The sequence below is a fragment of the Rhinolophus hipposideros genome, assembly GCF_964194185.1.
Source record: "Rhinolophus hipposideros genome assembly, chromosome: 19".
Classification (NCBI taxonomy): Eukaryota; Metazoa; Chordata; class Mammalia; order Chiroptera; family Rhinolophidae; genus Rhinolophus; species Rhinolophus hipposideros.
In genome coordinates, this window is record NC_138065.1 from 27,491,683 (window position 1) to 27,563,771 (window position 72,089).

Here is a 72,089-nt window from a genome sequence, read left to right on the forward strand (position 1 = left end):
AGTATATATTCAATGTAGTGGTAGCACCTAGCAAGGAGTGATGAGCTCTGGGTAGAAGGCTTCACAGAGGTGGTGACACCTCATCAAAGTCTGGGTGGATAAACACAAGCACAAGTCTCATCAGGCTTAATGAGATGGGCAATCCAAGTACAGAAAACAGTATGTGCAAAGACACTGAGGCATGAAACAACAGTGTGTTTGGGAAATTACAAGCCATTTGATGTTGCTGGAGCAAGAAATGCAAGTGGAAGAATGCAAAGATATTTTGCTGGAGAGGTTACAGACACAGATACATGTAACTGAAATTGTGTATTTTTGTTTGCAGAGATGATTGTGTGTGTCTGCTTCCTTTCCAAAATACATCAATCAGCCTGTAACTGAAGCAACAGTGGCGCTCATATTTACTACATTGTTTATTTTTGCCTGAATTTATCACAAAAAAAATGTTCCTGGTCTCCACTCATATTTGTTCTATTCTCCAATTACTCTCTCACCTTTTACTCTTTTCCCTCTGAGCGCTAGTTCTCTTGCTTTTCCCCCTTGTGCTGTTTCCTCCCATTGATTTGAATCCATCTATAGTCTCATAGTAGGTCATCCTTCTTTCCAATATCTCTCCTTCAGAACCAAAATCAAATGACCTCTTCTCCCACAAGCCTTCCTGGCTAAGTCTAGTGATTAAAAATTTAGGTTTTACAAAAGACCCCGAATAGCCAAAGCAATATTAAAAAAAAAAAGAACAATACTGGAGGTATCACACTCCCTGATTTTTCCTTGTACTAGAGGGCTACAATAATCAAAACAGCTTGGTATTGGTGGAAAAACAGACACATAGACCAATGGAATAGAATTGAGAACCCAGAAATAAAACCACATAAATATGGACAGATAATTTTTGACAAAGAAGCTAAAAACATACAATGGACGAAAGACAGCCTCTTCAATAAATGGTGCTGGCAGAATTGGATAGCTACGTGCAAAAGAATGAAACTGGACTGCTCTCTGTCACCATGTACCAAAATTAATTCAAAATGGATCAAAGACTTAAGCATAAGACCTGACACAATAAACTGCATTGAAGAAAACATAGGTACTAAACTTATGGACCTTGGGTTCAAAGAGCATTTTATGAATTTGACTCCAAAGGCAATGGAAGTAAAAACTAAAATAAACAAATGGGATTATATGAAACTGAAAAGCTTCTGCACAGCAAAAGAAACTATTGACAAAATAATGAGGCAACCAACTGAATGGGAGAAGATTTTCGCAAACAGTTCCTCTGATAAGGGGCTAATATCCAAAATATACAAGGAACTCATGAAACTCAACAACAAAAAAACAAACAACCCAATTGAAAAATGGACAGAGGACCTGAAGAGACATTTCTCCAAAGAGGATATACAAATGGCAAATAGACATATGAAAAAATGCTCAACATCGCTAATCATCAGAGAAATGCAAATGAAAACCACAATGAGATATCACCTCACCCCAGTCAGAATGGCTTTCATCAACAAAACAAATAGTAACAAGTGTTGGAGAGGCTGTGGAGAAAAAGGAACTCTCATACACTGTTGGTGGGAATGCAGACTGGTGCAGCCGCTATGGAAGGCAGTGTGGAGGTTCCTCAAGAAATTACGAATAGAATTACCATATGACCCAGCAATCGCTCTCCTGGGTATCTACCCCAAAAATATAAAAGCATTTCTCTATAGAGACACGTGTACGCCAATGTTCATTGCCGCTTTGTTTACGGTGGCCAAGACATGGAAACAACCAAAATGTCCTTCGATAGATGAATGGATAAAGAAGTTGTGGTACATATACACAATGGAATACTATTCGGCATTAAGGAAAGATGATATAGGAGCATTTGTGACAACATGGATGGATCTCGAGAGAATAATGCTAAGTGAAACAAGTCAGACAGAAAAAGCAGAGAACCCTATGATTTCACTGATATGTGGTATATAAACCAAAAAGAACAAGACAAATGAGAAACAAAAACTCATAGACACAGACAATAATTTAGTGGTTACCAGAGGGTAAGGGGGTGGGGGGTGGGTGATGAGGGTAAAGGGGATCAAATATATGGTGATGGAAGGAGAACTGACTCTGGGTGGTGAACACACAATGGGATTTATAGACGATGTAATACAGAATTGTACACCTGAAATCTATGTAAATTTACTAACAATTGTCACCCCAATAAAATTAATTTAAAAAAAAAAATTTAGGTTTTAGAACAAGACAAATCTGTATTTAAAACCTGGGTCTTTCATTCACCATCTTTGTGCTCTTGTGCTAGTCACTTGGCTTCTCCAGGCCTTGCTGTCCTCATCTGTAAAATAGGGGTAATGCATACTGTACAGAGAGATTGTAAGTATTAAAATATATAATAAATGTAAAGAGCTTAGTATATAAAAGTTTGGCCTTTCACATTGTTAATCATAAATTCAAATTGTCCAGTGATCTTCATGTCTAAGTCATGTCTAACGTATTAGACATGACTAGATGGTCCAAAACTGCAATTACTTTTGTACCAACCTAATACATGCATAGGTGGTTTCACAAGTATTTACCTTGACTTTATATGTCTTCTGATGACTTGGGAGGCAGGGCTGCTTCACTGCACAACTCCAACACGAATGGTGCAGTATGACCAGTTTGGGAAGGAGAAGGAGGCTTTTCCTTTCAGTTTGTTTCTTTCTACAGTTTGATTGTTTTAACTTTATAAATACATTACTTTCATGTTTTAAAGTGTCAGTGGGGTTTCTGGGCAGGGAGATTTGGGCTTTTTGTTGGTTGGTTTGTTCAGTTTCTATTTTGTACTACTATCTATTTAAAAAAAAACTCATCTAACAATATACTTTTGAGAAACTCAGTATATTAGAAATCATTCTAGTCAGAATTAGTTAGGATTTTAGAAAAAGGTCGCTCAAAAAATATTTGTTGACAGAAAGAGAAATGGGCACAGGCTTTCCAGTCAAGCAGAAATTAAACAGTGGATTTGGATCCAGTATTTACAAATTACATAATCTACTTAAACCTTTGTTTCCTCACATTTGTAAGACAACTAATAATTCCAACCACATTAGTGTACTTTCATGTACCTAAATGAGATACTGTGTGTGTAAAGTACTCAGCGCAAAGTCAGCATACAATGAAAATGGCTTCTTAGTAAATGGTACCTGTAATAATTTTTATTATGTGCAAATCACTGTCCTAGTTGGAATTAAGATACTGATTAAAATTGACAATTAAATTGGGGTTGGTATTAGGATTAGTAGTTAGTGTTTATAATAAATTAGGGTTAAGACTGAAATTATTATAGCATTCAATTAAGGTTAGAATTAAAATGCATACAGAGATTATTATTAAGGATAGGGTTGATTATAACTGGATAATAGAAGAAGCAGAATAAGGAGTACTGGTTTAGTTGGGTGGAAAATAAAAGAGGAAAACCATGTGGAAACCTATGTAGAATTTACTAATAAAGAAAAAGTCATACAGAGAAAAAAGGTTAGAGTGCAAAGCAGAAGTGAGTCACATCTTCTAAGTTTTTTCCCCCAGGTGCTGGCATCCCCATCCCAGAGGAATATGTAGTGTTCACCAGACTCAGGTTGAGTTCCCTCCTCTCCTTCCACAGAAGGAGAAAGGAATACCCAGGGCCCACACAGCTGGGTCGAGTCCAGCACCAGTGCCAGCTCCACATTCCACACCCCCAGCTACCCAGGCTGTTGCTGAGTGGACCAGCATCCAGGAGCCAAAACCCGCCTTCTCTTCACTCCCCTTTTCTGTTCCCCCCACCCCCTTTTTCACTGTAGCTATCAGTTTTTTAATCCCACAGACAACCGACTACAGATTTTGTGCAAGTCTCTGGGACATATTGTATATCATAGCATTTTAGAGTGGTAAATAACCATAGAAATCACTATCCCACAAGGATACTTTTATTTTACCTATTTTTATGATGGGAATAATCCTTGTAGATCAGCTTTCTTTCTTTGTGAAACTCTATTCCTAGTTAATAGGGGGCCTGTAAGAAGCTAGATGCACATGTACAAGGGGCATTAGAATGATTACAGACAAGGAGTTATTCCAATGGAGACATCACATCTGTAGGAAAAACTGCCGTTTCACTCTGAGCTATGCATGAGTGAGGAATTACTCAAATTATACACTTCTGGGGAGTACTGGGAGAGAGTCTCCTGATTCCTCTTGCCTCCAGGGGTACTATGTGCCTCCCCATCCAACATTGGTAACCCGTTACTACACAGCTTTGTGAACAAAGAAAGTCGCTTAACTTCTCTGAGTTTCATTTTCTTCATCTGTGCAACAAGGGGTATTAATTAGGTAATCTTGAAGGTCCCTTACAACTCTAATACTCTTTTATTCTATTATTCTAAAAGCCAATGACTGTTTCTTATTCCCAGGGTCTAAAGTGCTACCAAACTGATGATGATGATGCAGAAAAGGGAAAGGGAGCCAGGAGGAAAAGAGCATTCCAGAGTCTCATTTGCTCACTTTTAATACTGTCTCCAAAACAGCTCTCTTCCTTTCCTCCCACCCTTGGTTCTCCTCCCATGCAGTTCCAGTGCAGGGTGAGGCCAGACCAGCAGAGTCATTAAGAGAATTAAGGGAGGACAGTCAGAAAAGGACCACCGCAAAGCAGCAGATAGAAAAGATGATTAGTTAGAAGTACTTGGGACATAATCCCACAGTCTGTCGTCCTCATCCCACCCATCCCCACTCTCACTCCTCCCATCCCACTAACCTGTCCTCTCTTAAGCCCACTTACATGACTTCTAATGTTTCTTCTAGTTCCAAAGAAAATACTCTTTATCCATCAAGACACTTTAACTAGGATAGCTCAATCCTTCCACTCTGAAGCCCCATTCTCTTTTTGAAAACACACCCACTCCTTGCTTTTGTCTTCATGACTAAACTTATGTCAACCTGGTCCCACCTCTGTCAGAAAGTTCAGTCTTCCCCTTATCTCCCCTTCCCCCAAACCATAGTCCACCCTCCCCTCTCGCTTATACCCAGGTCTCCATATCCCTCAACTACACTATTCCCTCTATCTTTGCCTCTGAGATTTCAAGATGCCAGAGAACCCAGACAAGAGGAATGATTTAGAATCACTGAGATGTGTCAAGGCAGGAAAGTCAGGCAGCCCAAGGTGGTCAAACACTTTCCTGCCAGTAATTCTTAATATCCAGACACTCAGGAAATGTTCAAGAGGCAGGCAGAGCTTTTTCCCCAGAAACCATAGTAAGCTCCAGAAATAGTGAGAGAAAAACAGTGGGCAGCATTCTGACCATCCTAAAGGATGTCCCTAGAGAATATTCTCTCTTGGTCCCTCCTTCAGTGACTAGCATTTTTATAGAGCTTTGCTAATGACAAAGTGCTTTCCATAGGCTTGTCCTTGTATCCATCACAAGAGCTGAGAAAGCCTGTCTGAGAGGGAGAAAGATTACTTAAACATTAAGGATTAGCAGGATGAGGCACAGTCACCAGTACAGGAGGGACTGGTCCAAGAGTTGGAAGTCAGGCACCCAAATCCCTCATCAAGGGACAAAATATGGCCTCACAGGATGGGAAAGAACTTTGAAAATCATATTGTTCCATGTCCTAGCCAAGAGTTGTGTTTTCTACTATTAACTGTAAGTATAACCTTGGCTGGGTCAGTTAATATTCTGTGGACCTAAGTTGCACCAGAATAATAAGGAGTTGGACCAAATGTTTTCTAAGAATGCTTATAGTTTGATTTGGAGTTTCTAAAATTTAGAAATTGATTCCCCAAAACTGAACAAATTGACTCAGAAGGATTCTTACTGAGATGTACCAAGACTCTTCCAGAGATACTCAACTACAAAGAACAGCAACCCCAGGGACTTGGGACTCTTGAGCCAAGCGCAAGTACAGACACCCTGCCGCTCATCCATACTATATCTGGACTCAAGGACACAAACTGCATCAGTCACAGATGCACTGGTCCTTGAGGGGCAGCTTCCAGAGAGTCAGTAGATCAGACCATTCATTGAGAAATTTTACTCACTAAAACGTGAGAAGGGAGGAAAAGATCCTCTGAATGATTAAGAAAGAAAAAAAAATATTGGGGGTAAGGCCTGGGAGTAAAGGGATAGGAAGGATTAAGGGAGAAACTATTGCGTTGCTTTGTAGCCCACTTGGGTTGGGCAAGAGTCTGAAGTGAAACCACTGCTTTTTTTGGGGGGCGGGCGTAATTTCTGTGACAAGGGGTTGAGGGAAATGTTGAGTCCCATAGGCTGGGGGTTGTTAGAAGATGCTTTTCAAGGGATAGTGCCTGGGGCCACAAATTGTTGCTGGAAAGATAACTAGGGGCTCTTGGATCAGAGGATCTAGGGATGTTAGTCTTTAGGAGAATGGTCAAGGAATCTGGTCACCCACTGGGGAGATGTCCCAGGATACATTGTTGATAAGTAGACCCCCTTAGGCTCTTGGGGATCCCAGTTGCCAAGGGGGGGATATCTAGCTGAAGGATTTTAGGCTCGTGGGCACGCCCTTGTCCAGGCCTGCAGTGGCCGCTCTTGCCAGCTGGCCTAGGGCCCTGTCCCACTCCCCTCTCCACCCCAAACCTAAGAGGGGTGCACACCGGGTCCCGCTGTTAAGCCAGCTCCCTCCCTCTGCTCCACACCGGAGCCAAGCTGGCGAAGATCCCGGGGGACAGGGTGGAAGGCACCACCACGGCACGGAAGGGGCGTGGGGGCGGGTGGAGTGGGGAATGCGGCAGCCTCCCCCCCCTCCGCGACCAGCCCATCCCCCCATTACCCCCCCTCCACCTCCAACCGAATGGTTTGCTCCAAGCGCCCTATTTAATCCCCGCGACTGCAGCAGCGCAGGCTCCCTCCCGGTCCCCGCCTCGGCCCCGGGCTCCCAGCGGCTCCGGGGCGCCCTTTCGGTCAGTCATCGTCTACCCCTTCCCCTGCCCCTCGGGACCCAGGCTCGCCCGCGCCCAGCAGGGAGCCAGCCGGGAAGCGTGATGGGGATTTTTTCCGTCCTGCCCCTGCTCCTGCTCTTTGCCTGCAGCTGGGCGCCCGGCGGGGCCAACCTCTCCCAGGACGGTGAGTGAGGGAGGGGGCGGCGTCAGGGGAGGTGGGCTGCTACCGGGGCGGGGGTTCCGAGCGCCACTGGGGGCGGAGGTAGTCTGTGGGCTTTGTTTGGAACGTAGGGTTCAAGTCTCCAGCCGTTGGTAATACCCCTGTGCTTGTCTGAGCATTCGTGTCTCTGTGTCGTAGGTGTGCCGGGTATGCACGTTCCTTGTACACCGTCGAGTGACTGCGTGTGCACCGTGGTTGGGGTCTGCTATATAGCAGCCCGGGGTCTGTTGATGTCCGTGTGTTTCTGGGTGTGCGTGTCTCTGTTGGTGTCTGGTTCTGCGTTCCTGTGTCAGCATCTGTGTGTATGTCTGTGTCAGTGTGTGCTGGGGGGCGGAGTGAGACAGGGCGTGTGTCGGGTGTTTGTGTATGTCTGGAGGATTGGATGGCCAGTGCAATCCCCCAAACTGCTGTATGCAAATATTTCTGCTCCCCCACCCGTGGCGGAGCTCAGAGTGCCCAGGGAAAGGGGCTGGGTGAGGCTGCTGAGGGGGGCGTGGGCAAAGAAGGCGGGGGTGGGGGAGCCTTCTCCTTGGAGCAAAACAACAACATTGGGCGGAGGAGGCCCTTCGATGGCAATATCCCTAGCGGTGGCTGAAGCTGGAAGAAGAAACCCAGACCGGAAAAGGTGGGGATAGGTTAGGCAAAAGAAAGGATCAAAAATATATTTGTGAAGGAGGATGCACAGAAAACCCGAAGCTTTCCTAGGCTAAACACTGATTTTCCCAAATTTGGGGAGGAGTAGCATGCCCAACCCCTTTGCCCCAGTCTGGAACTCAAACCTTCTTTGGTTTGTAATGGTAGAGAGATGGAGGAAGAGAGTGGGGAGAGAAAAGAAGTAGGGCCAGAGGTGAAGGGACTTGGGAAGAGCCCCTCCTGTCCTGGACCAGGCTATGTAGGTCAGCATTGTGTGGGCACCTCAGCTTTCTTAAAGGCTGCTTATGGTTAATAGGGTGGCAGGGGCAGTTCGTAAGGAGACCAGGAAGAGAGCCAGAGCCTGGGTTCCCAGAGGAGGGAGGGCAGGCTGTGATGGGACTAAAGGAATGCATCTTCCAGTCTCCTTCACCCTAGTAAGAGCGAGGGCTGAGGTGGAGGAGGGGGAAGAGGAACTGAGCACTCTAAGGAGCAAAGGGATGTGGGGAGAGTGAGGGGGAGGGTGGTGGCTATGCCAGGCCAGATGCCAACGAAAAACAGAAAGAACCGCAGGGGAGGAGAAAAGGGAGGAGGCTCCTGATGATGGACCCAGTGGCCAGCAGGAATGGGCACAGGGTGGGGCAGGGGTGGAGAGGGGAGGGGTTGAAACTGGGGAGGATGATGTAGAGAATATCATCTGAAGAAAACAGGCAAAAAGCCAGGGTGCTGGAGGAATAATTGTTCCATTTCATCTGACTTCCCCCAGCCCCATTTCCGTCATGGTTAAGGAGCTTCTGCTGGTATGGGGGACACTGAGGATCCCCTTCCTACAGGGTGGCTGACTCCTTCCACCCTGTACCCATCAGCACTCCCCAAAGGGAAGTGCTGCCTGAGGCACCACAGAGACAGCTGCCCCTTCTCTCCCCTATGTAGAATCGCCCTTCCTCAGAGGCCTGCACTGATGACCCAACTCACCGAGAGGGTGCAGAGAGTCTGGGGGGAGGGCAGGCTAAGTGCAAGGCAAGGAGAGGCATTGGGTGTTTGTATCTCAATAATGATCCTCTACTAGGTCTTGACTTTCAATTGCAGCCCCTGGCCTTCCCATTCTGCTAGCTGCATTAAAGACAGACAAGTGTGACCCAAACTGCACCTGTAGGGCAATGGGAACTGATGGTGCCAGGCTGGTACCTAAACAGAAAGAAGTCATCCCAGAAAGCTGTGAGCTCCTCAACTCTAGAATATAAACACTGGAGAACAGAGTAAATCTGTATGCTAGCTAAGTCTTCATCAACTGTGGTATTCTTTCCTGGTCCTTAACTTGGGAGCCCAGTCCCCACTCAGACTTAAGGTTGAAGAGAAATGAAGAGAAATGCTCTATCCTCCTATTTATAAATATGTCTTACAGCAGCTGTGTAAGGGAAAGAATAGAGACACTAAGTTTTGAATGGAGAATTTTTAGAGGAGAGGGTGGGAAGTCGGGGATGGGGAGAAAGGTCTGTTAAATAGGAAGAGTGAAATCTAGCATCGTTTTCTTTGTAGAGCATTATCTGTCCAGATGGTGAGTGTATGTCTGATGTGCAATGTCTCAGGATGCACTAATATATGAGAGACACAACCACATATGATCTCTCTAAATTAATTCTACATCCTAGTTTCTGGATCTAAGAAGAAACTAGGAAGGCCAGATCTGATATGGGAGGTAGGTGCATAGATTTAATGCTCATTGATGAAGCCATTCTGACCAGGATGTTGTGAAAGGGATGTCTACCCCTAAGTTGGTCTGGTGCTTCTGGGCAAGAGCTAGGAAGTTCATAGCTTACCTGGTAATGTTTGACCAAAATAGGGAGAGATGTGATGTGGAAATTTAAGGACAAAATACCCTAGTACACTAATTGTTTGAGGGGTCAAGTGTATGTGGTAGAGTGGCTATTTCCATTTAGAATAAGAAAAGCAGATTTCATGTGCTGCTGAGGCATATAGCTCCCTGCAGTACAGCGTACATTTTTTAGGCTTCCTAAGGCTGAACAGGGATTGAGAGCCTGGAGAAGGGCAAGCAATGATATCTGAACCTGGCTATTAGTGCTGTGGCTAGAAGCTCAGGAACAGTTTAGATGTTCAGAGTTTGCTACCTGCACCTTCCTACTCACATTTCTCCATTAGTATTGGCAGAAGTTCGCAATTCCAGGTTTGGGGAATACAAACCCTATGAACTTAATGTGTCTTGTGGTTATCTCTCTGGTGAATATCTCAACATTCAACATTGTGACCAACCTTTCTTGGATTCTTCCTTCTCAAGTTATTTCCAGCACTCTGAATTGATCTAGTGTAGAGATGGATGGGTGAACAGCCTCACATTACTTTAGACCAGGTTATAGCAATTTAATCTTGTACTGCACTGCCCCCACTTGCATATCTTTTCCCTTCCCAATGACCTTCTGTTCACTGCTATCCACTCTGCAGCCCCCTGGCCAGGTTCCCAGTGTAGAGATCATGCCCAGTGTGCTGGAGAAGTATTCACTCTAGAACTGCCCATGGATCTACTTGGCAGACCTACTCCATCCACTTTCTGCTCCTAGCTGCAGCTATAACTGTTCTGTTCTGTTTCTGTTCCTATTCTCTTCCTAGTTGCAGCTGTAACCGTTGGGAAGGAAATGCTCTCCCTTCACACATGTACATTTTCTGGCACAGAGAAGTTGAGACCACTAGAGAGACACTGGTACAGCAGAGTTTAGTTAATTCCATACAGAACCAGTCTGTCTGATGTGGGGCCCAAGCTGTGGAATGTCAACTGCCTACCCAGAAGTTATGACAAAGAATTCTGTCCTAAGTTCTCTCTAGGGCTAGGCAGCACTGTTGGTTTTAGTAGTTTTCTCTACAGCAGTTGTTTTCTCACTTTTTTTTTAAAGATGTGAAAGTTCTTTATCAGATAAAACAGATAAAAGGAGCCCTTTTACTCTTTTTTTTGGCTTCCCCACACTCCCCATAATCCTTAAGGCACAACTTAGGGTTCTGCTACATATCGTTTGAAATCCTGTGCCCTACACTGACAGTAAAATGACTCAGCTCACTACCTTTAGGCTCCCTCTCTCTCCTCCTCTTCCAACTGAGGAAGAAAGGAGGTCCAAATCTAATTTCAAGAGTTCCTTGTTGGAGACATTCACTATTCACTTGGAGAATGACTCATGTTCTTGGAGAATGTTCTGCAGCCATAACATTCTACAGATGGCATCTTTTCGGTCTTCTGGTCACTTTGAAATAGCAGACTGGGTAGTTGTGTCATTGCTCTGTAAATCTTTAGATTTTATTTTGGCACCCCTTTCTGTTACTATTTTCTCATAGTCCAAATAATATGTAGAATTGGGTCAAAAGCTGTTTTTCCTTAAGTCACATACTGGGGGGAAAAATCTCCACAGTTATCACCAGAGAAATAAAACCCCTAGTGCTGTGACTAGTCACATTCTTTGTTGTTTCTTATTCCAGTAGAACTGTATACTAGCCCAATTATCCCTTTTATTGTCATTTACTTCTCAGTACTAAGGATATTAATCTGGGTTCCAGATTCTCCAGGAGAGCAAGCTATGGACTGCGCCAGCTCCTTACTAACTACTGAATGAAAAAAACTAGTATATTACAAAGTTTTGGTAATTATATCTTCTCCTTTCATTTTTCATGTTAAAATACAATATTTTCTGTTTAACTATTTCCTGTTGACCCATATACTGGAAGATTTTGTTTCTGGATGAGATCCTATCATAGAGGTCCATTCATAAACTCTGAAATCAGCAGTAGTGACGATTCCCTACAAGATAAGAACCAGCTGATGCTCAGGGGTCCTATAAGCAAAGTAAAAACCCAATTCCCTCTCCTGTTATAACAAGGAGATCCATCCCTTCTAGCACTGAGAAGCCATATTCTCAAGAGTCTTGAACACACGAAGTAGTTGAGATTTTTACAAATAGAGGTTCAGTAAAGCCTCTTAACTTTTATATATTCTTGACTAAAGCAACAAGTATTGAAGACAGAATTATTGGTCTCTTTACCAAAATTTCCTTAAGCCTAAAGAAAGTGACCAAATGTCCCAATTAACACAGAGGCCTCTAAGTCCTGAGAACAATACCCTTCTTAAGAAGCATGATTCATTTCTCCTTTCCATGTATGATCAAGACTGGACTATTCAGCAATTTGGGGTGCCTTAGAGCACTCTGACTCTAATACATCTCATACTCTATTTGATTATAATACATTTTGGCTTCCCCATACCCTAGTGTCTCTGAAGAGACACAGGCTCTGTGACACTGTTTACCTTGTTAGATAATTGTAATTTTATTCATAACTGGTTGTAGCAGATTAAAACCCTGTCCACCACCATCAATACTTAGGTGATTATCATAATTACTGAGGCTCATGTTGACAAATACAACATGAATTTGTTGGTGGTGGTCCTCACTTTTTACATACTCTTGGGTGTATATATGACAGATTCAAACACAGTACTTCAGGAAGCCTTTTACAGCAAGTGATGGGTGTGTAGCATGATCCTAACAGAAGTCCTGATTTCTGTCGTTTCAGTTTGATTGTTGGAGAGCTGGCTACCTTATTGCTTCCCCAATTTCTTGTGGGAAAAACTACTTGTGCTTTGAGCTCTCCATGGTGCTAGCCCCTGAAGGTTCTCTGACAGTGACAGGTGCTAGCCCCTGCCACTCTAGGTTCTCCTTGTTGCTCTCCATGGTCCTGCTTTCCCTCAAAGCTTCATAATCTCTACTCTCCCCAGTGCAGCCCCCAGAACAAGGTTGGAACCTCCCTCCCCTACCACAAACACACACATGATCTTGATTATGATCCCTGAGCTGCTCCACCAGGAGAGTCGTCACGACCCCCTAATCAACTGTAAGAAGGGGACAGATAGAACAATTAATTCTGAGGTTGAAAAGAAGTGTTGTTTGAAATGTTCAGGAGACTAAGATCTAGAGTGACTTCAAATGGCCTCAAAAGAACTGGATGTTTTGCCATATATGGACTCATATATTAAAAACAGAACTACAAATAGTCGTGTTTTAGATTGAGACAGTATTGCTCATATACAGTAACCACACATACACTATAAATGTGGAATGCAAAATGAGTCCTACTCATTTTATAAATATGAACCTTTTAAAGCCATCCTGAGCCTGATGACCAACTATGGCTCTCCTGTCATGGAGCTTATTTCACCTTTTCCCTCAATCTTAGAAGTACATGCAAAGACAACACATAGTGATGGGTTATCAGAATAGATACTGAAGGGATTCCGTACATGAGAGGCATAGAAAAAAATATCAAAATCTCGACTCATGTTCCCCATCTTTACAACCATCTTGTACAGAACTAAATGGCTTTATATATAATCACCCCATCCCAGAGTCTAAGTCCTTGGCCAAATCTCAGGAGTTACATCTCTAAACTGGACTCTGCTACTTGTTTGGGGTATCTGTCAATAAGCTGATGATATCAAGTGTGCCAAGGGCCTGAGAATGCTCAATCTTTGCCAGTCTGAGACTAGACAGCCTTTTCCTCCCATCACATAAGAACTACACAAGCTTCTCTTCTCCTAAATGCTGATTTCCCTGTGTCAATTTCTGCATAATAGTTCATATAATAGTTAACACTTACGATCGACCTACAGCAGAGTCTAGTTGGGGAAGCAGGTTTCCAGAATGAATTTCCAAAATCCCCCTTCCATTTCATCATTTGAAACAAGGAGAAATTTCATTCTTCAAGGACAGGTAATGGAAGTGATTTATCTCCATGAATGAGCCATCAAGAAGACAGAATTAGGGTTACAATAACAGCTGGAACATCTGCGATCCATTCATCTCCCTGAGCCCCACCCCATTCTCATGAAGACATGTTTCAGAAAGGAGTCTAGTGCAGAGATTGTTATATATATATATATGTATATTCCGTCTAGGTCTTATTTTCGGGGAAAAACTTGTGTATATATATACATACAAGACCTAGACGGACAATCAGCTCTAATGCGTCTTTTGGAGCAAAAATTAATGTAAGACCGGGTCTTATATTAATTTTTGCTCCAAAAGACGCATTAGAGCTGATTGTCCGTCTAGGTCTTATTTTGGGGGAAACATGAGATAGATAGATAGATAGATAGATAGATAGATAGATAGATAGATAGATAGATGATAGATAGATAGATAGATAGATAGATAGATAGTAGGTATATAAATACATAGATACATAGATAGATAGATACATAGAGATAGATATCAGATATAGATAGATATTTGTTTTCAATATGTGTGTGTCATTCTTCTATATGAGCTCTTACCTCTGAGATTATTTAACCCTCTTATCTTTCTCCATCATTTTCCTGGAGCCCTCCAGGAGAATGATAAGAAAGCTAAATAATATAAAGAACTAAAATTTTGTCTTTTCTAAGGATCTATTTTTTCTTACCCCAGCTAGACCTATACTTATTGACTGCTAATTATAAGCACTTTTGGCTCATTTACTTCCAGTTCAGAGCCAGGAAGATCAGATACATCACCTTGCCCTAGAGGGGAAAAAGAAAAAGCAATGAAAGCTGATAGCTCAGTCATTCATCTCTAAACTAACCATTACTTAGCTCTCCAGTTCCTTCATATAGTCCCAGATATTGGCAAGGTAGAATGGAGCATTAGTACTCCCAATACTAGATTTCACTGGGAATATGCAAATCCTTGCTTCATATATTTATTTTTCTTTTGTGCTCTGGCTCTTTGCTTCCATTATGATTCTAGAATTCCAGCCAAAGCCTCAGACAAGGTAAAAAGCTACACAGGTGGACTGGTTTATTGAGTTTCTGACTTAAATAGTTGATACTTCTTGGAAACTCAGCAAAACTCTAATATATATCAATGGCAAGTAACTTGAGACTTAGCGTAGATTAGGTTAGCCTTTGAAGAGCCTGGGGCGAAGTTCTTTCAGTATTATACAATGAGGGGCCAGTTTTACCATCTGCTCCTAATCATTTGTCCCCCAGAAAATGTAAAAATTACAGTAGGACAATTGTACTTACTCATTCCTACTAGTTCTTACAGATAAAATCTTTTCAAACACATATTATATGTTTCCTCCCCTAATTTCTATCCTGTAATTTCAGACAAATATGAAAAACACCATCACTAAGTCCCTGGGCCACCCGTATCCTCATTTATCCTCAAATGCTGCTTGATGCCAACTCTCCTCTGGTTTGCAAGCCCTGGAGTCCAATGTCCGTAACAGATGGACTGAGCCTCAGGCCCAGGGAGGAGAGGATTCTTGCCACCTCCTGGGGAGTTTGAGCAGAAGAGAGAGCCTGGGTTCTGCTTTGGGGAGAATCTCTGTATTTAACCATATGGTTTTAAGGAAGTAAGAGGTTTTGATTAATAATGGGCTTGTAAAAAGGGCTCTATATCTGGGTTATACAAAATGCTGTGTATGTCAGAAAAAAATTTTAAAAGACATGAATAATGGAGATTATAGTGTGCCATGCGTGTCAAAGGACACATGTTGAAGGAGAGAAAGAGGGTAACCAGGCCGGAATCTATATGCACTTGGGACACATAAACAAGTGTATCCCCACATCAAAGAAGAGACACTCAATGAAGGTTTAAAAACAGAAAAGAAGAGAAAAAGAGATCTTTGGGTCAGAACAGTATTATTCGCCACTCTGGGGACTGTGAGGACTATAGACTTCAGAGAATATATCTGTTTCACAGAAGAGTTAAATTCCCAGGAAGGCACAAAGTAAGGCTAATTGAACAATGTGCCCCTCTCTGAAAAGTAAGTTTTACCGTGTTTCCCCGAAAATAAGACCTAGCCGGACAATCAGCTCTAATGCATCTTTTGGAGTAAAAATTAATATAAGACCTGGTCTTATTTTACTATAATATAAGAATGGGTCTTATGTCATATAATATAATATAATATAATATAATATAATATAATATAATATAATATAATACCGGGTCTTATATTAATTTTTGCTCCACAAGATTCATTACAGCTGATTGTCTGGCTAAGTCTTATTTTCAGGGAAACACGATATAAATGAGAAAAACAAAGGGAAGAGACTGAATCTCAGATAGGATTGGGGGAAGAGGGTTTGTGTGGGCGTGGAGAGTGGAACACATTATTCTTCATGTCATGTTCCTAACCACTGCACTGAACCTGTCATCCACACCCTGACTCTGATCACCCAGTGAAGGAAAACAGTAAAAACAAGTCAGCAGAATCAGAACCAGCCAGGATAAATGCTCTCTTGCCTGACTTCTAACAAATTAAACTTTTTCACAGCATTGTTATTCCACCACACCAAGCCATCAGTCTGAAAGATCTAAAGTGTGACATAAAGAACAAAGGAGAAGATAGAGCCTGTTGAGAGAGGGAATTCATCCATGCATTCACACAAATACTGAGGTTCTTGAGGGCAGGAGTAAGGCTTTGGAACCTGGACTGAGATTTCTTAGCCTCAGGGAATCTATCATTTATTTCTCCCTGATGTTTGGGCTTTCTTGCCTATTCCCGGCCCCTAATTTCCCATTGCTAAACATATTTTCCAATGAGCTAAACTGAATTCTGCTTTCATTTACTCCACACTGACTCTTATGTTTTATTTCCAAATACTTCCTGAGATGGGGGTATATTTGCACAGTTCTATTAACATATGTGCGAAAGTAGCAAGATAAAACTGGAGGAAGGGTATAAGTGCCTGCTGTTGGTTCAAGGGACATCTAAGAGCTCAGATAAAGTCTGGCCTCCTGACTCTCTATTGCATTAGAATGCAGATCCCAGACATACCTGTCCTGATTTCTGAGTATGTGAGCATGTTGGGAAGGGAATGAGGAGATGGGGCCAGACTCTCCTAAAATGTCTCAGCTGTCATCCACTGGAGTGATTTCATGGCTGGTCTTAGGGCTTACCTGAGAAACGACCGATTAGAGTCAGATCCCAGCACAGAACCTGTTCTCCCAGAAGCTCTTATTGAGCCATCCCCTTGTCTCTGTCTCATCTCTCCTACCAGCCTTAGAAGCTTGTCTAAAGTACACAGCTCAGTCCTAGAAGCAAGGAGCTAAGGTTAGGAAGGGGCTCTTTGGGGATAGGTTCCCCTTCCTCTTTGTCTCCCAACTGCAGTTCTTGTCTCTGTCTCATCTCTCCTACCAGCCTTAGAAGCTTGTCTAAAGTACACAGCTCAGTCCTAGAAGCAAGGAGCTAAGGTTAGGAAGGGGCTCTTTGGGGATAGGTTCCCCTTCCTCTTTGTCTCCCAACTGCAGTTCTTACTACAACACAGTATTGGCTACACAGGGACTTGTTTTGGTTGGGGGCCAGCTCAGGGCTCCCTCCCAATGTTAATGCACCAAGAACACTGACTCAATAGCAAATCAAAGCAACAACTGTCCTCACCTCCTTCTCTGCCACCCACTTCCTAGTCCTTGCCCATCAGAATTTTAACTAAGTCTCTCATGCCCCGCCCCCCCCAGCCTACTGCAAGCCCACTTCTACCTCCAGATTTTTTTCTCTCTCTAGCTCAAGAATAAGACATGCTCTTCTGCTTTTTTATCTTTTCTAGTCTCTGTCTCCCACTTCACAATCAGGTTAGCATTCCTCCTGCTCTCCACTATGCAGATGCCAGCATGTGCACACACACATGGCTTGTCCTCATAATAACCATTTCTAACTCCTACGGTCATGGAAGTGGCTTCTGCCCCTTGGCCTTCTCTTCTGTGAGAGCTGGAATCTGCCTGTAAAATCCTGAAGTTTGTGAAGATGCCAGTCTTTGCATCTTCAGGGACTACCTCCTCATCTCACCCCAACTTCTCGAACCTGCTGGGCATTTAGTAGAGTTCCTTTCCTTGAGGTCTGTGTGCTAATTAGTGAGGGTCCTGGCATTCCTCACTATAATACACAGTGAGATGGGGAGCAGGGAGGGTGTATGTCACTGGAAGTGAAATCACCCTAAATAGCAACTTAACCTTTGAATTAGCACACAGAGCTGCTATCACATGGCAATGAATACAGGAGACTGGGTTATAACCATAGCTCCCGCCTATGTGAACTTCCTTAAGTTTCCATACCTCTCTGAGCCTTAGTTCTTCATCTTTAAAATGAGAGGGTTGCACTAGATGGTACTTAGGATTCTTGTCAACTCAAAGTCTATGCTTCTAAGAATCATAGAGGGGAAAATATTTTGGGAAGAAAAGGGTGTAACAAAAAAAGGAGAGGAATCATTGAACTTTGGTAACGGGTTCGGAAAGGACATCAGTTCTATCCTGTCTGGTAAAATCAAACCGATCTTAAAAATAACCATCTCTGGCCATTAGGGGTCAGTAAAAAATGACCAGCCATGCAAGTTGATTGCAGGGTTTTAGGAAATGTACAAAATATATTTATTCATATTAAAGTTTCCTACTATTTCTAATGTTTGATTATGAAAAAAACATTTGGGATAACTGGGTGTTTTTGTTTCTGTTCTTTTCAGTGCAAATAGGTTTAACACCAAGATAAGCTTTTTGTTTTAACCTCACCCTCATACCCATCACAGGAAAGCTAGCCAACTACCCCAAAGGTTCCCTCCTCCTCATTCAGCCTGGAAAAGCTTACCCACACACCATTCCAAGCCCAGGAAACAAAGCCCTTCATTTTCAACAACTACTTAGTATGCAACCCAAAGGTGTCTCCCAATATACAACAATAAACCTGTCTGCGCCCACAACAGTCCCTTTCAAAACTAAATCTCTTGGATCATCCGACAATAGTTCTATAAATCCTGGATCTCTTGGCCACGCTTTACCAACATATAGGGCTAATCGGCATGTTAGCAACTTCTTAGAGTGAAGCCTCTGTTCCCCACCCCTAGTTACCACCTATTTTCACTTATATCCTCTAAGTGTCCTGGGAGAATTAAGCAAAGCTGAGTAGTGACTTCAGGCCAAGAGGCTGCTGGGATCCAGAAGGAAGGTAGATAAATAAGACTCCAGGAGGAAAAACCAGACAGCAACAGAAATAACAATGGAGGGAAGGAACAAGGAGGAGCAAGATCTCAGTAGTTCAGTCAGAAAGAAGGTGGAGGGGGCAGCAAGCTGGAAGAAGGCCTAGCTCAGAGAGCAGGGAAGCAGCTGAAGCATGTCTGAGCTCTGAAGTGAATGTGAGCTGGAGCATATCTGAGCTAAACAAGGAGATCTTTTAGGAGGGGGCATAGCCCTGTCCCTGAGGAGCAACAGAAAGAGAAGGAAATGCACAGACAATCCCTGAAAAGACAGATAATCCCAGATGACAAAGTAATTCCCACCTCTGTGGCCTCAGGTTTTGTCTGACAGCACTCTAACACCAGGGATATTAAGGAATTGGGAGTTTAGGGGAGGGCAGACAAAGTTAGAAAGGAATGGAGGGCAGGGAATAAGGAATATTTTGACACTCAGGCCCTCAAAGTCTTAGACTAAGAAACTGCACTGTGACCATGCACTGTGACCACGGTAGAGGTAGCATAATTCCTGGTAGCCCAACAGAAACTGTAGAAAGTTAAGTAGAATCCTTTTTTTTGATCAGGGTGTTGTGCTGTAAAATCTCAAGTCAAAGTGACATTCTTTTTTTAATTTTTTTTTAATTTATTAGTTTCAGGTGTACAAGACAAGGTAATACTTAGACGTTCATCATTTATATCCCTCACACTGTGAACCCCCCTCCCCCCATCCACTATCCCTCCGACCTCACACTGAGCCATCACATTATATATATAAAATTATAGTTGGCATTCATTAATGTTTAGCTTCTGGTGTACAATGCCATGATCAGGCATCCACAGTATCCCTGAGGTGGTCTCCCAAATAGGACGCATGTCCATCGGATACCCAACAAAATCTTTACAACATTATTGAATACGTTCCCCAAATTAATTTTCAAAAAACCCTGAGGCCATCTTGTGGTTATCAGCTGCTTCCTAATCCCTTCACCTTTCCCCTTATCTCCCCACCCCCCGCCCATCTAACAACTCTCGGTTTTTTCTTTGTGTCCCCAAAACTGTTTCTGATTAGTTCATTCACATATTATTTTCTTTAGATTCCGCATATAAGTGAGATCATATGGTACTTGTCTTTCTCTTTCTGACTTATTTCACTTAACATAATGTTCTCTAGATCCATCCATGTTGTTGCAAATGATAAGATCTCTTTCTTCTTTATGGCTTCGTAATACTCCATTGTATAAATGTACCACGGCTTCTTAATCCAGTCATCTACCAATGGGCATTTCAGTTGTTTCCATATCTTGGCTATTGTGTAAAGTGCTGCAATAAACATAGGAGTGCATACTGATTTTTGAATTGGAGTTTTGGATTTCTCCGGGTAGATGCCTAGGAGTGGAATTACTGGATCATAGGGTAGTTCCATTTTCAGATTCCTGAGATACCTCCATACTGTTTTCCATAGTGGCTGCACTAATCTGCAATCCAACCAACAGTGCACTAGTGTTCCCTTTTCTCCACATCCGCGCCAGCATTTGTTGTTTGTTGATTTATTGATGATAGCCATTTTGACTGGAGTGAGGTGGTATCTCATTGTGGTTTTTATTTGCATTTCTCTGATGGTTAGTGAGGTTGAGCATTTCTTCATGTGTCTTCTTGCCTTCTGTATGTCCTTTTTTTTAGAAAAATGTCTCCTCAAGTCCTATGCCCATTTTTTAATTGGGTTGTTTGTTTTTTTGGAGTTGAGTTGAGCAAGTTTTTTATAGATTTGTGATATTAATCCCTTATCAGATATATCATTGGCAAATACCTTTTCCCATTCAGTAGGATCCCTTTTTGTTTTATTGATGGTTTCCTTTGCTGTGAAAAAACTTTTTAGTTTGATGTAATCCCACATGTTTATTTTTTCTCTTACTTCCCTCACGTGAGGGAATATATCACTGAAAATCTTACTCCGGGTAATGTCCATGAAGTTTCTTCCTATATTTTCTTCTAGATATTTTATGGTTTCAGATCTTACATTTAAGTCTTTAAGCCATTTTGAATTTATTTTTGTATATGGTGTAAGGAGGTGGTCCAGCTTCATTTTCTTGCATGTGTCTGTCCAGGTTTCCCAACACCACTTATTGAACAGGCTGTCTTTACTCCATCGTACATTCTTGCTTCCATTGCCGTAGATTAGATGGGCATATAGGCATGGATTTACTTCTGGACTCTCTATTGTGTTCCATTTATATATGTGTCTATTTTTATCCCAGGACCATGCTGTTTTGATTACTGTAGCCTTGTAGTATAGTTTGAAATCAGGTATCGTTATACCTCCCACTTTTTTCTTATTTCTCAAGATTGCTGAGGCTATCCGGGGTCTTTTATGGTCCCATATAAAATTTAGGATTATATGTTCTATTTCTGTGAAAAACGTCGTTGGTAGTTTGATAGGAATTGCGTTGAATATGTATATTGCCTTAGGCAGTATGGACATTTTAACTATATTAATTCTTCCTATCCATGAACATGGAATGTGTTTCCATCTATTTATGTCTTCTTTCATTTCTTTCTTCAGTGTCGTATAATTTTCTGAGTACAGATCTTTTACATCTTGGGTTAGATTTATTCCCAGATATTTTATAGTCTTTGGAGCAATTGTAAATGGAATTGTTTTTTTAATTTCTCCTTCTAATATTTTATCATTGGCATATACAAATGCAACTGATTTCCGAATATTAATTTTATATCCTGCTACTTTACTAAATTCATCTATCAGTTCTAATAGTTTCTTGGTGGAGTCTTTAGGGTTCTCTATATATAGTATCATATCATCTGCATATAATGATAATTTTACTTCCTCCTTACCAATTTGGATGCCTTTTATTTCTTTCTCTTGTCTGATTGCTGTGGCTAGAACTTCCAGCACTATGTTGAATAGAAGTGGAGAAAGTGGGCAACCTTGTCTTGTTCCTGATCTTAGGGGGAGTGGTTTTAGCTTTTCCCCATTGAGTATGATGTTAGCTGTGGGTTTGTCATATATGGCCTTTATTATGTTAAGATGTGATCCCTCTATTCCCTCAAAGTGACTTTTCAATTCTTGGAGTTAATGTCTAAATCAGGATTCAGATGGGACTGGTGCACTTTCCTCCAAGTGCGGAATCAAACATTCACTATTAAAGAAAAATACACCAGGGCCCAGCCACTGGTGTGGGTAAACCATTCTAAAAGTGGGTCCCTTCAGTATTCTGGGCCACATCCCCCAATGTGTTTTTCCCTTCATCCACCCACCCGTCAAGGTAGTGGTAAGGAATAACAAGTAGGCTGGGATGAAGAGCATTTTTAACTCTGGAGTTAAAGAAATGCCGAATCCTCCTCCTTATCATCATCACCATCACCATCAACTCCTACTCAGGAAGCTGATTTTCTCTAGTCTGTGAAGTGGGGCTCTGGACCCAAACACTGGCAAGGATAACAGCAGCTATGTGGGAGAGTTCTGTCCCCTTGTCCCACCATCCTAAATATGTACCTGTGATCTTGTTCATGACCCTGAGGACAATGCACCTTAGATTCCAAAGCAGACAGAAAGATATAAAAACCAAGCAATCAGAAGTTATACTGGCACACAGACTTCCCTACTAGCATCATTTAAATTGGAGACATATTATTATTCATTTGAGTCACTCATTTATTTATTGAATAGGTATTTATTGAGTACTTACTATGTGCAAGATCCCAGACTATGAGTGAAAAACTGAACCACAGGTTGCCAATGTATGCTTTAAAGAGGCACATTAGTAAGTCTCCAATTCCCACCTCTGCTACTCTTAATATGAGCAATCAATCAAAAGGAAATTAGTGGTGAAAGGGCTATGTTGTTCTTTAAAATGCTGGGAGTCCTAAAGGTACTAGAATGCATGGGTAAATAAACAAAGAATTAAGAACCCCCAAGGCAACTGAGGGCAAACAGGAAGATAATGTTAATTTTTAGCGAAGGTCTAGAGTGCTATGAAAACATGAGGGGATTCTACTAGTTTTAACCAGACACGTGTAGCTTGTTAACTAAGAGTCCCACATTATAAGGCTCTTAAGGGTGCACAAAATACCCCCAAATGTATAGATGAAGATATATTAAGAAATCCAGGGCCAGCCTGGTGGCTCAGGCTGCTGGAACTCCGTGCTCCTAATGCCGAAGGCTGCTGGTTCGATTCCCACATGGGCGGGTGGGTTCTCAACCATAAGGTTGCCGGTTTGATTCCTCGACTCCCACAGGGATGGTGGGCTCCGCACGCTGCAACTAAGATTGAACATGGCACCTTGAACTGAGCTGCCACTGAGCTCCGAATGGCTCAGTTCGTTGGAGTGCATCCTCTCAACCACAATGTTGCCGAGTTCGACTCCTGCAAGGGATGGTGGGTTGTGTGCCCCCTGCAACTAACAATGGCAACTAGACCTGGAGCTGAGCTGCGCCCTCCACAACCAAGATTGAAAGGACAACAACTTGACTTGGAAAAAGTCCTGGAAGTACACACTGTTCCCCAAATAAAGTCCTGTTAAAATCTTAAAAAATAAAAAAGAGAAATCCAATTAAAAATATAATTCAATAGGTACAAGTCATATCACCACCACCACAAGCACCCATTTTCAAAGTGCTACACTTTTTCTTTTTTATTCACATTCAGGTGAGTGTTGTTCAGGTGAGCCACCCCCGGCCAGTGATGCAGAAAGGACTCTTCCCCCTCTAACCCCTGCCCCACACCACACACACAAAATACATGTTCTGCAAAGGGAGGCAGTGTAGTGAAGATGTGCAGAAAGGCTGAGCTTCATGGTCAGAGAGATCTAAGTTTAAAGCCTGTCCCATCTCAACACTTATTGAATCCATCATATGGATGAGTTACTTAACTTCCCTGACTCTTAGTTAACTCATCCTTAACATGTGCATAATAATACCTGTTAAAAGGGTAGTTCTGGAATAATGAATATAGAGCACCTAACTTGTATCTTGACACACAGAAGGTGATCGATAAATATCGATTTCCACCTCGTAGATGTCTAGAGCTTTAGCCTCTGGATGGGCGACTCTCTTCTTTGGCGTATTTATTTGTTCTTATCCTGTTTTGTTTGCTAGTTCCTCTGCACTGGCAGATGTTGAGCCTAATTTTCACAGTAGAAGATGCACAGCATCTGTGTTTCATTTATTAAATATTTATTAGGTACCTTCTATGTGTAATATGCTGTATTAGGGCCAGTATTGGATAAAATAATTAATCAGATATCAACCCTACCTGCAGGATCTGTATAATTTTGGAGGGAAGCCAAACTTGCAGTACAAAATAGATAGTAATGCATAATTTAAGGAAAGCAGATAAACTGTTCTAACTCAGAGAAATGAGAAATTATTTTCACATGGGACAATCAGGGAAGACTTCTTGAAGGAGCTGGCCCAAAAAATAGGCTTTAAGGATGGGTAAGGCTTAGACATGTGAAGATGGGCAAAGGGTATTATCAACAGAGTTAGTGTAGGAAAGGTAATATATGCAAGAAAGCAAAGGAGTTATAGAAAGAATTCCAAATAGAGTCATATGTCTGGGATATCAGGTGAGTAAAGTAAAGAAAAGAAAGCTGAAAGGCATCTTGGCATCAGAGTTTACAGGATCTAGCAGGCCAAGCTAACAAATCTGAATATGATCTGCAGACAGTGTGAAGTCAGTGAAGGTTTCTGAGCAGGGAAACAATATGACCTATATGACCAGAGCTCTCTTCATTTATTTTTCTATATGAAGGGCCTCCCCTCTCTAATGGTTCTGTGGTCTCAATGTCTGCATTTCCTTCCAACGACCCTTCCAGAGCAGAATTTTCACTATTTCCACTTCAAAGTTTATGCCAGCATTTCAGAGTACTCTCATTTTCCTTTCCAATCTGAATCCACTGAGGGAATTTTGCTGATGTCATAAATGATTGGCATGATATAAATCCAAAGAAGGCTCTATCACAACCCAGGTAATGATTTCTTCTACTTATCCATGTTCCTGTTGACAATATTTTAATCACTCATCCTCCCAGGGGAGTAACCATTCAGAATTTATTATTACAATTGTACAATTTTATAAAAACAGCAAGAAAACTTAAGTACTTCTCAAAATTAGAGAGAGAAATGCCATCTCTGGGGGGCAGGGACCCAGCTACCTCTTAAGCTGTTTCTTAAAATACTACAAACCAGAGTGAGTTCCCTGTAAGCCTGCGGACAATATATCAAGCATATTCCAAATATGCCATTTATTGCAGTCCTCCTCATCTGAATAATTCAGATTGGTTTGAATGACCTACATCATAATTTCACTTATTTGTCCTATGCAGAAAAAGAAAATGCCAGCAAAATGCAGGAGGAGGGAAGGGATGAAAGGAATGTAAGCAAGGAGAACTGAATTTAGAATGCAGAAAGAAGGCACAGATGAAAGAAGGAGAGTGAAGACTAAATCCATGCTGTTAGACAGAATACAAACTCTGCCTGATTAGGACTAGACATAGCACAGTGCCAATAGCAACTGAATGAATTACCAGACCAATTAAATTGTACTGAGTCCACTATGGTCTAAGTGCTAAAGATACACAGACTCAAGGTACAGATGAGGAGATCAATAACCAAACATGTAAATGGGCTGAAAAGCTATAAGAAAAAGGAGCTGTTGAAAAAGCTTTGACAGCATCAACACAGAGAGAAAGAGGATCCTTGAGAGGTGTGCTATTTGTGTGCCTTTAGGTAAGGCCCTGAACCTCTCTAAACCTCATCTCTAAAACCCAATTATTTGGCTGCCTACTATCTCTCAAGGTTGTTTTGACATTCAGTGAATTCATGGTTGAAAATACACTCTGCAAACTCAACGTCATATGCTAAGGTATGAGATGGCTATTTCCTCTGTTCATTTCAGCAAAGGCCTATTAGTGCTTACCGTGGACTGAGCACTGACCCTGGCTTCTCCCTGTCCCTCCACCATCTCAATCTTTAGCACAACCATTTTGGCTTCCTACTGTGTGTTGAAGCAGCGTGCCCACAAATACACAACCTGGAAAATAATATGAAACACCAACTTCAGGTTGCCTCAATCCTTGAGATCCACAGAAGGCAGCAGGGTGAGAGCCTGGCACCCAGGGAGGGTCTCTGCTGGATGGGAGAGCCCTTGTCTTCTCCCTGGTAGCATTTCCTTCTGTTGTCCTCACCTTTGTTGCCTCTCTTCATCAACATTTTCCTTGTCCTTTTTCTGCCTACTTCTTTCTACCTGGTACATACTTTCTGTTTTCTCTGCTTTACTGCCCCTCCCATTTGGGCATTAGGGCTTCTGTTTGAGAACAGTAATTTCTGAAATCTCCCAGAATATGCCTGTAAAAAACGTTGGAGGAGGGCGTCGCAGAGGGGTGTCTCCATGGAGGCCTGTGAACCCCTGAAGCTGTCTCTTAGAGCCCTATCCAAGAAGCAAGGACTCTGTCTTACTCTCCCTTTCTTCTCCCCTCTCTTTCCTTCTCCCCTCTCTTTCCTTTCCCCGTTCTCTTTGCCATCACTCTCCCTCTGCCCTCTCCTCTCTTTCCCTTCTGATTAGGCAATTCTCTCCCTCATCCCCTTTCTTCTCCCGAAGCCCAAGTTCCACTTCTCTTTTTATTCTCGCACCCCCACCACCGCCTCTGGCCCAGCACCCCCTTCTTGTTCTTTCCTCTCCCATCCACCCTTCCCTGTGGGTTCTCCAAAGCAAGCGCGCTGGGACAATTAAAGTTATGCCCAGGCTCTGGGCAGGACGGGTAGCAGCTTGGACTTTCCTCAGCAGCAGATGACCTCACTGAATTTTGTGCACGTGATTGGCTATTTCTGGGCTTATGGCGGGAGACCCTGAAAAGAGTCCCTAGGCCTGTTTCTTTGTCCTTCTGCCTTTTTAAGTTGAATTGGGAAAATAGGCCCTTGACACTATGTAGTACTTTACAAAAGGGTTTAGAGACTACCCTCTAGGAAGAGAGGGATTTGTTGTGCCAGAGGTGGGAGCAGAGTCAGTGATACCGTGTTTCCCTGAAAATAAGACCTAGCCAGACAATCAGCTCTAATGCGTCTTTTGGAGCAAAAATTAATATAAGACCCGGTCTTATATTACATAAGACCCGGTCTTATAATAAAATAAGACCGGGTCTTATATTAATTTTTGCTCCAAAAGACTCATTAGAGCTGATTGTCTAGCTAGGTCTTATTTTCGGGGAAACACTGTATAAAGTGGGCAATTGGACAGAGTGTAGAGGAGGAAAACTTGAGAATTGGAGTTTTCAATAGAAGGTAACAATCTAGGAAGGTGTGGAGGTAACTTCAGCCCTGTTTTGTCTGTCTTCAGTGGTATGGTCTTACCTGAAATAAATGGAGCTTCGGATTTGGATCAGGCATTTAATTTCCAGTCTTTTTGTTCTTCCATTTGTATGACCTTGGGCAAGTCACTTATTCTGTTTTCACACTGCAAAGTAGTAATGATAATACCAGAGTACCGATAAGTTTATTAAAAGGATTAATGTGAAAGTATTTCCTAATTATTAAACCTGTCATTATTTTAGTAGATAATATGATGTAGCAGAAAGAATCCTGGGTAAAGAATGAAAAGTCTTTGGTTATTTTCATTTTCTCTGTAGTGACCTTCACCAAGTCACGATTAACCTCTATGGACTTCATTGTCCTCACCTACTTACGATGTGGGAGTACTAAACCACATGACCTCTAAGACCTCTTTTGGCTCTAACATTATATGATTGACTGATAAAACTTATCCTCCTTTAATTCGCCCATTTGGAGGAAGAGTTCACTTCCTTTTTCAGGACTCTAGTTAATCTCTTTCCTTTGTGAGAAATCCATCTTCTCTTGGATATCCTGGTGAACATACTGTTCATAGGGGCCAACCTCTTACCTCACTCCCAAAAATGAAAGTATAGATCCGAAACTGCAGCAGTATATATGTAGGGCTCTTCCTTGATGGAGATTCTCTCCCCAGGCTACTGGCAGGAGCAGGATTTGGAGCTGGGAACTCTGGCTTCACTCGACGAGGCCATCAGCTCCACAGTCTGGAGCAGCCCTGACATGCTGGCCAGTCAAGGTGAGAATCCAGGCCCTCTCATCTCAGTGTCCCTCAGTGCCGTCAACCATCCTCACATCATGTCCCATTCATGTGGCCTTCACCCTGTGTGCTCACTCCCCTCATTGCCACACAACTTTTCCTCCTTTCCATCTGACATTGCAGTTCTTAGTTCTATACCACCACTGTCTAGCACCCACTCCTTCTTCCCTACTCCAGTACAGAGACCTCTGTATCGTTTACACCTTTCCCCCCCAAAAATAAAATAATTCCAGAAGGAGTGTTTTACTTGGAATAAAAAATTCCTGGAAAACATAGTCAAGGTAGAAATCTTCATAAAGAACTGGGGACAATGGAATTACTAGTCAAAAATTGGTATTATAGCTAATAGTAAATGAAAGGCTTCCCAAACCTTTCATTGAGATATTCAAAAAATATATCACTCCCAAATTTACTCAGCCAGTTCAGTCTGTGGCTCACTAATCTCAAAATCATAGTTTTAATTCTCAAGTTAGGTGATCATTTGAGTGCATTCCAATGAAAACGCACTGCTTTGAGAGTCAGAAGAATAAAGTTCTAGCCCTAACTACCATCACTGATAAATAGAATGATCTTAAGCAATCACTTCATCTCCATTGCCTCATTGTCTACATCTGTAAAATGAGGGAATAGGATTCCATGATCCCTAAGGTCCCCTTCAGTTTTAATTTTTATGATTCTAAACACTAAAGTGAGTAGCCAGGCTTTGTGCTTCTATTTGGAGACAGCCACCCTGAAGTACTGGTGCTTGGTATCAATTCCAGCACATGCCACCTTCACTCCTCAGGGCACTTTCTCTGCCAGGAGTACTCATTGTATGTTTCTTGGAAATGGAACAGTGGTGATCAAGAAAGAAAAAATAAGCAGACAGGGCAGGAGTTGGTGCCATAGGGAAGCAGACAGGGCAGGAGTTGGTGCCAAGGTTGGTGCCATAGGGAACATGGGGATCATCTAAATTATTCAATTATGGAATTAAGAAGTGTGTTTCTTGGTTTCCTATTCAGAGAAAAATAATATTAGTTAAGTAATTTAGTGCCATGGAAGAAATATTCTGGATATTTCAGAATCAGTGATACAAGGTGTTATTTTTAGTTCTGTGAAGATCAGTGCTATTGGGCTACAAAAAGTCAGTCCTGAAGATGAGGGACTCAATATTGGGGATCAGTAGCTGCTTTTGGAAAAATAGAGGAAACAAGTGTCACACAGTCAAAGGAGCTCACAGCTATGCCTGACTAGAAGGCAGTTTGGGATTCAAATGGCTCATCCATATACCTTATTAGTCCTGTTTTGTTTAACTTGACTAAGGAGAGAGGGATTAGAAAACTTATTTCCATCACATTGAAAGGAAAACTTTAATCCTCTGCTCTTTAAAATAACACCAAGATGGTGATTTGGGTTTGTGTGTTGGGAGGCTCGTAGTACTAATACTGAAAGCAATGTGTTAAGGCAGCTGATGAATGAAGGGAAGTTACCATTGGAGGAATTGAAACTTTCATGTCAAAATGTTTCGGTTTTTTTAAAAAAATCTTTCTTGTTTGTTTTGAAGTTTTATCAGTTACCTCTTATGTAAATAAATGTGCGATCCAAGGGCTGGCCTGGCCTTTCTCTCACTTTTAGTTCTGGGATTATTAGTCACAGCTACTTCTTCTGTTCTTGTTTTTATATGCAGATGGTGGCAGAAAGGCAAAACATAGAATGACAGATGCGTGTGTGTGTTTTCAAAGGTGAATGGTAGAACTCTATCAGAAAAGACACATGTGGAGTGATATGTGTAGATTTGGAGTGCCTTTATTCCTCTAAGTGTTTGTGGCCCTGTTAGTTCATTCAGCAAACATTCAACAAGTGACAGTTTTTCTGTGTATTCAAAGCAAGAAGAAATAAGGTCCCCACCACCTCTATTCTTTCCCCCTATTTCTTCCTCTGTGATGTCTTAAAAGACACAGAGACCTCAACCTTGGATGGTCTGAATTAGATGAGGTGGACCTTGGCCCAGAAATGGGTGGAGGGGCTAGGGCCTACTCAGGCAACTAACTGTATTCTACTCCTGCAGACAGTCAGCCCTGGACATCTGATGAGACAGTGGTGGCTGGTGGCACCGTGGTCCTCAAGTGCCAAGTGAAAGACCATGAGGACTCATCCCTGCAGTGGTCTAACCCTGCCCAGCAGACTCTCTACTTTGGGGAGAAGAGAGGTAGAGTCTCATGAGTTATCTTTCTCTGTGGCAACCATGGGCTGGGGAAGGGACTGCAGCACTGAGGAGAAATGTCCCTGTAGTCCAGAGGCTAAGAAACATGAAGGTATGCTATTTGAGGAAGCAAAAAGCCGTGGGCTCCTCAGCTAGTTTCAGAGAAACTTCAGTATCATAGCTCTGACCTAGGCCATGGATCTCTGACCTATGTCTTATAGGGTCCCGGGGTGACTTTATCCCAAAGGAGCAGTAAGAGATAGCTGATGTCGGTGTTGTGTCTCATGAGAAAGCCCTTGAGGTCCAACCTTCTTTTCTGAATATCTCTCTGGCTACAGTGCCCAAGGGCCCAGGAAAGTGACTGAATGACCGAAAGACTGCTCAAATTCAGGAGCAGTTTTCCCCCCTTTCCCCATGTCATCCCAAAGAAGCTGACCTGGGATTGAAGATAAATATGAAAGATGCCAGTAAAAGCCTTGCTTCCAATTCTCCCAATTTCCCCCCAGCCCTTCGAGATAATCGGATTCAGCTGGTTAAATCCACACCCCATGAGCTCAGCATTAGCATCAGCAATGTGGCCCTGGCAGACGAGGGCGAGTACACCTGCTCCATCTTCACTATGCCTGTGAGAACTGCCAAGTCCCTCGTCACTGTGCTTGGTGAGGCTCCCAAACCCCAGTGTCACCACAGCATGCTCCGTGCAAACAAATCTCCCTAGGTGGGTCACTGAAGGAGTCTAGAGCCAGGCAAGTCTCCAAGCCTTTTGGAAAAGTTCAGCCTGTATTTCCTTTGCTACTGAATGACATGCAAAGAGCACTGGGTTCTAATCCTTTCTCCTCTACTTCCCACTTACTCTGGGACAAATTTCTTACTTTCTATGAGCTTGAATTCCTTAACCTGTAACAGAAAGAGGATGATGTCTGTTCCAACTACCTCCTGTGATTGTGTGAGGGAAACAAAAGAAGTGCATGTAATGTATGATTATAATGTTCAAGTCGAGTACCCTAGTTGCTTCCATGCTTCCATGTAAGCATCCTATATTTCATCCTATATTTCAATTTCCTTCTTTACTTCCCTGAGCTTCACACTATTTCTGTGGCCACCCAGTTGTGCTGTGAGGTGTCAGTTCACGTGTCATTTCTCAGATATGGTTTATCTCCCTAATACCATACTTTCTCCCCTACCCCCAAGGTCTTCCTTCCTGGTCCTCAGGGAGGAGATCAAAGAGAAAGATATCTAGTCTTCTACTCATCATAAATCAAAATAGAACCCAAATATCTTGACCCCCACAGAGGCCATCTCAGCAGGGAGAGCTGAGTGTGACCTCATGGCCTCTCCTTCATATCCTGGCCATCCCCTATGCATGATAGGAATCCCACAGAAGCCCATAATCACTGGCTACAAGTCATCATTACGGGAAAAGGAGACAATCATCTTAAACTGTCAGTCTTCTGGGAGCAAACCTGCAGCTCAGCTCACCTGGAGGAAGGGTGAGCAAGAGCTTCCCGGTAAGTTTCTTCTGCCTTGGGGTTACAGGAGGAGGTGGAGGTGAGGGGAGGAGAGGAGAGAGGGAGGGGAACATGTCCATATGTCTGTGTATGTGCACATAAGGCGTGATATAGAAGGAAAACGTGGGAATGACAGATATTCTGTGTATACTGTGTGTGTATGTGTGTGTGTGTGTGTGCATGTGTGCAGGTGCCTACATTCTCCTTGTGTGTACATACCCATTTCACAACTTTCTAAGTTTGTCTAAGTTGAGACTCACCATCTGTATGTCTATAGTGGGACCCACACAATATCTGTATGCTAGTGCTCACTCTGTATCTATGTGTGTGTGCATGTATGTGTGTCTGTTTCTGCATTCTAGGAGAACCAACCCAAATACAGGAAGATCCCAATGGTAAAACCTTCACCGTGAGCAGCTCAGTGATGTTCCAGGTTACCCGGGAAGATGATGGGGCAGACATCCTATGCTCTGTGAACCATGAATCTCTAAAAGGAGCTGACAGATCCACCTCTCAACGCATTGAAGTTTTATGTATGTTATGGGCTTGTGGGTGAAGACGGATCAGGTATGAGATGGGGAGTGGGGAAAAGGAAAGTGCAGGTAACTATACATGACGCAACAGGCACACATGAGTGGATAGGTAAAAACAAAATAAGACAAGAGGTGACAGGATTAGCCAAGGGTCAGCAAATGTTTTCTGTAAAGAGCCCAATAGCAAACACTTTAAGCTTTGGGGGTCATATGGTCTCTGTCTCAGCTACTTACCTCTGCTGTTGTTGCAGGAAAGTAGCCATAGATGATATGTAAACAAACGAATATGGCAGTGTTCCAATAAAACTTTATGTACAAAAACATGTAGCTTGTACCTTCAAGGGGTAAGTTTACCAACCCCCAGGGTAGGTCAGTGTTTGCAGCTAGCTTGTAAGTTGTAGTGGTAACTAAAACAAATCAAGAATTAGAAGATGCATGTTCTAGTCTATCTTCCACCACTTACTAGCCATGTGATGCTAAGAAAATTACCCCATTGAGCTTGGTGTTTTATTTGCTAAATGAGAAGATGAACATGGGAATCATAAAGAAAATACAGGTGGTAGGAAACACAATCTCTCTGGCATCATTATTTCCAGATCGTTTCCTTACTGTACTTCCCTATCTGCTGTAGCTTTATGATTGTTCTTGGGATTCGGACCCAAAATGGCCACTCCTAACCTTTCCAAGGATTATTATCCCTCTGTGGAATCTGTCTTGAGTAAGGACAAGGAATTTCCCTCCTCACCTGAGGAAATTTGGATATTTTCAAAAATAATTTTTCTTAGTGGAGGAACCAAGGGGAAAAGAAAATATAATAAAGTGCAAGGGCAAAAGACAAAGAGTTGTGAAGTAATGCATTTTTTGTCCTAACTTATCTAAAGGCTGGGTGTTTTTCTAAAATAATTAACACCCTTAATCTCCTTGTGGAAGATCCAGGCCCAAATTCAGTGCTATTTAAATCAGTTGCTAAACCCATTGCTGAAACTCGAACATGAGGTAGGTTTGGGGTGTCATCACTTTGTGTTTAGCAGACTCAATCTGGAAGCAAACAACCTGGACTCTAGCTGCAGTTACTTACTAGCTGTGTTACTTTCACCAAAGTATGTAATCTTAGTGGCTCCTTCTTACTTCACTAAATTTTCCTGAGAATAAATGAAACAATACCTATGAAAGCACTTTGTAAACTTCAGAGTTCTATATAGCTATAAGGTGTTTCTCTGATTATTAGTTCTGAGGGCAAGGTTCCTGGTCTTGCTTGGGCTTCTTCCCCTAAGACTGGTCCCCAGCCAGGGCTAATAAAGGCCCTCCCCAGTCTGATCCGCAAAGATTTCTATGTTAGGTACAAGACCATCGGGCAGTTACTCTCCAGGGAGCTTTTTGGCCTAACTGTGATCAGCATTCAGTCAATAATTGCTATACTCTAGGTACTGTGCTAGAGGTTTCTATGACTGTAGGGCCCAGGAACACCCATTCTCTTACCTGGCCTGATTCTCTTTGTCCTGTTTGATTTGACTGAAACACCTTCATTAACTGGTTATTAAGGTTGTCTGTATCCTTAGGAGAAGCTCAGCCTCTTTATCTGTTGTTCTAAACCAGCATCTGGTTGTATTGTTCTATACAGCCATCTGGAGCTAGCCTCCTCAATAGCCTTTTGGGGTCAGTGGCAGATGCCATTGTTCCTTCACAGAGCCCATCTATGTTGTGTCAGTGCCTTTTTGCAGCCAAAATATGACCCTCATCTCTTGCTATTTCAAAGCTCTCACTTCATTTTTGAACTGATCACTAAAAATGTTTTTTGTTCAAGTGTTGTTTCCAGTTTAAGGTCCCTTGCAGAGCAGAGGATTCAGAGGTTGAGAGCTCAATAAATTATTAAGTTCAAGTGTATTTGTTCTGTCATCAATATGTACTAAGTCCCATTTATGTGCTAGGCAGTGTGCTAGGCACAGATGAACCAGTGACACCCCTTCTCAGCTCTCTGTTAAGATGTCTCTTGAATCCTCACCAAAGACAGACCTTCCGGAACCCTACCTCTATGAGTCCTTCACACATTCAATGATAATAGCGGTCTTTGCTTACAGAAGTAAGGGGAGAAAGGTCTTTATTTATGGCATCTTGGGCTGCTGAGGCTTTTAGGTGTAGAAGCTGTAATGTATAACTAGATGATTTTGTAGAAGTGGGAGTTTTGCACTGACATCATTTCCTTCTCCACAGACACACCAACGGCAAAGATTAGGCCAGACCCTCCACATCCCCGTGAGGGCCAGAAGCTGTTGTTACACTGTGAGGGTCGTGGCAATCCCATGTAAGAAGATCCATTTCCTAGCCTGTAATACAGCTCCATACTTTCAATTGTGATTTTCATTTAAAGTCTTTCAATCTCCTCTGTATTGTCTGAGCCTCTCATTTTCCCTGACACTGTCTAACAACATCCGTCCTTTATTTCCTGCAAAGAGCAGAAGTGGGGAGGGGCCTCTCCCTTGTTCCATGAGGTTCCTATAAGGAGCCAAGTTACAGTAATATACAAGTTAGTAAATCTCCTGTTTCCCAAAATTCAACCCCAAGAGGTTACCCCTATCCCATGCCTCAGAGCGGCTCAGTGTCTCTGGCTCCTATAACTTTTTGCACTTGCATCAAACAGTCCTTGACTTCCCTGCTCCCAGTTGTGTGTGTGTGTGTGTGTGTGTGTGTGTGTGTGTGTGTGTGTGTGTGTGTGTGTTTAATCTCTCTTTAGCTACCTGAGCTACTTTCTCCTGAACACCTGGGATTTCTTTGCCTCAACAGCCCCCAGCAGTACCTATGGGAGAAGGAGGGTAGTGTGCCACCCCTGAAGATAACCCAGGAGAGCGCCCTGATCTTCCCATTCCTCAACAAAAGTGACAGCGGCACCTATGGCTGCACAGCCACCAGCAACATGGGCAGCTACAAGGCTTACTACACTCTCAATGTGAATGGTGAGCCCACCTCCAGCATCCCTTTTCTCTGTCCATCTTGCACTCTTGTCTTTCTGTCTCCTGAGAGCACCCCCAGATGATGCTTGGAAGTAGGCTAAAGGGACAACAGCCCCCTATCTAGGGCCTGAACAATCAGGCTTCAGATCCACTCTGAAGTGTGCAATAAGGAAAGACCAGTAGAATAGAAGGCTCCCATCAGACTTTGTTTAGCAGTTGCACCATCCTCCAATCCCTGCACTCACCTGGCAGCAAGCATAATAATTCTGTGTTTAGAGGCCCCAGAGCCTCTCAAGTGTGGGTGTAGATGCATTGCCTTTTGCAATAGGCTGTTCTCAGAGTTGCTTCTCCTGTGACTAGTATGAGGTGCATCCTGCTGCTATCATCTCCTGTCCTGCAGACCTGGGTCCGGCCAGAAATGGAGATAAGTTTGTACTATGCTGAGAACTAGTCATAAGCTTTTCTCAGATGCCATATCTTCTAGAGGGGCTAGGTGATGCTTCTTCTCTGAAGTTCTTCCCAAAGAACAACTACCAAACCCAGTTTCAGGAGAAGAGACAGGCTAGCACAGATGTGCCTTTATGGAAATTTTTGAAGATCCCAATAGCAGTGGAGTCCTGCCAAACAGTCTTATAAGCCTTTCCTCAGAATAGAGGAAATGCATTGTGAGGGTGGGGAACATCAGAGTCTCCCTGAACATCAGAGTGCAATGCCCATTAAAGCAGTAAAGGGAGAACATCCAGGCCTCTCAGGGATAAGAGACCATTGTGTCTGGATGGGGTGATTCCAACTCCAGAGCAGACCTCAGAGGTGGGAACTGCCTCAGCACAACAAACAAAGCTACTGCAGGATGCCAGGAGCAAGGACAATGCATTGAGGTCCGGTATCCCCAGATCTCTCCAGGCCAACTCTGATGATGATTGGCAGTGAGAGAAAGTTCTTGTTCCTTTATGATTGGCCTCTTGCTGATCTGCTTTGCCCTGTACTGGAAAGCCAGTCCTGTTTGACCTAACTGCTTCCAGTGCTGACGCCTGGTGGTAGAATAAGTTACTGCATCTTTCAGGAATATCCTAAGCAGTACTGTTTCCCCAAAAATAAGACCTAACCGGAAAATAAGCCCTAGCATGATTTTTCAGGATGACATCCCCTGAACATTAGCCCTAATGCATCTTTTGGAGCAAACATTAATATAAGACCCGGTCTTATTTTCGGGGAAACACGGTGTTAATCCCCACCTGCCTGGAATGAAATTAAGTAGATTTCTACCTATCGAAAAGGGCCTGTCATGGATGACCCCAGAGGTCATTTTGGCCACGGAAACCTATGTTTTTCTAGGGAATTTCCATCTCCCTAGTCTCTGGAATAATTACCCAGGATTTATTTTTAATATGGACTGTGTCTCACATACTCCCTGGGAGAAAGACAGTGGGTAACCTCACTCTGCTTCCTCCAACTTATTACCATCACACCCCCACCATGATATTATTATCATGGAGCCCCCAGGCCAATCCTCTCCCTCCCTCCTAAGTAGAACATTAAAAGACAAAGCATAAATGTTTTCTTTCAAATAAAGTACAAACAGGCAAGGAACTAAAAAGCTGGCCCAGTCAAGCCTGAGGAGACATAAGGTAGGAAAGACAAAATACATAAGGAGTCAGTGAAGTATCAAGACTCAAGCCAAGTCTATGGAAAAACAATAGCTCTCCCATGGGTAGGAGAGTCATATCTATGGCGAGTATAATTTTGGACATATCAGTACTGTATCCTGAGCCTGTGGACTCTCTTCTCAGGCATTTGGGACTCTGCTATGGCTGGTGCCGTCCTTGGCATGCCTGACCTATCTGTGCTGTGGGAATCAATCCTCCGTAGAGGCTTCTTTGGGAGGACAGATTCTCTATCCTATAGAAGAGATGTTGGCCATCATTGGAGGAAGCACAGTGGGACTTCTATGAAGGAAGTCTTTGTCCTTCCCATAAACCTTTGGATGGTGGGAAGTGAAAATAGATTGCAGATCTTCCTAATGAGACTTGCTAGAGGATTGGGGTTTTGCTGGAACTCTAAACTCCCCTACCAAGAAGGAACACTGTTCTTTATTAAGGGGGTCACAGTCTATCATCTTTTGTAAAGTATTGTCAAGGTGCCTACTTTTTGGATCCATCAGTTTTTCTCTGCTCCTTCTCTATGTAATCTCAGGGCAATGGGTGGATAGGTTGAGAATAGGTTGAGTAGCCCCTCTAGAGAAGCCAGCTCAGAATAGCAAGCAGACAGGAGAGTAAGTGGGTATGGGAGATAGGGAAGGAATACTCTGATAACCCAGAAATCGGAAGAAACATAGAGACATAAACAGAGACAGACAGGGAGAGAGAGAAAGAGGAAAGAAAGAGACAGAGAGACAGAGAGAGAAAGAGAGAGAGAGAGAGAGAGAGAGAGAGAGAGAGAGAGAGAGAGAGAGACCAAGAGATGATTTAAGTGTTAAATAAATGATCTTTGACTTGGACAAGAACAAACTTCAGTGCCATGAACTCAACTTAAAGTATTAAATGGGAACAGATTTATATATTTATTCATGAATGCATCAATTTTATTTAAATATAACTATGTTCTACACACTGTGTAAGAAACTTGGGTACACAATAAGGTGTATTCCCTTTGCTGAATGATGCCACTCCATTCTCCTGATGTTAGTCCATGTTCTCTGCTGTGTGAGATTATCTGTGACCAGGTCAGAAATGCTATCAAATTAAGGTTTTTCCCAGATTTGACTGTGTGCACTCCCCCTCCCTCCAGACCCCAGTCCGGTGCCCTCATCCTCCAGTACCTACCATGCCATTATTGGCGGGATCGTGGCTTTTGTCGTCTTCCTGCTGCTCATCCTGCTCATTTTCCTTGGCCACTACTTGATCCGGCACAAAGGTCAGATTTGCGAGAAAATCGGCAGGAGAACTTGGGCGTGGGTAGGGAGTTAGGTTAGGGACAGGCAGGTAGGAGCTGTCTGCAGGAAGGGCCTTTGGAAACTCAGTCAACCCCTTGGAGTGTTTGAAAAAGAATGCAGCCAACCCTGTGATAATGGAAAATCTCATTACTTGGTCATCATCCAGTAAAATCAAACCTTCCCACATAGTCAGTTGCTGCTTCCATGCTGCTCTGCCACCAGGGTGTTCTGCTGTAAGCAGAGAACTGTGAAATTCTGCATCTTCTTCCCATTTCTTCCTATACTTCTTCCTTTTGTTTAGCCTCATTTTCCTTGGCCTTTGACCCCCCACCCCTTGTCACCACACATCTGTGTTCTTTTCTCCCCTCTCCTATATGCACACCATGTCTCTCTACCCTCTCCTCACACACCTTCCTCTCAGATGTCCCCTTCTGTAATAACTTTTAGCCGGTAGCTGAACTACACCAACTGATCAAGTACTAGCCAGCTCTCAACTATCTTATACATGGAACTGACATAACAATTTTCCTAACACTACCTTACATGCACACATACACATGCACACATGCACATACAGGCACACATACAGACATGCATACACACATACACCACATATATACAGACACACATTCATACACATATTCATATACATATGCACATACGTGGTCTGACAATGAAGTTCACAAATTTGTTGCAATGATGTTGCTAACCTTTTTTGATATCAGAGGGAATATACATTATGAATTTTTACCAACTGGACGAACAGTTAACCACGTTTATTCTTTGGAAGTGCTAAAAAGGCTGCATGAAAAAGTTAGACGAAAATGACCTGAACTTTTTGCCAATAATTCATAGCTCGTGCATCACAACCATGCTCCAGCTCACATGGCCAATAAACACATAACTGTATTGGAACACCCTCCCTACTCACCTAATCTGGTCCCCAGTGACTTCTTTCTTTACCCATATATAAAGGAAATATTGAAAGGAAGACATTTTGATAACATTCAGGACATCAAGGGTAATACAATGATACCTCTGATGGCCATTCCGGAAAGAGTTCCAAAATTGCTTTGAAGGGTGCACTAGGCACTGGCGTCAGTGCATAACTTCCCAAGGGGAGTACTTCGAAGGTGACTATAGTGATATTCAGCAATGAGGTATGTAGCACTTTTTCTAGGATGAGTTTGTGAACTTAATTGACCTTGTATAGACACTTGCACCTATATACACACACATACACACACACCATTATTATTTTGCCTGTGTTATTAATGAAATTCTCATTAAAGGCAGGATTCATTAATTCATGAGGGTGTGGTCAGGTGATGGATATTGGCAGCAAAATACAAGTTAGGTCAGGTATGCGGTTTTCTTCTTCCCTAGAAGAAAGCTCTAAATAGGAGAAAAATGAGAGGAGCAAAGTGTGGATGGGTAGGTGGGCAAGGGGGGCTTCAAAATCTGGAAACTGCACTTGAAAAGAGGAGTCCCTATCTCTCCCCAGGAACCTACCTGACACATGAGGCTAAAGGTTCTGACGATGCCCCAGATGCTGACACAGCCATCATCAACGCGGAAGGCGGGCAGTCAGGCGGGGACGACAAGAAGGAATATTTCATCTAGGGTGACCACCCACCTCCTGCGCCCCTCAGGGGCCCCATGGGGACTGCTGGGGCCATCACCAACCCGGACTTGTACAGAGTGACCCCAGGGCTGCCCCACCCGCTTGCTCCCTAGGCTCCCCACCCCCTGTACAGAATGTCTGCTTTGGGTGCAGTTTTGTACTCGGTTTGGAATGGGGAGGGAGGAGGGCGGGGAGGAGGGAGGGTTGCCTCAGCCCTTTCTGTGGCTTCTCTGTATTTGGGTTATTATTATTTTTGTAACAATCCCAAATCAAATCTGTCTCCAGGCTGGAGGGGCAGGGGCCCTGGGGTGAGGAATGCAAAAAACTTGGAGGTGGAGAATGAGGGTGGCAGGGTAAGGACAGGAAAGGAGTAGAGCTGGTTTGGTAAGGGCTCTTACCAGGCCCCCATCCTTTACAGCAGAGCAGCTTCCTGGACTTCTCTGGGAATGGGGAGGTTGTGAGCAGGAGCTAGAGGTGACCTTTCCTCTGCTGAATTCACACACCTGGAGCTATGGACAGAGATGCAGGTGCCTCTCTGACACCCATTCCACCATGATGGGAAAGGTGTGAATGGGGGAGTCCCTGAGGAGATGTGACCTGCAGATGGGATGCAACCACACAGAGACCCAGAGCTTCCACAGAGGGAGGACGTGAGTCCCTGCCAGAAGTAGATTTGGAGAGGAAGTTCGCAGAGATGGCCCCATCTCCCCCTTGATCCCCAGGATGAATGAAACCAGGCCCTTTTCACAAGAACCACCCTTGAGGATAGCAAGGCAAGGCTGCCCCTCCTTGTTCCGGCAGCTGTGGCAGTGGCGCTGCTCTGGGCCTAACTGTGTCTGCTTCCCCTGCTTCCCTCCCCAGAGTCCGCTTACTCTCACTCAAGCCTTGGACTGTTGCTCAGCAACCACTCCTCCTATGGCATTGCTCAGCAATTCCTCTTCCCACACTGTGCTGCTTTGCCCCTGTCAGTTCCTAAGCCTTCCCTTAGTCTTTCCTCCCTTCCCCAGCAGCCAGGCAGACATAACCATGAAAATACTAAAAGGAGTTTCACTGCACTGAGCTGTTTCCTGCGCAAAGGAAGGGAATAATATGAACTCTGTGAGTGTGAGGATGTGTATGTGTGTGTGTATCTGTATGAGAGGCAGTGATGCAGGTCCTGGGCAGGTGGGCGGGCTGTGGGACATGTAATGGAGGGTCTTTGGGAGTGGAGGATTCCTAGCTAGCTTTGAACCTCCTCTGGGAGATTGCTCCATCCTTGAATTTCCATGCCACCTCCAGTGTCCATCTGTCATCGATAAAACAGTCCTAGGATGCATTGTGCTCAGTTGCCCATCTCACTTCACCCTAAAACATAGAGCATCAAACCCTGCCTCAATCTCCCTTCTAAGAGCTATGGAGTCAGTGCCACAGCCTTTGCTATGCATCCCTCAGGCCTCTCCCTGGCCCTGATCCTGGAAAGACCACTGCCATTTCATTTTCCCATAGTCTGTACCCAGTGAGTTGAGGGCTAGGAGGGAAACATATCTCCTTCCCATCTCTACCCCTGCTTTTGATTTTCTGTTTTCCTTTGTGGCCCAAGCTGGTTGCCATGGAGATGAGGTTGCTTACCCACCCTGTCCAGCCAGTTATCCTGTCTCAGACCCAACATGCTCCCAACACTGCTGTCCCTCCTCCAGCATGTCTTCCCTGCTTTAACAACCCAGGGGCATGCAAAATAAAGGGAGCTGCATCCAACAGGTCTGACCCAAACCCCTCAGTTTAGGTCATACCGCTGTGGATCTTCCAGCCGCTGGTTAGGGCCCTGGGCATCGCAGGCAACCCTGCCCATCTAAGCCAGGGCCCCTCCTCTTACAGCAGCAAGACAGCCTAGGGCTTCAGGCCTTTTGAGCTCCTATCTCCCAGCACCCACTTTTGGGAAAATTACTTTTCCTCTTTGAGCTGAACCACTCTATCCACATTACACAGAAGCCATATTTGTACCAGGGGACGGGGGACGGTGGGGGGGGAGGGGAGAAGGGTCCTTGTGCTGTGTATGTTTGTCTGTGGGATAAGGGTGGGGAAGGGAGCAGGAAGGGGATCGTGTATCTTTATAATCTTTCTAACTCTCTTGTGCTAATCTCAGAGGCGCACCCTCAATATATCTGGATCACCATGCTTGGCTGCCTCCTTCTTGCTGTTCTTGCTCCTGTGGGGATGCATGTATAAGGATGACTCTGCTGGTACCCCCTACACCTGGTATATCCAGGGGTCATATGTGCCTCACCAGGCTACCCTCCCAAGGGCATCTCTGTATGGAAACAGTATAACTCTCCAAGGGAGAGATGTGTCTACTTCCTTTGGCTGGGCCCTTGCTTTCCAGAGTTTGGAGTGAGGCGACTGACAGCTCCCAGGCAGTGCTGGAGAAGGAGGAAATGCAGGTGAAGATACTATCAAAATCATTCCAGGACAATGTCAACAGACACCCCAAACTCATTTTCTAGCCCTCTTCATGTTGAACCTGAGGCTAGAGCTGCTGTCCTGGGAGAAAAGGGGACAGTCTCTATAAAGTCCCCATTCTTTTGCAACTTGGCTTCCATACTTTACCTCCAGGCACCCCTATGTGAATAGAAAGGAAATTCTTGGCAGGACTGGAGTTAAAGCACCATATGTTTTCTTGGACAAATGAAGCAGCCTTCTCTAATTCACCATTCTGACTTGGACACTACATGACTCATCCCTTCCAACGTCCAGACTAAGTCTCCCTAACAGAGGAAACAAAATGCAGGGGAAGGGGTGACGAAACTGCAGAAATCATAGGACAGCAGCTCGGGGGGAAAGGGTTACCAGAGAGCAACCCTGTCAGCTTAGGGGGTTCCGCCTGCAGGGTAGACACCCTTTCTGTCTGCCAGCTGCAGAGAAATAGCAGCTGTCCTCATATAAACTTTGTACAGTATTGAGATGTTAGGTCAATCCAGTAGTTCCAGCCTTTGTGTCCCCAACAGAAGTAAGAGTAGAGAGTACCCCAGAAGCAACAGGCCCATTTGAAAAGATCTCATTGTCCCCCAAAGCCTGCTCTAACTTGTCAGACCATGTTCTGCTTAGTATGGAAGATACATTCACTGCACTCATAGTTGACGAGGCAAATGCCCTATCACTACCTGAAGGTTGCTTCATGATGCTACTGCCCAGCCCTCTTACCAGCTGCGCCCCAGCCCTCACACTGAAATACCCACACCCAGACACTTGCCTCAGATATGTGCACACGATACATAGCCACACACACAGATAAATAAGCACATTCTTATACCCAGGCCGATACACTAAGAGCCCCCCCCACACACACACACATATGCCACTTGGGCTGTCACCATCTCATGCATCCAGCCACAAGCACCACTAATACCCTATCCCATAAACACATGACTTTTGAATTATCCTTGGATCAACTTAAAGGGGGTGAAGGAGCGGTGAGTCATCCATTGCCTTTCCCTGGAACTTCCCAGCATGTCTCCTATCTCTGTCTCACACTTCACCCCTGACCCCTTCTTCCTTCCTTGTGCTTAAAGAATATGCTGGAAAGCCCTCTGGCTTCTCAGCCTCCCTTTCCACCTTCTGGAAAATACCCACTTTTTGGTCCCCACCTTTTTCCTTTCCCGAGTGCAGGACCACACCAGCAGAATCCAACCTCAAAACAGGAAGCCTTGGGCCAATGTCCCACATGGGCCTGAGGCTTAGGCAGGCAGTGGGGGTGGGGTAAAGACTTCCTGAATGTACTCCCCATGCCACCCCATGGCCCTGCCCAGAACTGATGGCCTTCATTACTCCCTGACATTTATCTTGGAACCACAGCCAGTGACAGAACTGTCCCAGCCCTTCTCGCTGCCTGCCCTGACCCCAGCAGAGTTATGGGGAACTGTCTGCACCGGGTGAGTGTGGGATGGAACCCACAGCCCCCACCTCTGCCCCTACTACCTTTCTGTGTGCCCCTTTGTCTTTATACCACTTTCCTTCCCTCCTCTTATCCCTTCCCTTTTTTTCCCTCTCCTTCTTACGCTAGTCTCCTGAGTTTCCCATTATTGTCCTTATTTGTCTTTTAGTCAGTTCCACCCAGGTCTCTCATCCCTCCAAACTTCCCCTGCTCTCCAGTCTTGCCCATTGCTTTTCCAGTACTGTTCTGTGACTCTGCTCCTTCACAGGCTCCTCAGTCTCCATGTGTTGTCCTTTTCCACCATCCCCACTGCATCCAACCCCTCCAGCCCCCTTGTTCTCCAACCTCAGCTTCCCCTCTATTCTTCCCCTTCCCTTTTCCCTCAGTTCCTGGGAAACTCTTCAGTGGGGTAACTAGATGCTCTGATTGTCCCCTCTGGGGATGTCCTCCAGGTGGACTCCTCCCCTACCGATGAGAACTTCAGTAACATTGCCATTGGAGATGACTTTTCAGATGAGTGGAATAATTCCTACGGAGAAGCTGACTATGACTACACTGGACTTGAAGCAGCTGCCCCCTGCCACTCCTGTAAACTGCTGGATGAGTCCTCACTGCCCTTCTATAGCCTCACCAGTGTCCTGGGCATCCTAGCCAGTGGAGCTGTCCTCTTCGCTCTTCTCAGACCTCTCTTTCACTGGCAGCTCTGTCCTGGCAGGCCAATTCTGGCACAGTTGGCTGTGGGCAGTATCCTCTTCAGCATTGCTGTGCCCATCCTGGCACCAGGCCTAAGTGGTGTCCACAACACCCACCTGTGTCACGTAACCCACTTGGTCTGGTATAGCTCAACCTTTGCCCAAGCTTTGCTGATAGGCTGCCGTGCCTGCCTGGGCCCCAAACTTGGTGCAGGCCAGGTCCCAGGCCTCACCCTATGGCTCACCCTGGGACTTTGGGTAGTGGCAGTCCTACTGGGGCTGCCAATCACCCTAGCCAGTGACATTTCCAGTGGACTCTGCACGCTGACATTCAGACGGGGCATTTTACAGTTTATGCACACTGCTGCCTGTTTTGCTATCTTTATCTTGTTGCCACTGGGTTTATTGGGAGCCAAGGGGCTAAAGAAGGTATTGGGCAGGGGGTCATGTCCCTGGGTAGATATCCTGTGTGTCTGGTTCATTTTCTGGTGGCCTCATGGAGTACTTCGGGTATTGGACTCCTTAGTGAGGTCCAACTTCTTGATATTGTCATCATGTCCAGCCCAGCAGGCCCTGGACCTGCTGGTGCACCTGGCAGAAGCCCTGGCAATATTACACTGTGTGGCTACACCCCTGCTCCTAGCCCTGGTCTGCCACCAGGCCACTCGCACTTGCTTGCCCTCCTTGCCTCTCCCAGCGAGACAGTCCTTTTATCTGGACACCCTTGGAAGCAAATCCTAGCTCTCTTCCCACCTGTCAACCTGAATTAAAGTCTACACTGCTTTTATGAAGCTGGTGGTTACTTATTTTGTCTGGGGATATAGAGTAGAGGAAGGAAAAGAGACGGAGGGAGGAGGAGCAAAAGGAGGAGAGAGAGAGAGAGAGAGAGAGAGAGAGAGAGAGACTTCATGCCAGACTTTCCGCAGATTCTCTAGCTGGCCTGAGAGAAAGTGAATTATATACAAATATCCTTAGGGCACACAGGTGTACTCTTGAGGTCTGGGGTTACTTCTATCTCTTCCAAGGGTAAAGAGAAGGGGGACAAGCATATAAGGGGAGTACCTAAACTTGAAAAACTAGAAGAGATGGCTTAGCGGATAAAGAAAAGAAGTTGCTACAGAGAGCAAATGAAAAGAATAGAAACTGGAGAAAGCAAAGCAGAGAGGAGTGAAGATGAGCCCAGATCATGACACCCCTCCCTGTTTGGCCTGTCCTACTTTCCTCTGTGCCTTCTCTCTCCCTGATACCTGCTGGATTTGTTTAGAGATCAGGGTGGTGGTGGGGAAGGTGGAGAGAAGCATCCTGGGGGACCTTACTTAGTCTAGGGTACATATCAAGATAATTATAGAAGCCACTTCCTAGGAGTCATCTCTCTGAGGTTGATTCCTCAGGATGATCGTAATCCCCATGTGTGTATGTATGTGTGTGTGTGTGTGTGTGTGTGTGTACACACGTGCACACGTATATCTGTCTGTCTCAGTCTGTTAGAACCCACATCCATATTAGATCATTCATGTAATACCATATGGTGACATGTGTGCTTGTCTGTCAGTGTTTGAAATGCACACACCTGTGTGTGTGCTGTGACCTCTCACAGGCCCCCTTTACTTCATTATGTTCTCCATCCTTGTTCTCAGGATATGGAATCAGGATTTACGACACACTCCTTACCCATGAGTTTCTATACCCTGGTCTCTGTGCCTAGTCTTTTCTGTGTAGGTTGTATATAGGGAACTAAAAATTAAGAAGCATGAGAAACTTCAAGGGGAAGGAAACTGACTTAATTAATTTCTGCTTAAAATCCCTCAGTTTCCATTTTAAACCCCTGCTCTTGGAATAAGCCTTTCTTTCCCACACAAATCTGTCCTCCCACCTTCCACATTATACCCCCATGCCCTGGATGTCTCTTCCTTAAATACCCCCTGATTCTTTGACTGCTAATCTTGATCCTGGAGGCTTTTTCTCAATCCCAACACAACCACATTTAGGCGATGATTGTAAAAACAATGAATAAACCCCTCCTCATAATGGGAACAACCTCTACTGCCACCAACAAATTCACCCTCTACCCAAGATCACACACACACACACACACACACACACACACACACACACACACACACACAGAAAACGAGTTCCTCCCTCCAATCCAATTAAAAGCTGGAAAACTTGATGGGAAGCCTTACATCTGAATCCACATGTGTTCTTTCCATTTTTCAAAGATGAGCTATACCTGACTCCTACCCCACACCAATTCTGCTTGACTTTTTGGGCTTGGTGATAAAAAGTAGAATGCAGGAGAGGAGCAGAGATGAGCTAGAGCATCCTAGGCAGGTGATGCAAAAGGCTTGGGGAATTTTCCTGGGTGGGTGCAGCAACAAACCCTCCAAAGCCCCCACCTCCTCTCTCTTAGCAACTACCAAGTTAGCTGCTGATTGGTGCATCCTAAATTGAAAGGTGGGATTTAGAGGATCGATTGAGACATAGGAGACATTCTGAAAGAGAAAGGGAGAGAAAATGATGACGTAAGATAATTCGCAAGCTTAAATTATGCTAAGGTCTCCAACCACAGTTCATGAATGTGTTCCAGTGTTTTCATTTTCTCTTACCCCTTTTTCAGCCTTCTCTCATCATTCCCCCTCCAACCTCTGACCACTCTCTCAGTTCGACCAGACACTGCCCAACTTAAAAGGTACTGGATTCTCAGAGGAGGCTGACCTAGTTGAGGGAGAGTGTGTTTTGACTTGCTGAGTCTTCCAGTGTCAAACCAATGCAAGGGAGAGTTAATTTAAGACCACTGGGGTTGTCTTATCTACCCCCAGCCCATGCCTCCAAGTAAAAATCCCTCCTTGTTCAGTCCAGTTAGAGATAAGCCCAGGTCATTCAGCAGCTATCACATCTCTCATAAAGGAAAGGCACAGGTAAAAGCCTGAAGCTGATATGAGGTCAGGGTGGGTTGGAGACTCCTCCCCACAGTTATTTCTTCTCCATTCCACCCCTGCCGACTGCCCCAGTTCCTTCCGGGACCTGCCTTTCCCTGTCATTAACTAGGCTATATTTGGATAGTTCTTCAGAAAGTTTAATCCTGATTTTGGTCATTTCTTTTAAGGCTTTCCTCACAGTCCTGTTACCCCAGTCCATTTAACCCACTGCATGCCACCAACCATTCCAACATTGGTCTGAATCGGGCATCTTTTCTGCAAACCTTCAGGAATACAAATCCTGTTTTCTTCGAACACATAAGAATTTAATCTGAGGGACTTTAACTGTTATTTATGAGTTATTAGGCCTCCTGGCTAAAGAAAAAAATCCTCTCTGAAAGATGAGAGCCAGGGAGCATGTTTTTGGGAGCACACAAGGTCTTGGGGTGGGTCAGTCTACATTGCTTCTTTAAAGAGAGACTTATTTCTTAAGGGAATATTGAAGATCACACTGACACTGATAGTTCATTTATTCCAAGTTTGGGCCTCTCTCAGAGGATTTAAGAAACAAGTAGCTGGTCCTTATATCCTTTTATCCACCCCTATTTCCCTTTCCTCCACAGCCCCATCATCACCTTCTTCCGGAAGCCACCCTCAGAGGAATTCTGATTGAGAATTTCATTGGGATTTTAAACGAATTCATTGTCAACTTTAATTACCAGGGATATGTATGAAAACCATAGTATGCTATCTAATCATTCTGACAACAGCAGCCCTCTGTCTGGACACAAGGAGAATGGCAGTTTTAATTAACAATAATACATCTTGCAGACGAATGTGACTGTTTAGGTACAAGTCCTTCCAAATCATCTCTACACATCTTCAAGATGATTTGGGTAGGAGTGGTGTAGGGCATGCAAGGGTGGGGGAACTTAAAAATTAGTTCAGCAAAAACACATGTCAGCTTTCATCTTTCCTGTAACTACTTGGTGAAGAGAGGAAATCTCCAGGAGATAGAGGACCTTCAAAAATGAGTTTGGGGAAATTGGGGGCCATAACTTTAGGGGAGCTTCAGACATCTTTATATCACACTTAGATTTAGGAAACCTTTTAGACATATTTGTATAAATGAGAGGAAAAAGTCCTTGTAATTCTCAAATATCTCTAATGCATTGTTCAGTGTTTGCAGACTTGGTTTCTAGAATGAGAACCCCAATTTTACCATCGCAGCCTATTTCTCCTCCACCTTTCTGGATATGTTCCTACCACATTTGTGAGCATTTAAATCTGCCTACTCCATAAGATTTCACAGATAATGTCTCAAGTTTTCACCCTTGCCCTCCTCAAGGATGATTGTACTTTTTTCCTGAGTAGTTTTCTGTGTCTCAGAAGAATACACTGCATGTGGCTCCAAACTGCATCCTTCTGATGGACCTGAGCCTTCTCTTCTCCCTCTGAATCAGGTACTATTAATCTTTGAGAGAGGGGGAGTTATAGGTTTCCTGAAAAATCTGATGAAAGTTATGAAGTCTACTCTTCAGGAAAATATAGTATTAAACCCAAATTTTGGCATTTAGTTCTTCCCTACTGCACTTAGAGTTAAACTCAAATGCTTTCACTGCCTGTCATGACTTCCATGCTTCCACAGTCAGGCTGTGGCTTTGTCTCCCCTTTGCTCACTAATCTTGAGGACCAGTGGCCTAAAGAACTGTCTGTTCTTTGAATGGGAAAATCCAATTTTTATTCTAAGAATTTTTGCACTAGTTATCTTTTTTGCCTGGTGCTGTTTATATGACAGACATCCTTGGGATTTCAAGGCAAACATCATCTTCTCTAAGAGTGACCTTCCCTGACAATAAGACATAGCCCTTCCCTACCCTCCAGCCTCCATGCTCCCAATGATTACACCAATGCACTTGGGATGTTTCCAGTGTGGTATTTATCACACACTGAAATTGTCTTCTGTCTTCATTTGTTTGCTTATCAGTTTGTTGCTAATCTACAACCTCCTCCTACCACTAGAAAACATGCACAGTTTTTTTTGTGTGACTGGAACATAGTCAGAGTTCAGTACACATGTGCTAAATATGTGAATTAATTAATTTTTTATGAATAAAGCATGGTGCTCCACCCTGGAGAATTTACAGTCTCATGGAGAAGAGGAACAAGTAGGCAAAGAATTAGTGCAGAAAAACTGCCAGAAAACAAAGCTTCTCTCTCTAAGTCCTCCGGGGTATATCTCCCATGCCATTCAATCATTTTGGAGCAGAAGAGACTGGAGGACTGTCAATACGCAATTTCTGGCTTGTGAACCTGTTTTCTGTGTCCACTTTTGACCGGCTAGAGCTGAAGGACTTTGTCACAGTTCCTGACCCACACATTGGAGAAGCAATCTTTCTTTCCTTTGGGACACTACAGGCTTTGGACAATAGGAAAGAGCAGAGAATGGGCTGTTTTTTGATTTTTACTTGAGAAAAAGTGAGCCCCTGTGTTCTAGGAGGCAGTCATCCATTGGCTCAGAATCAATTTTGGAGTCCAGCCACCTCCTCAGATTTTTTATCACACTCAGGGAAAAAGAGTCCACATCCTTCTAGGACCTAAAGGTCATTTTGGTCTCCAGGGTTGATTTGGTTTTTTTTTGTTGTTGTTGTTTTCCTTATCAGTTCCCCCTCTCTCTTCCTTAGTTCCAGTTTAGTGCCTTGCTGTCTATTCCACATCCCGGGCAATTATTTATCTCTCTGAAGTTCTGAGTACTTGGTCAGGTTAACCCTCTAAGGCACCTAAGGGTGTATAACTCATTTCATTTAAAGAATGCATTGAGGGCCTACTATGTTCAAGAAACTGTGAGAGGTACCCGTCAGCTTCCTTCCTTGATTCTCAGGGTTTCCCAACCTTCTCCTTAATAACCCTGAACATATTTGGATTCCAGGACACACAGAAAATCCACCTAGACTTCTCAGTCCAGGCCTCTATTGCACAGCTAACGACACTTAGCAACTCACAGAGCCTCTAGTCAGTAGGTGGTCCTGCTGCATTGTCACATCTAAGAATGTTCTTATACACTCTTACAAGGTGGGTGTGGTGGGTTCTGAAAACCATTACAATGAGGCTCATTATCCCCAGAGGAGAGATGGAAGGCATATGGAAGAATTAGTTTGTCCTTTTCTATCTGTGACCTGAGAAAGAAGTGAGGAAGAAGTGGATTGTCTCTGCTATCAGCCTGGAAGTTTCCAAAAATATGACCATGTTTCTCCTCCTCCACATCCACTCTTTCAAGACACAGAACAGGGCTGCTCACTTCACATTCTTGACTAATTGGCAGAGGTAGATCCATGGAAAGCTCTGGGCATATATGAAAGGAACAAATTGGACACACAGGTCACTGAGATAGTAAAAATTGCAGAAATTAAATCAACTTTAATAGAATTTAGTGCAAAACCTGTGTTTGAAAAAAAAATAATGATGCCCAAACAGGATGGAAGAGGCCTAGTTCAACAGAATTTCTTATTAAAATTTTTTAAAAAGGAGAAAGTTCCAAGATGGCAGATTAAGTAAACCCTATGCTTACTGCATCCCAGCATCACACCAAAATTACAAATAAATTATAGAATAATTAACCTCAAAAATCATCTCAAGACTAGCTGAACAGAACCCCTATAATTAAGGATGTAAAGAAGAGGTCTCATCGAGACTTGTAGGAGGAGCAGAGATGCAAAACAGGCTGACCCCAAAACCACAGATAGTAGTTGAATGCAGACAACTTGGAGAGACAACTTGGTGGAAGAGGTACCTACTGGTACCTCTAGAGAGGGAAGAGTCCTAGTCTCACACCAAGCTCCCCAGCCCAGGTGTCCTGTGCCAGGAAGAGGAGTTCCCAAAGCATCTGGCAGTGAAAATCAGTGAGGACACTCTCTGCCCTCTCTGGTGGGGCAGAGGGTGGTCCGAAACTCAGACACCCTCTGGATGAACTCGCTTGATTGCGGGCACCCCCCAGTCTCTGGTGGAGGGGTGGCAGCTCAGAAGGCCCAAGGATGTGTAAGGACTGAGTTGTGTGGCTTCAGCCTGGAAGCTAGAGGGACAGGAGCCACTGCTGTCCCAGTGTGGAACCTGAAACACATGTGGCCTACAGGAGGGTGCCATCTTTTTAGTGTTAAGCCCTCCTCCAAAGGGCCAATTCTGGGACCACATTGGTCTTGTGGAATCCGCACATGAGCACAGCCTTGGTGACACACTGGGTCCTCACCCCTAGTACAGCTGGTGCTACATTGCTTGAGAAACTCTTTAACGCTGGGCTGCTGGCCCCACCCACAGGCTGAGGAAGCTTGTTTGAAGCTGGTGGACTGGGAAACATTTGCTAGTGGGCAGTAAACCAAGACTTGTTCTACACTGTCTCTTGGACAGCTCTTGGGAACCTGCTGGCCCGAGACAGGTGGTGGTGGGCCTGAGATGGTCGGTGGCTGACTGTGGTTTTCTTGGGGCATTTTTGCAAAATGGTTGTGGGCCCAACACCAGTGTAGAAGCCAAGACTGCATTGACTTTGTAGAAACCACCGGCCACACCCCTTAGCTCTCTGGAACCCACCCACCTGGAGCTGCACTGTCAGGGGCACTCTGGGCACCTGGATGGTCAGACCTGCCCCACAAGCTGTGGAGGCCTTTTACAGTAGGAGACAATACATGACAGCAGGGGAGATTTTAGTGGTGGACAGTGACTCCAAAATTGTGCCACAGCCACTCTGGGGTAGCTTTCAGGAATTTGCAAGCCTCAGACAGTGGCTGGTGGCAGGGGCACTCTGCAAATTGGTCACAGTCTGGGCACTGACATAAGAACTGAATGTGCATTAATGTTGTAAAAACCATCGGTCACATCTTGTGACTCCCTTGAACTTCACCTTGCCCAGCTAGTGCTGCATCATCAAGGGCACTCTCAACACCGGGTCAACCAGCCTGGCCCAATCACCTAAGGAGTCTCATTCAACATCGGTGCCTTACTGGTATCTGGCATGTGGCAATAGGCTTAGGGAACCCTGGACCTTTTGTTAAGCTGCTTCAGGCCCACCACTGGTGGAAGCCAGACTTGGTTCACAACATGGCCACCCCACATGCCTCCAGATCCACAGGCAGCAGATCCAACCACATATAGCTTTGTGCTCCTACCAGTAGCCACAGGGCAGTAACAGGCAAGAATGAAAGTGGCCTGCATAGGAGCCCCTCCCAAGACACACCAGAAAACACACACCCAGAGGCCAGCTTCAGACTACACCAGAGCACACTACCTGGTTAGCCCTACAAGTGGCACATTCAAGGGGGGGACTGAATAGGCACAAGAGCCAGTGGAAGTGAAGTCCCCTCTGAGAAGTCAGCTCCCACACAGCAGTTCATACACTCTGGGTGTAGCCAATCCTCATACTTAGTCAGCCTGGGAGTCAATCCTACTCACTGACATGTCAAAAGCAATCAAGATTCAAGTACAACAGGAGAACACACACAGCACACAAGGGACACTCCTGGAACATGTGCACAGATCAGGGAGACTGCACAATTAGACTACACAGGACACATACTACATAAGGCCACCTAGCAAAGACTGAGAGACATAGGAGATTTACCTAATAGAAGCAACGACAACAACAAAAAATGTCCCACATGAAAGAACAAGTGAAACCTCCAGAAATGGAACTAAATGAAATGGAGGAAACAAAACTACCAGTGACAGAGTTTAAAACACTGGTTATAATAATGTTTAAGGAACTTAGTGAGAATTTCAACAAAGAGATAGTAGGTATAAAGAAGGACATAGAAACCATTAGGAAAAAAGAGTTAAAAGTGAAGAAAAGAATGCAATAACTCAAATGACAAATGAACCAGAAGGAATCACCAGCAGACTAGATGAAACAGAGGATCAAATCAGAGATTTAGAAGACACGGTAGCAAAATACACCAAATTGGAACAACGAAAAGAAAAAAGAATGAAAAGCAATGAAGATAGTTTAAGGGATCTGAGGGACAACATCAAGTGTAACAACATCTGCATCATAGAAGAAGAAGAAGAGAGGGAAGAGAAGGAAGAAGAAGAGAGAGAGAGCAAGTAATCAAGAACCTATTTAAAGAAATAACAGAAAACTTCCCTAACCTGGTGAAAGAAATAGACATACAAGCCCAGGAAGCAGAGTCCCAAACAAGATGAACCCAAACAGGCCCACACCAAGACACATCATAGTTAAAATGGCAAAGATTAAAAACAAAGAGAGAATTCTAAAAGCAGCAAAAGAACAACAACTAGTTACTCACAATGGAGCTCCCATAAGACTGTCAGCTGATTTCTCAACAGAAACTGCGGACCAGAAGGAAGTGGCAGGAAATATTCAAAGTAATGAAAAACAAGGGTCTACAACCAAGATTACCCTATCAGCAATTCTATCATTTAAAATTGAAGGAGAGATAAAGATCTTCCCAGATAAGAAAAAGCTAAAGAAATTCATTACCACCAAATCTATACTACAATAAATGTTAAAAGGACTTCTTTAAGCAGAAGAAAACAGAAAACAAATAAACTAACAAAGACCAAAACTATGAATAATAAAATGGCAATGACTACATACCTATTAATAATCACTTTTAATGTAAACAGATTAAATGCTCCAATTAAAAGATATAGGGTAGCTGAATGGATAAGAAAGCAAGACCCTTGCATGTGCTATCTACAAGAGACATACCACAGATCAAAAGACACACACAGACTGAAAGTAGAGGGATTAAAAAGAAGGCATTTCACGCAAATGGAAATGAGAAAAATCTGGAGTAGCAATACTTATATCAGACAAAATAGACTTTAAAACAAAAACTATAATAAGAGACAAAGAAAGATATTACATAATAATAGAGGGATCAATCTAACAAGAGGACATAACCCTAGTAAACATCTATGCACCCAACATAGGAGTACCTAAATATATAAAACAAATATTGACAGACATAAAGGTAGAGATCAATGGTAACACAATCATAGTAGGGGACTTTTGCACCCCACTGACACCAATGGACATTCTTTAGACAAAAAAGTCAGCACGGAAACAGGGGCCTTAAATGACACACTAGATCAGATGGATTTAATTGATAGTTTTAGAGATTTCACAACAAAGAACAGAATATATATTCCTTTCAAGTGCATATGGAACGTTTTCCAAGATAGACCACATATTAGGCCACAAAACAAGTCTCATTAATTTAAGCATCTCTTCTGACCACAGTGCTATGAAACTAGAAATCAATCACAAGAAGAAAACCCTAAAAAACACGCAAACATATGGAGACTAAATAACATGCTATTAAATAATAAATAACATTCATTAAATAATGAATGGGGGTGGGCGGGTGGTTCAGTTAGTTAGAGCATGAGCTCTGGGCAACGGGGCTGGCAGTTTGAGTCTCACATGGGTCATTGAACTTCATCCCCCGCAACTAGAATGAAGTCAACGAGCTGCCGCTGAACTCCCAGGTGGCCAGATGGCTCAGTTAGTTGAAGTGCATGCTCTCAACCAACTAACAACAGCGACTGGACCTGGAGCTGAGCTGCACCCTCCACAACTAAGATTGAAAGAACAATAACTTGACTTGGATGGAGCTAATGAGTCCTGGGAAAAACACATTACTGTTCCCCAACAAAAAGTCCTGGAAATACACATTGTTCCCCCATAAAGTCCTGTTCCCCTTCCCTAATAATTAAAAAAAAAATCTTTTTAAAAAAATAATAATGAATGGGTCAACAATGAGATCAAGGAAGAAATCTTGAGACAAATGAAAACACGATGACCTGAAAAACATATGTGCCGCAGCAAAAGCAGTTTTAAGAGGGAAATTCATAGCAATGCATGCCTACATAAAGAAACAAGAAAAATCGAAAATCAACAGTCTGTCTTTACACCTAAAGGAACAGGAAAAAAAAAAACAGCAAAATAAGCCCAAAGTGAGTACAAGAAAGAAAATAATAATGATTATTGTGCAAATAAATGAAACGTAGACTAAAAACAAGCAAATTGAAAAAAATACAAAAGATCAATGAAACCAAGAGCTGTTTTTTTTAAGATAAACAAAATTGATAACACTTAACCACACTCATCAAGAAAAAAAAGAGAGAAGACCCAAATAGATAAAATCAAAAATGAAAGAGAAGTCACAACTGACACCACAAGAATACAAAATTTTTTTTTAAATACTATATGAGCAACTATACCCCAACATATTAGACAATGTGGAAGAAATGGATAAATTCCCAGAAGCATATAATCTTTCAAAGCTGAATCAAGAAGAAACCAAAAATCTGAACAGACTGATTACTACCAACGAAATTGAATCAGTAATTAACAAGCTGCCAACAAACAAGTCCTGGACCAGATGGCTTCACAGGTGAATTTTACTAAACATTCAGAAAAGAACACCTATTCTCCTCAAACTATTGCAAAATCCAAAAGGAAGGAAGGCTCCCAAGCTCATTTTATGAAACCACTATTATCCTGGTCCCAAAACCAGACAAAAAACATTACAAAAAAAGAAAAAAAAAAAAAAGAAAAGAAAACTATTGGCCAATACCCCTAATGAACACAGATGCAAAAATCCTCAACAAAATACTAGGAAACTGAATTTAGCAATACATTAAAAAGATCATATGCCACGATCAAGTGGGTATGCAAGGTTGGTTCAGTATCTGCAAATCAATCAATGTGCTACACCACATGAAAAAATGAAAAATAAAAGTCCTATGGTCATATCAATAGATGCAGAAAAAGCATTTGACAAAATCCATCATTCATTTGTGAAAAAAACTCACAGCAAAGTGAGAATAGAGAAAATATATCTCAACTTAACAAAGGCCATGTGTGACAAACCCACAGTTAATACCATACTCAATGGGGGAAAAGCTGAAAGCATTCCCCTTAAGATCATAAGCAAGAAAAGAATGCCCCATTTCATCATTTTTATTCAACATAGCACTGGAAGTTCTAGCCACAGCAATCAGACAAAAAAGTAAATAAATAAAAATGAAAGTCATCCAAATTGGAAAAAAGGAAGTAAGATTGTCATTATTTGCAGATGACATGATACTACATATAAAGAACCCCAAAGATTCCACCAAAAAACTATTGGAACTGATCAATGAATTTAGTAATGTAGCAGGATACAAAATTAATATTCAGAAATTGGTTGCATTTTTATACACCAATGATGAACTATCAGAAAGAGAAATTAAGAAAATAATCCCATTTACAATTGCATGTAACAATACTTAGGGGATACCAAGATGACACAGTAGGTAAACACTGTGCTTATCTTCTCTCATGACTACATCAAAATTACAACTAAACTACAAAACAACCATCACTGAGAATCACCTAAAATCTTGCTGAACCAGATCTCTACAACTAAAGACATGCAGAAGAAGCTACCTCAAGTCTGGTAAAAGGGGCAGAGACGCGTAACAGGCTGGTCCCACAACCGCATGTGACCATTAAAGATTGGGAGGGATATTTTGGCTGTGGAGATTTCCCCTCCCACCCTCCAGAGGAGCGAGAGGTCCCAGCCCCACCCACAGCCCTGGGTTTCAGTGGTGGGGAGAGAAGTTCCCATAATGTCTGGTTGTGAAAACCAGTGGAGATTATGACTGATTGAGATGGATGGTGACTGCACTTCCATGTGCTCCTGACCATGTGCAGACTTACTCACCAATAGAATCACTCACTCTGGGCTCCAGCGCTGGGACAGCAGCTGGAAAGGCAGCAGGGACTGAGTTGTCTGGCTTGGGAGCGGTGGCTTTCTCCTGGATGGAGGAGCTGGCGTGGCCATTGTTTCTTTGTTGAGCCCTCCCCTTCCCGGTGTGCAGTCACAGGTGGCCACCATATCTGAGTTTCCACTGTTGGTTCATCATGCCCTGGCAAGTTGAGACCCTGCCCCACCCAACTTTCAGGCACTTCCAGTGGCTTTTTCCTGCAAATTCCTTGCCTTAGCTCATGCTGCAGACTTTCCTAGGGTCTCTCAAAGGTTCATGGAACTCAGACAAGCAGCATCTGGCTTCAGCATATCCTGTCCCTCTGGTTGAGCAGCCCTAAGCCGGCACTAGTGGCAGCCAGTCTTGGTTCATACCTTGGCCTCTCAAGACACATTCAAGCATGGCATGGGCAGCAGCCATCGTTGGATTTCTTTGTGGCTCCTGCCAGATGGCCCCAGGTGAGGCACAGGCTGTGGCTAAACTTGAGGTATAGTGGATCCCCTCTAATGTGGTCCTGGGACTTGTACCCCCAGTGGCCAGCTTCAAAATGAGCTGGAGCATCACCCAGCCTCCTCCAATACAACACAACCAAGGGGCAGATTGGGCAGGCACCAGAGTCCTGCTGAGGCAGATCCTGCTCTGTAGGACCTGCACAACAACTCTTCCTCTGTAGTCAAAGCCAGTCCTCAGAAAAAGTGAGCCCAAGCGTCAGTCCCTCTTATTGATGTGCAATTATCAACCAAGGCTCAACTATAAGAGGAGAGCATACACAACCCACACAAAAGACACACCTGGAGTATGTGGCCCAGGTGACCAGAAAGACTGTGCCAATGGGACCCACAGCATACCAATCATATAAGGCCACTCTACTAAGACCAGGAGACATAGCAGCTCTACTCAATGCAGGAAAAAACACTGGGAGGCAGCCAAAATGGGGAGCCAAAGAAATATGTCTCAAATAAAAGAACAGAACAAAGCTCCAGAGAAAGAATTAAACAAAATGGAGACAAGCAATCTGCCAGACGTAGAGTTCCAAACACTGGTTATAAGGGTACTCACAAATCTCAGAGACAATTTTAACAAAGAGATAAAAATGGAGATAGAAAACATAAAAAAGAACCAGTCAGAAATAAAGGCTACAATAATGGAAATGAAGAATGTAGTACAGGGAATCAACAGTAGATTAGATGAAGCAGAGGATTGAACCAGCTATATAGAAAATAAGGTAGCATAAAACACCAAAACAGAATAGCAAAAAGAAAAAAGAATCCAAAAAACTGAGAAGAGATAAGGGGTCTCTAGGACAACATCAAGCTTACCAATATTCACATTATAGGGGTACCAGAAGGAGGAGAGAGAGAGCAAGGAATTGAAAACCTATTTGAAGAAATAATGACAGAAAACTTCCCTAACCTTGTGAAGGAAATAGATATACAAGCCCAGGAAGCACAGAGAACACCAAATAAGATGCACCCAAAGAGGCTAACACCAAGGCACATCATAATTAAAATGCCTAAGGTTAAAGACAAAGAAAGAATCTTAAAAGCAGCAAGAGAAAAACAGTTATTTACCTACAAAGAACCCCCCCATAAAACTGTCAGCTGATTTCTCAACAGAAACTTTGGAGGCCAGAAGGGATTGGCAGGAAATTTTCAAAATGATGAAAAGCAAGGACCTACAGCCAAGATTACTCTGCCCAGCAAAGCTATCATTTAGAATTGAGAAACAGATAAAGAACTTCCCTGACAAGAAAAAGCTAAAGGAGTTAATCATCACAAAACCAGTATTACAAGGAATCTTAGAGGGACTTCTTTAAGATGGGAGGGGGTTAGGGATGGGTGAAAAGGAGAAGGGATTATGAAGTACAAATTTGTTGTTATACAGTAGCCATGGGGATGTAGGGTATAGCATAAGGAATATAGTCAATAATAGTGTAATAACTATGCATGGTGCCAGATAGGTAATAGATCTATCAGGGTGATAGTTGGGAATGAGGTTGGGGGCAGGGTGAAAAAGATGAAGCTATTAAGAAATATAAATTGGTAGTTACAACATTGTCATGGTGATGTAAAGTATAAGAAATATAATCAACAATATGGTAAAAACTATGAATAGAGCCAGGTGGTACTACTCAAAGGGATCATTTCCTAAGTTATATAAATATCTAACCACTATGCTGTACACTTGAAACTACCATAAAACAACACTGAATGTCAACTCTAATTGAAAATTATAAAAAGGGGTGAAAATATCAATAATATTGTCATAGCATGGTACAGTGTCAGAAGGTTGCTGGACTTATCATGGTGATCACTTCTTTAGCATAGGGAATGTAATCAATGATGTGGTAATAACACTGTATAAATCTAGATGGCTACTGTTGAATAACTATGATGTATACCTGAAATTAATATAATATTGTATGTTAGCTGTATTTTAATTTAAAATCTTAAAAATATAAAAATAAAAATAAAACAAAAAATTAAAAAATAATACTTAGGAATAAATTTAACCAAGGAAGTAAAAGACTCAGAAAATTATAAGACATTAAAGAGAGAAATTAAAGAAGATACAAATAAATGGAAACATATACTATGCTCATGGATATGAAGAATTAATATAGTTAAAAATGTCTATATTACCCAAAGCAATATACAGATTTGATGCAATCCCTATTAAAATACCAATGGCATTTTTCACAGAACTAGAACAAATAATCCAAAAATTTATATGAAACCATAAAAGACCCCAAATAACCATGGCAATCCTGAGAAATAGGAACAAAGCTGGAAGTATCTCATTACCTGATTTCAAATTATACTACAAGGCTATAGTAATGCAGCATGGTATTGGCATAAAAACAGACACACAGATCAATGGAACAGAATAGAAAGGCCAGAAATAAATCCATGTCTATATGGTCATTTAATCTATGACAAAGGAAGCAAGAATTTACATTTGGGATAAAGACAGTTTATTTAATAAATGGTGCTGAGAAAACTGGACAGGTACATGTGAAAAAAAGATACTGGACAAACTTCTTACTCCATTATAAAAATAATCTCAAAATGGATTAAAGACTTAAATGTAAGACCAGAAACCAAAAAACTCCTAGAAGAAAACATAGGAAGTAAACTGCCAGACATTACCCTTAGTGATATTTTCATTGATATATCTTCCTTCAGGCAAGGGAAGCAAAAGAAAAAAACAAACATGTGGGATTACATCGAACTAAAGAGTATTTTCACAGCAAAGGAAACCATCAACAAAACACAAAGACATCCTACTGAATGGGAGAAGTTATTTGCCAATGATATAACTGCTAAGGGGTTAATATCCTAAATATATAACAAACTCATACAACTCAACACCAAAAAAACCCAAACAACCCCATTAAAAAATGAGCAGAGGACATGAAGAGACATTTCTCTAACGAGGACATACAGATGACCAATAAACATATGAAAAGATGCTCAATTGTTTAATCATCAGAGAAATGCAAATAAAAACACGATGAGATACCACTTCACTCCTGTACAAATGGCTATCATCAATAAATCAATAAACTACTAGTGTTGGTAAGGATGTGGAGAAAATGGAACCCTCATGCACTGTTCGGATTGCAAATTGGTGCAGCCACTATGGAAAACAGTATGGAACTTTCAATTTCCTCTAAAAATTGAAAATAAAGTACCTTATGATCCAGAAATTTTACTCCTCCAAGAAATCCAAAACACTAATTCAAAAAAATATATGTACCCTTATGTTTATTACAGCGCTATTCACAGTAGCCAAGATGCACAAACAACCAAAATGCCCATAACAGACAATTGGATAAAGAAACTGTGGTACATTTATACAATGGAGTATTACTCTGCCATAAAATGAGATCGTACCATTTGCAATAACATGGATGAACCTAGAGGATATTTTGCTAAGTGAAATAAGTGAGACTGAGAAAGACAAATACCATATGATCTCATTTATATGTGGAATCTAAATAACAAAATAAATGAGCAAACAAAACAGAAATAGACTCATACAGAGAAAAAACTGATGGTTGTTAGATGGGAGGGGCTTAGGGAATGGGAAAGAATGTGAAGGGATTAGAAAGTACAAATTAGTGGTCACAAAATAGTCATGGAGATTTGAAATACAGTATGGGGAATATAATCAATAATGTTGTAAAAACTATGTAAGGTGTCAGATGGGCACTGGACTTATTGTTAGGATCGCTTCATAGATTATATCAATGCCTAACCACTGTGCTGTATACCTGAAACTAACGTAAAATAATATTGAATGTCAACTATAATTAAATATATACAATATAAATATAATATATGTAGTCACAGGATGTAAAGTACAGCATAGGGAATACAGTCGATAGTATTGTAATAGCTATGTACAATGCCAGAGGGGTAGTAGACTTGAGGGGATATCATTTTGTGATGGTGTAAATGTCTAATTATTACCTTGTTTTGTGCACCTGAAACTAATAAAAATATTTATAAAAAGAAGAAAAAAGAAAATTTAGGATTAAATAAATAAATAAAGGTTTCACTTGGCCACAGGCTAAAGATGATTCAGGAGTGTGTGTGGTGGCCAAAAAGCTGATGCAGACTCAGCTGCATCAAGAGATGCAGTACACAGGATAAGCAAGGACACTATGTCACTTGCTCCTGCCCTAGGCAGGCCATTTTTTGGAATGAACAGCTCAGCTCCGGGTACCACATGTTGAAAGGGCCACTAACAAATTAGAGGTCCTGGAAAGAGGATGGCTAAAATGAATCAAGAGGCCATGCTACTTCTCTAAAGAGTTTCTGAGGAACAGGGGTGGGTGGAGGTGGAACACTGATACTGGAAAAATATAGAAAATATATAGATATCTTTATATAGCTAAGTAGTTGTCCTGTGAAATGAGCATTAGGAAAGTGTGTAGCTGTAGTTTTACAACTGAAAACACTAGATGGGAAGAAATCACAGAGATTGATTTTGACTAAATGTTAGGAAAGAACACCTATAGTTGGATTACATATTACAGAGATGGGCTATGGCATTATTGTTGATGTAAACACACACACACACGCACACACACACACACACACACACACAATGCTCTCCACACTGCCTGGTGTTCTTATTTTAGAGTGGCGAACATAACAAATGAGAGCCTTGTCCTTGTGGAGTTGAGAGACAAATAGGAGAGCCCGAGGTCAAGCACTAAACACAGATAAATTACAAATGCTGTTATGATAGAAAAGAACTGGTGCCATAGAAGAGAATAAGAAGATGGAACTAATTTGAATTATGAGTTCACAATTACAGAAAAGACACAAGCTGAGACTGGACAGTAACAAATCACCAAAACGGAATACTGGTCATTTAGGATATGGCCAGGACCAGCCCAGCAGCTTTCCCTCAAATTGGCAGTTCATCAGAATTGCCTGGGAAGAGATCTTGAATAATTTTTGACTCAATTCAAGATATTCTGAATCAGAATATTTGGAACTAGAACACTCCCTATGATAATATGTTAAATGAAAGAGACGAAAATACTGGTGTCTGGGTCCCACTTGTGATGATTTTAATCTCTTTGCTTGGATTCTCAAATTAAAGTTCTCCGGTTCAGAGCTGGTCTTTTCTAGACCCAATTTGTGGAACAACGAAGGGATCCTTAGCTAGATATTCATCTGACCTAAATTTTCCCAAGAAGGGTACCATTTCAGGCATCAATTGCGGTGGAAAAATTGTATTATAGCTGGTGCCTGGGGTCCCTCTAGTGGTCAGAAGTTGTCACTTCAGCTTCACTTCCCTCCAGACCCAAGTTTGGCCAGAGAATTATTTGATATTGAGGATGAAAGGGCCCTATGAAAACAAAACAGAGAAGCCTAAATACACATTTTAGAAAGTTCTTCACTAGAATTAACATTAAGAAATAGAGGTGGTAGAACTAAGGAATTGTTTGCAAAACCCCCCCTTACCCTTTGTTGCCAGTTCTTGAATGATCTTAATTTAAATAATTTTTACAAACCAAAGTAGACAATTTCCAGGATAGTCGGCCATCAATCAAGGATTTCAAGGGTCATTTCTGTTCCCTTTGTGTTTAGAGAGAACACCAGGTTGAGTTGGGACATGGGTCCTCGTGTTCTGAGCTGCGTCACCTACTAGCTTTCTGAACTTCAGTTTTAACACTTGAGAAAAACAGGTAACTAACTATTTTTGTCCTGCCTACCTCATAAACCTGATATAAAGATTAAATGAACCCAAAGATGTAGAAGTTGTAAAATGAGTTACAGCTGGAAGGAAATACACTGCAATTAGTATTAAAGAAGAGTTTGTACTGCAGGCAATTGAAAAATGTCCATTGCCTTCTGGGCCATTCCACCTAGAGGTAAGTTCTTACAAAGGCAACAATACACCGGAAGTCACTTGACTGATAGGAGTTACCCTTCCACCTCTGTCATTGTATCTCCACTTAGCTCTGTGACCAAAGGGCTAACAGAATCTGCTCCCAGACAGCTTGATAGGAAGCTACCAGAAAATGTTCCTTTAAAAGAGAGGCCATGATGGACACTTGTCTCATTAAGGAGACCACTTCAGGGATGATGTAGATGCCTGATCACTGCACTGTACACCTGAAGCTGAAGCTGAACAATAATGAATGTCAACTATAATTATATATATTTATAAGAAGTAAAGTACAGCATTAGGAATAGAAACAGTGGAAATGTAATGGCTGTATGTAATGTCAGAGGGGTAGTAGATCGGGGGTGGAGGGTTGTCACTGTGTGAAGGATATAAATGATAATGTCTAACTATTACATTGTTTTGTACACCTGAAACTAATTAAATAAATAAATAAATAAATAAATAAATAAATAAATAAATAAATAAATAAAAGGCCAATCAGTGGGGTCATGGTAGTGGTGATAATGGGGGCTGTTGGAAGGCTGGCTTTTGCTATTTTACAGTATTATTTAGGGCAGAAGCATATAGTTCTTGGACTGCAAAAAGTAGTGATACCTCTATAGTGCCATTTATTATACCTAATCTTACTCCAGGGACCCTATAATGACCACATTCCAGCTCTTCTCGTGTGTTCTCTCCTGTGATTTTCTGTCCCTGGGAATATGGCGTCTTCTGGAGTCTCCTTGTGGGAAAGTGGATTCGTGTGGAGAACTTGTCTGCTCAGCAGCCTCTGAGCTTTCCTCAACTCTTTGGAAATGGATCAATGCCACATATTCTACACACTTGCCTCTCAGAGTATAGGTTGTGGGTCATAATATTGGCATAACCTGGGAGCTTGTAGGAATACAAATTTTCAGGCCTCACTCCAGAACTGCTCTGGAGTCAGAACGTGCACCTCAACAAAACTGAAGGGCATTTGTTTGCACAGTGACATCTGAGAAGCTCTGCACATTTTGTTACATATTCAACCTGGGCTCTGTCTTCAAGCAGAGTCCCCTGTTCTTCCCCCAACCCCCAGCTGACGGAAGGCCCTGGCTACCTTTTCTTTCTCCAGTGTCCCTGCCTTCCAGACTCCACTTTAAAATTCAAGAGTTAACTTGCACTGGGGGCAAGCCCTGCACATACTTAGTTTCCATGCTTTAAACAGAGATTAAAAACATCTCCATTCCTTCCCAGGCTCCCTCTGACCCAAAGGTATAGACTTTCCTCAAATCTTCCCCCAAATGGCAGAGGTCTGAGAGCTGTGGGGCAATGGGTATACAACATTTCTACCTTTTCTTCCTTCTCTTGCTCTGGGTGATTTCTAGGAAATATGACTGTGGGTAGGTATCAGTAAATCAGGTGTGAGATGAGAGCAGGATCAGAAGTGACCAAGTGTTGAGGGGTGCCAAGGAGCTGGCCCTGAGACATAGGATGGCAAAGTATCACTCCTTTGAGGTAGTGGAGAGACCACACAGGTGATGCACCCAGGAAAGCATGTGTGCACCCAGGAAAGCATGTGTGCACAGCTATACACGGTCTCTACTTCTAGATCCTGTGTCCAACCGCCATGTCTTTCAGGCAGAGGTCAGGCTGCCCCATTCACATTGGCCAGGCCTTGTCTGTGTTTGGTGGCACAGTCTTAACCACAGAAGTTGTCTCAGGGAAACAGAAGTCAACTTCCCCCATGCAATCTAAGTGGGGGTGGGGTGGGGGTTTGCAGGCCTCATAGTTCAGTCCTTGCTACCCAGCCATACTCTGCTGTTAAAGGTGTCTGTCTCACTGGTAAACATTGCCTGCATCCTGTGTTCCTCTGTTAACATGAATTCCTCTAAGAGGGGCAATTAAATAACGGACACTAAGTGCAGGTTAATTTATCAGAAATGTTGCCAAAAGTAGGGTCAAGGACAACAGGAGAAAATCAGGCAGCTGAGAAGTAACGAGGAGCTGAATGAAGAAGGAGCAGAGATGGGGGACCTCAAAGATAGACTTTTCCCGCCTCACAGTTGTGCAGAGGAGCAGCTCAGGTCCACAGTGTAGGATGCTGGCTGGGATTGTTCAGATCCACCTTCTCTGGGGCAAGTGGAGGAACTAGCTTTTCCAGCCTCTTAATGGGCCTCTCAGACTCCAGCCTGGCCCTCCCAAAACAACTCCACCTGCAACTAGAGAGATTCTGAAAACATGCCGATCTGTCCACATCACTCCTCCGAATATCACTGGCTCCCTCTCATCCTAGAGTAAAAACAAGCCTTAGCATGGCACTTATCTGCCCCTCCAACCTTACTAATCATGTTAAGCTCCACATATGGTACATGACAAGCTGCTCCCCTAAAGCAAGCCGCCTTCTCTCAGGCCTCTGTGCCTTTGCATGGGGCTGCTCCATGGACTGGAAAGTTCTCCCTACCTCCTCTTCATCTAGCCAATGCCTAAACTTGCTTTTCAGATTCACCTCAGATACCCCCTGACCTGCAGCCTTCCACTGTGTCCCCCACAGGCTGTGTTAGTGAGTCAGGTGCACCTGCTCTGTGCTCCCAAAGCATCTTGGGTATGTTAGTTATCCCCTGTGCTATTGAACCTCTGTCATTGTGTGTTGCTCACACTAGGCTAGGTTCTTAAGGACAGAGTCAATGTCTTCCTAATCTTTAAATTCTAGAACTTAGCCCAGTGCTGGACACTAAGTATGGGTTTTGAATGTCTGTTGTATATATGAATGCATGTACAAAGAACAGAGGTTAAGTACCAAAAGGGAAAAATGAGGCCATCCAATCAGAAATTACGCAACTTGTCCAAGTATAAATTGAAAGGAACCAGAAAAATCTAAGATTTGAACCAAGTTCTCTGTTCCAGTATGACTTCAAAGCCCTTGTTCCTTTCTGTGTTGCAACCAGCTGGTGGGGAGTCATATAGCACAGCCCTGTTGCTATATTTTCCATTGTAGATTCCAGACATTCAGATCTGACCTTCTGGGAGGGACCTTAAAGTGAATGAAGTTCAGCTTCTTGTTTTCCAACTGATGGCTGAAGCTCAGGGATGTGGAAAGTTCCCCATTTATTGAAATAGCCAGAGCAATATGATAATGTTGTCTTGTTATGACATCATGGTCTGGGCATGGGTGGGATAGGAGGGGCTGGGCTGAAGAAGGGGACAGGGAAGAGAAGGCCCACCTTTTCCACAGTAGATCAAGCTGAATCAAACTACTATATATTGCTTACCATGAGCCTACCTAGGGGCTTTAGCCCCCACCCCAAACCCCAGCTATAGGAGAAAGGTGGCCTGGAGAATGAAAGATATTTTTCCAGCCACCCCTTCAGCCCAAAGGGAGAACCGGACAGAATCCATCACTTATAGCCCACTTCCTTCTGGCCTTACCAGATGGAGAAAATAGTTAAGAGGGTCACATATTTGCATATATTTGCATCTGTTTGCATAGCTACACAAAATCATGTAGTTCATTCTCGGGCAATTTTCAAGTAAATGTGATTATTGTCACCATCAGGTTGTCATGGATAGATTTTGCTTTTCTCACTTTCCTTATCACCCGGCCTACAGTCCCTGAGCCCCAATACTGGATGAGTGTGTGCCAGTGCTGTGGGAAGGACAGTGCTTGAAGGGTTACAGGAGCATCCAGCACCAGGCGAGGTGGCAGAGAGTGGCAGTAAGGGCAACTCCAGCAGCCTAGCTTGAGCCCCTATCCTTCAAACACACCAATGGAAGCTGCTCAGTCACATATGCTGTGCTCATACTAAGATAACAACCTCACTGATTGGATGTTCTTGGCAAGTTACACACTTTTTCACTGTTAAGGTGGCAGTGGTATAAAATAAAACCCCTTTTGTACAGAGAACAGTGGGCACAAGATGAGAATCATCTGAATATAAACTGTGAAGTCAAACACCAGGCTCTCAGTCCTTTTAAAATCTTTTCCTCTTGACCCAATATTACCCCAAATCCTCTTATCTTTTCTCGTGGACCCACTTTTCTACTATTTGCCTCACAGTGGATTCTTCCCAACAGCCTTTTAATGGTACAGAGGCTCAAAAAGACCCAGAGGTGAGTCTATTTGGTCTCTCAGGCTATAAGACAGTCAGCAGGCATGGGCAGAGAACACAGGAAATAAAGGATGGGGTCTCTGCTGTTCTCCCTGGCATGGAGAGGAAAGTCTGAGAAGTAATGGAATATCAGGACTTTTCTTCTTTGGGTTGTTAAGTTAGAAAAAAGACTCTCCTTACTGGTGATTACTGTGAGTTTGAATACTCAGATAGCAATAAGTTAAATGAGAGTACTTTTTACCAATTTCACCTATTCAACATTCTAATAAATTTACTGATCAATTAATCAAGAAATATCTTCTGTGTGCCTTAGTAAGCCCTGAGTTCACTAACTGAATCACAGTAGACATTCAATAAACACTTGTCAATTTTGTTGAATGCAGTAGACATACTGTGTACTAACTGTAACCATAGGATTCAGAAATTAAAAATGTACAGACCCTGCCATGCAAGAAATCAGTCTGTGAAGATACTGGAAATATTTTATTGGTTTAATAATAGAAGAAATGTAATACAATTGTTGAGAGCAAAGGCGCTGAAGTCAGAGACCAAAGTTGAATTTCCAGCTGTGTAACCAGGGACAATTCCTTGCATCTCAGTTTCCACTAAAAGTGGGTTAGCAAGAACCTATTACATAGGGCTATTTGAAAGATTGATTTGGCTGACATGAAAATCTTAACACATTGCTCTGCACTGAATAAGTCTTCAAGATAATAGCTAAATATAAAACAGTCATAATTAGGCACCAAAACATGTGATTTAAAGTTGTACAAGTTTTAGAATTAGGAAGTACCTTAAAAGCTCTCTAACCCGAGGTTTCCCAAATAATGCTCTGTGCCTTGTTGCCAGTTTATGACTTTTTTTTTAATAATCTGCAGCAAAATATAGAAGCAAAAGGACAGTGTAGTAGTAGAGTATCATTTTTTGGTGTGCAGTTTCCCTTTTTTAACGGGCTGATAAAAAGACAGGTGGTAAGAATGTTAATCCTAAATCAGTTCTCCAATTATTGTTGTTGTTTTGTTCATGAAATTTAACTCTGAGAACCACTGCTCTTTCAGACCAACCTCCAATCAGTAGAGCAACCTTACATGCCAATCTCTCAACTCCACTTGAACACATCCAGTTTTGGGGTGCTGTCCTGTTGGGAAATTCCTTCCTCTTTAGAGCACAGTTAGACCTAACAGAATAAATCTAACCCCTTTTCTATATGATTGCCCTTCAGGTGGTAGAAGGCAGCAACCATGAGGGAGCCTGGTATAGCCTGGCAGAGCCTTTGGTTTCTACAACCATGTTGGTTTCCTCCTCTAAACTTCTGTTAAACTGGCTTGGGAGTACCTACTGCTGAAGAATATTGTGGGGATCTAGGAAGACAGTACGTGTGAAAGCGCTTTGTAAATGTGAAGTGCCATGCAAGTGTTACATCCATAACTACAGGAGAGCTTCCATCGGAAGATCTTCCATCAGGAGATCTTCATATAGCACAGTATCCACGCTTTACCATTAGCCTTTACTCCTCTAACCATGGATGGAATGCTTGGTGAACATTTCCCACAGAATATTATACCCAGAACTGAGCACAATCTACATGGAGTAAAATGAGACAAAGCTGGACTGATGGTCTTTAGCCTTTTGGATTCCATAACCTTCACTTCTATCCCTCCTCACAGCACAAATAGGTCTTGTTTCCTTTCTGGCCAGCTAAAATCCCTAGGATCCTAGGACAACTGTTATTTTGGAATAATTAGAAGATTTTCCTTTTTATTTTGGCTTCAAATTATAAAAATATTTAATCTACTTTTTCCAACTAAAAATATTCTCCTTGGAGAAAGTGGCAACAAAATAAGAGTTTAATAGGACTGCCTTTCCTTTGACATCTGTTCCCATTTTATCACCTTTATTAAGCCCATTATTTTCTTCTTATTATTTCATGGAATATTCCCTTTAAAAGCCATAAGAAATTATTATTTTGACAAAGACCTATGTATTCTGCTCTTTAACATGCCATTCATACACAATGTGCTGAGAATGTTGTCAAGTATTATAGATAGACGTAAAGCACAGAGATTAAGGGTGTCAACTCTGGAGTCAGCTTGCTTGGATTCAAATCCCAACTCTGCTACTTCTTGTTTTTTTCTTTTTTTACTCTGGGTTAGTAACTTAACCACTTTGTTTCTTAGATTCTTTACCTATAAAAATAAGATAAATTTTACACCTACTTCATAATGTTCTTCTGAGGAATCAATGAATTAATATGTATAAACTACTGAGAACAGTACTTGGCACACATCAGTAATTTGAGCATTAATACTATTACTGATCTTATAGGACAGTGTGAACTTTTCGATTTGTTGCGAGTTACACTTTCCTCCTTATATCTTTTGTGCAGGTCTTTATTCAATCTGAGCTCATCAAATAGCTCTTTATGAGTTCCCATTGGTATTGTTAGCTGCCTTCTCTCTTTTTTTATTTTTTAAATCAGATGACTCATGATTATTTTATTTGAATTTCTTAGAAATGCCCATTCCATTAATGAGTGGAGCTCCATTTCTATTTTGCGTCATGGGTCACAAGATCTGAACTTTTAGAAATCTACTTTTTTGGTGTCTGGGGTACACTGATCTGAATATTTTAATTGATTTATCCATACATTGCCTGTTTTCCTAAAGGAATTGAGATAGTTGCCATATTTTATTATAATAAGAGGTCACCTTATCATTTATTATTAGTTTTTGGAAATACCCTAGTCACTTTCTTCCCAGTTTCCTATAACATACATGTCATTATCTAGGTCTTCCTTACCAGTCTTAATTAAGTGCTGAGTAGCAGTTCCCCCTCATTGCTTTTTCTACTTACTGAGAGATTAAGTTGTCAGCAAGGCAAGGCAAGAATTCATCAAATGTTCTGCATGAAACTTACAGCAGATGTCCTGCTAGTTGGAGTCCCTCATCACCACTAGATCTTGCTTTACTGCCAATTTTTGCAATTTGGAGAAAAGAGATTTAGGGAGATATCTATATGCCAGTTACACATGTGTCATCTCCTCTGTAAGAATGAAAGTCCCTATTCTAAACACCTTTTTTACATTCCTAAGACTGCTAGATTTTTGTTTTTTAACCAACTGTTATCTAGATTTCAGAATTTTTCCCTAGCATGAAACTGCTTTCAAAATACTTGTTAAATACTCATTTGATATTTGACTTTGTACTCTGTGCGTCACAGCAGTTACCACCCCTCCACAAAGTGTATACCTCATGCAGAACTGTGAAGAGAATGTAAAATACTTGCGTTCCTGGGGAATTTCTTATCATAGGCTTCTGACCCATGCTGAATCATCACAGCTGGGGCAGCTCACGGTAGCCCATGCGGGGATCGAACCGGCAGCCTTGTTAAGAACACAGAGCTAATCAGCCACCCCTGCATAGTAATTCTTGGTGTCTCATCTACCCCTCATATCAGGAAAAGATTGCTATTCATAGTAGTAATAATCGAGGTTAAATTGGATGTAAATTCCTTGAGGGCAGGTGTCAGCTCTCTGATTTACTTCAGAATCAAGGGAAGTCAGTGAAATGCAGTAAAACAATAATAATCATTCTTTAGTATCTCCTATGTGTCAGACACTGTTGTTGGGATAAAGAATACAAAGATGAGTAAGGCATATCCCCTGCTCTCAAAAACACATAGGCATGGGGGAGATAGTAATATAAACAGACCGTTGCAACACAGTGCAGTGACAGAGATAATGCCCTGCCTATTACAGGGCACAGAGGAGAGGCACCCAGCCCAAACTTAGGGGAGTAGGGAAAATGGTGCTTGTTAGATCAGCAGTGATGTTAAACTGAGTCTTAAAGCTTAACAAAACTCTGTTGCAAATAAGTGCCATCATTTCTTTTTAATTAGAGAGATACCGGTGTGGCACAAAATGAACCTCTTTTTCCCCTCACTGGGAAAATGATCAGCCTTTGAATTTAAAGACTGGACAAATGGAATTGTCAGGTGTCTGTGAATGGCCCAGAACATAACCTCCTAAATAGTCTTTTATGGAATTGTCTGGTCCCTGGCAGGCCGATACTTCTATTATGTAAAGGGAGTAAAATCAGCCCTTGTTGGGGAAGATCTGAGAGAAGAGGTGAAAGGAGCTGAGGGAGACACAGGCAAGAGAAGTGTCAGAGTTCTGAGTCCCTGAGAAACCAGAATATTGGGCCAGGAAAGGGAAGAGTTGGGGGACAAGAAAACAGGCTGCCAAGAAATACTGCCTGCCGGGGACAATCATCCCACAAGGGCAGCTGGCCAGTCCATATCTGGAATCCTGACTATTCTTGTTTCCTAGGGATTCAGAGTCACTGCCTGCATTCTTGTCTCTGCCTCAGATATGTCATCCACAATTCTTCAGTCAATGCAACAGACCCAGCAATATCATGAATTCCCTGATTTGACTCACCAAAGCAATGCTCGTGGAGACTTCAAATTTTTAGAAACTCTGGTCACCTAATAAGGTGGTGGTAAGCTTGTGTCACACAAGGGACCCTGCTCGCTGCACCGTTTGTCATGCGGGGTCTCAGCTCCCACTCCCCACATAAGAACGCAGGACATGGTGAGGCCAAAAAGGAACACCCACGGAGCCATAAGTAGGGGAGTCATATCACTATATTCTCACTGGCGGCATCCGCCTCTCTGCAATCTGCTCTTGCTAGCCCCCAATTCTGCTAGCGTAGCCA

At 42.8% G+C, this 72,089-nt stretch overlaps 2 protein-coding genes across 4 annotated transcripts; both read left to right on the forward strand.

The window, feature by feature from the left end:
• Positions 1-6,868: 6,868 nt before the first annotated feature.
• CADM3 (cell adhesion molecule 3) lies at positions 6,869-43,601 on the forward strand. 3 transcript variants are annotated; one of them, XM_081026486.1, is made up of 10 exons: positions 6,871-7,103; positions 27,744-27,845; positions 29,914-30,054; positions 30,555-30,707; positions 31,419-31,556; positions 31,919-32,089; positions 34,301-34,391; positions 34,871-35,040; positions 37,825-37,950; positions 39,474-41,742. In XM_081026486.1, the coding sequence occupies exons 1-10, from the start codon at positions 7,022-7,024 to the stop codon at positions 39,590-39,592; spliced, it is 1,293 nt and encodes a 430-aa protein (XP_080882612.1). In that variant the 5' UTR covers positions 6,871-7,021; the 3' UTR covers positions 39,593-41,742. The 3 variants fall into 3 exon arrangements, with proteins under 3 accessions (XP_080882613.1, XP_080882614.1, XP_080882612.1); XM_081026487.1 differs by lacking the exon at positions 27,744-27,845 and having other exon boundaries at positions 6,869-7,103; XM_081026488.1 differs by lacking the exon at positions 30,555-30,707 and having other exon boundaries at positions 6,870-7,103; positions 39,474-43,601.
• On the forward strand, positions 41,655-44,981 carry ACKR1 (atypical chemokine receptor 1 (Duffy blood group)). The gene is made up of 2 exons (XM_081026489.1): positions 41,655-43,498; positions 43,953-44,981. The coding sequence occupies exons 1-2, from the start codon at positions 43,478-43,480 to the stop codon at positions 44,931-44,933; spliced, it is 1,002 nt and encodes a 333-aa protein (XP_080882615.1). The 5' UTR covers positions 41,655-43,477; the 3' UTR covers positions 44,934-44,981.
• The last annotated feature ends 27,108 nt before the right edge of the window (positions 44,982-72,089 follow it).

Excerpts from the sequence above, each read along its gene's own strand:
- CADM3 (XM_081026486.1), top strand. The coding sequence starts at position 7,022 with ATGGGGATTTTTTCCGTCCTGCCCCTGCTCCTGCTCTTTGCCTGCAGC. Across the intron at positions 30,708-31,418 it reads GTCCCTCGTCACTGTGCTTG|GAATCCCACAGAAGCCCATA; the intron begins GTGAGGCTCCCA and ends TATGCATGATAG. Across the intron at positions 35,041-37,824 it reads CTACACTCTCAATGTGAATG|ACCCCAGTCCGGTGCCCTCA; the intron begins GTGAGCCCACCT and ends CCCTCCCTCCAG.
- ACKR1 (XM_081026489.1), top strand. The coding sequence starts at position 43,478 with ATGGGGAACTGTCTGCACCGG. Across the intron at positions 43,499-43,952 it reads TGGGGAACTGTCTGCACCGG|GTGGACTCCTCCCCTACCGA; the intron begins GTGAGTGTGGGA and ends GATGTCCTCCAG.